Source organism: Silurus aristotelis (assembly GCF_946808225.1).
Source record: "Silurus aristotelis genome assembly, chromosome: 2".
Lineage (NCBI taxonomy): Eukaryota > Metazoa > Chordata > Actinopteri > Siluriformes > Siluridae > Silurus > Silurus aristotelis.
The window spans coordinates 10031038-10103126 of record NC_139575.1 but is presented as its reverse complement, the minus strand read 5'-3'; the positions used below and the strand labels follow the sequence as shown (position 1 = coordinate 10103126).

The 72089-nt window shown below is 36.9% G+C and overlaps 1 protein-coding gene across 1 annotated transcript; it reads left to right on the top strand.

Moving 5' to 3' along the window:
• Positions 1–17998: 17998 nt before the first annotated feature.
• Positions 17999–67399, top strand: ghrhrb (growth hormone releasing hormone receptor b). The gene is made up of 13 exons (XM_083567456.1): positions 17999–18239; positions 28080–28188; positions 48285–48392; positions 53969–54063; positions 58729–58826; positions 59051–59183; positions 59401–59554; positions 61015–61075; positions 62159–62228; positions 62313–62404; positions 63201–63330; positions 63875–63916; positions 66408–67399. Exons 1-13 carry the CDS (start codon positions 18153–18155, stop codon positions 66588–66590), a joined length of 1362 nt encoding a protein of 453 aa, XP_083423582.1. The 5' UTR covers positions 17999–18152; the 3' UTR covers positions 66591–67399.
• Positions 67400–72089: the final 4690 nt, after the last annotated feature.

The window sequence follows — 72089 nt, the reverse complement described above, 5'->3', positions numbered from 1 at the left end:
TTTTTTTTTTCTTTTTTTAACTTTCTTTGTAAGAATATAATTTTTTTGGAGAACCTTCATAATGAATATATTATGTAAAGTTGTTTGCATATTTAATGAGTACATTTTAACGCACATTAAAAAATTCAACTGTTTTCTACTCCACCTGTATATACTCACAGTGGAGACAGGTTCTAACATGCCATGAAGCGATTGTCCTAATGTGGTCCAATCAGTTATAAACAACTAGGCCGTGTTTGAGCAGTGGTGTACCCAACATTTTTAGCCTCTACATATTTGAATCACTACGTGGGGAACAGAACATCATCTCTAACACCTACATAGTTTCTCTAAAGTTCTAAATACTCAAAGTTTTTTTATTTATTTTATATACTGCACAAAATTGCATAAAGTTTTGAAAATCAACTTGAGATAATTGCAAAGAAGTTGAAATCTGAATTAATTGTTCAGGAGTAACAGATCTCTGAGAGAGGTGATGGCTGAGGTTGAATGAGGTCAGGTTTGAGGAGGCAGTTGCGGTGGAAAGGCTTTTTCAAGGGTGGCAGCTGTCACCCAGAGCCATGCTAATGACATTCTAATAGATAGCATCCAGGGTTAAAATAATGGCTTTTTTTGGTTGAGTGCAATATATGACAAATAAAATGCGGACTATTTGCCTTGCAGAAAATTTGCCTTGACAGTGTCATTCACACAGCATCACAATATTTTCAACAGGACAGTGTAATGGCTTGTATTCATAAAAAAATGGCGTAATGGTCCAAATCCTATTTACAGTTATGTGAAATGTTTATAGGATTAATACCAGTCTGGAATAGCGAAAGCACAAGTGAAACTTAAAGCAAATGTACCCTGAAAGAATATCTACCATTTGCTCAAAAACAGATGCAACCTAGTATTTACAAAAGTGAGTACTCCCCTTACAATTTAATTTAACCATGCAAAGCTACGTGTCCTATTTGTCGTGTTAATGTTTTCGTCTGCTTGACAAGAGCATACAAATATGTGTATCTTGTATTTGAGTACAATTCTCTTATACTGACCACTGATTGTTCAACATGGCACCTCATGGCAAAGAACCCTGAGGAATTGAGAATTAGAATTGTTGCTCTCCACAAACATAGCAGAGGCTATAAGAAGATCGGTAACACCCTGAAACTGAGTTACAGTACAGTGGCCAGGGTCATACAGATGTTTTCCAAGACGGGTTCCACTCGGAACAGACCTCGCAAGGGTCCATCAAAGAAGTCCTCGTGCTATGTGTCAGGTGCAGAAGCTGTTCAAGGTGTTTGGAGTGGCACACACACTTCAAGAGCGGAAGAACATCACTGAAAAACGATGAAAGATCAGAAACTTGTGCATGATGATCGTCGGAGAACAATCCACAGGATCTTACTTCCGCACCCACCCTACTCGCCAGATTTGACTCCCGTGGACTTCCTGCCCTCTTCACGAAGATGAAAATCCATGTCAAAGGCCTCTCTTTCTCTGTACTCAATGCATCACCCAAATTTTTAACACCCAGAGCTACTTCAAGTCATAGCAGTTTTATTTACTAATAAATAGTTATTATTTATAACATATTACCGAAGAGCATCACACACTGATTAGCTATTTGTAATCTTTGCACCTTTTTTTTGGACCTTTTTAACATTCTCGTAGCAGGTGCTCTTTTCAATCCCATTGACCTCCACATCTTACAGAGTGATAATGAAGCAAAGATGCTTGTTGCCTTTTCAATTAAGCGCAAGTATTTTGGATTATTATTATTATTATTATTATTAATATGCTCCTCAGTTTTATTCTAAGGCTTTGAACAATGTGCTAATTTTACTGCGAGCTAAAGAGGTTGCTATGGAAACTGTTATCAGGTGTTATAAACATTACCTCTATCAAATGCAGAAATGTTACATTTTAGTGTTTAGAAGTAGTAAGACTGTAGGAAGAATGAATTTTACATTGTTATGGGATATTTTTTTAGGGGATTAAATATGCTCCAAACAAATATTAAAGCTCAACACTTTATTTGCATGCTGACACTCGAGGGACATTTTTAAATTATAAATTCAACTTGACATGTTTTCAGAATGTGCAGGTTTGAAGAAAACGGTGCAGGAAAGAAAGAGGTTTTTCATATATATTATATCACAGTGAAATTCTTTCTTCACATATACCAGCTTGATAGAAAACTGCGGTTAGAGCAAAGGGTCAGCCATGATTTAGTGCCTCTGGAGTAGAGAGGGTTAAGAGTCTTGTTCAAGGGCCAAACAGTGTCAGCTTGACTGTGCTGGGGCTTAAGCCATCAACCTTTTAATCAATAACCCAGAGCCTTCACTATTGGTCTACAACTTCCCCAGTAAAAAAGAAATCAAAATATAGTGCTGAAATTACATTACCTACATTGTCTTACATTACAAATTATAAGGAATACCTCATCATTGGCTGTTGTCTGTTTTGTCTTGTATAGTCCAAGCTGAATGTATAGTTTTATTTATGTCTGGACTTCGAGAGTCACTAACAGCTGGAACCTAAGTCCTTGTGTGTGTCAACACACTTGGCCAATAAACCTGATTCTGATTCTGATTCTGAATTGACTGAGATATAAAGTAAGCATATTAATTGTCATAATTGGTTTTCATTGAATGAAATTACCTTCACTGATTAACACTGGATAACAGTATAATTAATCTTCTGAATCTTAAAACCTTCCATGGTTGAAAAGCAGTTTTAAACCCCTCTGTGGCTACTAGCGTTTCCTGAGGAAGAAATATCTAAACAAGACAAATCACAAAACTTAAGGAGAATCACCCAAGAGCGATTGCTTAAAAAAAAGCATGATCTTTTTTCTCCTTGTCTGTTTATTGTCCGTCTTTATTGTCCTGTAAATCAACATCTAACTAAAGCAAATCAAAGTGTCACCAATGTTGACCAAAAATGATATGAAAACACAATTAAAGTTGTTTAATGACTAATAGAAACAGAATAACCCCAGAGGCCACATTACCATAACAAATTGGATAATTACCAAGTGACAAAGTACAAAAAGATATAAAGCCATTACATTTGCTGTATTTACTTAATTGCATTTCTTTAGTAATGAATAAGGCATAATTTAAATGCCTTGTACAGATGTGGCTATTCAGAATGCATGTTGTTGTATGTCAAACCTGATGATATATTATTTTAAATCTATTTAAAAAATTTATCTATCTATCTATCTATCTATCTGTCTGTCTGTCTGTCTGTCTGCCTGCCTGCCTGCCTGCCTGCCTGCCTGCCTGCCTGCCTGCCTGTCTGTCTGTCTGTCTGTCTGTCTGTCTGTCTATCTATCTATCTATCTATCTATCTATCTATCTATCTATCTATCTATCTATCTATCTATCTATCTATCTATCTATCTATCTATACTGTATATATACATACATATACATCATTCTCCTAACTATATATTCAGGGCTTTCTTTTGTATCCTTATTCTTGGGTCTTTTTTTAAATTGCTACATTAATATTTGTTTCTATCCAGGAGTGTATAATATTACATTGCTTTAAAGCACATTTATATAAATCTACAAGTTGTTATTGATTTAAAATACATCAGGCAGAGGAGCATTCGAGCACATCAATTCCATCTGATCTGATCTGCACTGAGTACCTGCTTCTGACTCACACCAAATGCTAAATATCACAGTAACAAAACTAGTTACAAAACATCAATGGCTGTAGATCTTTTTTTTGGGGGGTGGGAGGTGACGCTTAAAACCTGAACCTGGTCGATACTCACAGGATTCTACACCTATTACTCCTACATCCCAATGACTATAATACCCTGCTCTCTCCTTCACATCCAGTACAGTGCATTACCCAAGAGCGATTGCTAAAAAAATTATTTTCTTTTTTTCTCCTTGTCTGTTTATTGTCTGTCTTTTTTGGCCTGAAAAGTAGCTTCTAACTAAAGCAAATCATAGTGTGGCCAATGTTAGTGCCTGCTTTTTAAAAATGTGTGTTGTGCTATTATTATAAATGATATGGAAACGCAATTAAAAGCTGTTTTGTGACTGATGGAAACAGAATAACTACAGAGGCCACATTACCATAATAACGGGGATAATTATCAAGTGACAGAGTGCAAAAAAAAATAAATAAATTAAGCCAGTGCATTTGCTGTATTTACTTAATTTCATTTCATTAATAAATTAAGCATTAATTAAATGCTTTTCTTTCTCTCTCTCTCTCTCTCTCTCTATATATATATATATATATATATATATATATATATATATATATATATATATATACAGTACATATATATATATATATATATATATATATATATATATATATATATATATATATATATATATATATATATATATATATATATATATATATATATATATATACAGTACAGACCAAAAGTTTGGACACACCTTCTCATTCAAAGAGTTTTCTTTATTTTCATGACTATGAAAAATGTAGATTCACACTGAAGGCATCAAAACTATGAATTAACACATGTGGAATTATATATGGAATTATATACATAACAAAAAAGTGTGAAACAACTGAAAATATGTCATATGTAGGTTCTTCAAAGTGGGTCCCCTGGTGGTCTAGTGGTTAAGATGCAGCGCTCCCACCGCTGCGACCCGGGTTCGATTCCCGGTCAGGGAACCATCCCCAGCCACTCTTAGTGCCGGTCCCAACCCCGGATAAATTGGGGAGGGTTGTGTTAGGAAGGGCATCCAGCGTAAAACATGTGCCAAATCAAACGTGCGGAGGATCCGCTGTGGCGACGGGAGAAGCCGAAAGAAAGTTAGTTAGTTAGTAGGTTCTTCAAAGTAGCCACCTTTTGCTTAGATTACTGCTTTGCACACTCTTGGCATTCTCCTGATGCCTACTTTGAAGAACCTACAATATGACATATTTTCAGTTGTTTCACACTTTTTTGTTATGTATATAATTCCATATGTTATTCCACATGTGTTAATTCATAGTTTTAATGCCTTCAGTGTGAATCTACAATTTTCATAGTCATGAAAATAAAGAAAACTCTTTGAATGAGAAAGTGTGTCCAAAACTTTGGTCTGTACTGTATATATATATATATATATATATATATATATATATATATATATATATATATATATATATATATATATATATATATATATATATATATATATATATACTGTATATCTCCATCCATCATCCCTCTATCTATTATATTTAGGGCTTCTTTTGTATTGCTACATCAATATTTTTTTCTGCACAGAAGTGTATGATATTACATTGCTGTAAAGCACATTTATATAAATCTACAAGCTATTATTGATTTACAATATAGCAGGCAGAGGAGCATTTGAGCACATCAATTCCATCTGATCTGATCTGCACTGAGTACCTGAGTGCAAAATGCTGCTTCTGACTCACACCAAATGCTAAATATCCCAGTAACAAAACTAGTTACAAAACATTGTATAAAACATCTTTTTTGTTGAAAAAAACTTCTAAACCTGATCCTGGTGGATACTCACAGGATACTGGACCTACTACTGCTCCTACCATCCTAATAACTATAAGCCCCTGCTTACATTTTTTTTTATTTCATTAGAAGTTCTTTATGTGTTTCGGATAATTACTGTAGACAAATCTAATATGATAAGGCTCTAATATGATAATAATGATGAATTGTACAACATTTTTAGAATCTGTCCTTTAAGGCAGGTTTAATTGTTTGTATAAATAAAAGCCTATTAAATATAATATATTCAAGGACACACAAGCTTAATAAAAATGCTTAGTTCGAATCTAATTTCATGGTACAGTCAATTAGTTCCTCAGCAGAATTGTGCTGTAGGCTACACTAATCTATTAGTGTATTTATGCCAATAAAATCAGTGGTTTGTAATTATTAGCCTTAGCTGTAGTCATCTTTATAGCTGATAAATTAGAAGCATAATATTTGGATATTTCCTGCATAGGAAAGGAGAAAAATATATATAATTTAAATTCATTTGATCTGTCTTTTACTGTATTTGCAGGCAGTATTGATTTCCATTTGAAAAGTCCAAAGAAATGTATGCAGACACTATATAAGCCCTCAGTTTTTAAAAACCTGGGATGTCATTTCGAAAGCTTTTCAAGGCACAGAAAAATGCATAACACATGGAAAAAAAAAATTCCATTTTCATTTGCTCAAAGTAAATATTCTCAGTAACCAGGTGGTTCATATCAACTCTGTAAAGTTCATCTTTGCCTGTTTGAGAAAACACCTTTCAAATTAGAGACGATGCCTCGTGCAAGTGACAGAGCAGGTGTTGCACTTTAATTAATTAATTTTAATTTGATGTCGTCCTCGAATAGAACAAGTTAAAATTTAATGAGTAAAGCCCACCTGCACACACATTGAGAAGACTGTCATTTATCACACAAGTATGCAGCTGTACACAATGGATGTTGTCATGCACAGCCTCAGATGTTTACATAAAGGAACACACCTAAATCACCATCAGTGGTAAACAACCTATCTTTAAATGAAACTTAATGACTTTGTGTGCAATGTATTGCTTTAAATACGTTTATTATTGGATATATGCACTGGCATGAAAACCCCACCATTATTGTTGCTTTTTCTGCTCCTATTTTTGGAAATAGGATGTGCTGATGTATAAGTGATATGAATGCATAAAATACATGTTTCATTACTCAGCTCAGATGTAGTCATTCGAGACATTTCCCCAAGTTCTTGTTAAGATGTGCCCATGGCTAAAAACTTTAAGAATGCATTTTAGTGTGCATTGGGATGCTATTTTGTTTTATTGGCCTTTGCAAAGTGGGGCAAGTTGCTTGCAGAGATCAACTTGAATTGCACTAAGCAAACAAAATTGATTGATGAGGCACTCATCACTCACAGCAAAGAGTTTCCCGTGTGCCTTAAAAACACGTTCGCTGTGCAAAGCTGCATGAGGCAAATCTTCAAGCAACACATCTTCCCACTCAGTTTTTAGATATGAATTTTATATGATTTTGCTTTACCATTCATGTGTGTCATCTGTCTGCACCTCGTTGTGAGCACCGTAGTCAGCAATTATGCTGACATTAAGTGACATGAGGGATGGAAGTGCTTCATATTCACATGATTACTTTTATACCACTAGGGGTTTCTGTATTCACGTGTTTAATATATGCACATTCTTATGCATAATAACTCGATAATATTTTATGCGCAGTGGGCACATGCACAATTTATGTACAAATCTGTGTGTATGCACATTAGTAAAGGAGACATGATAGACATGATATAGCTATATTTTAAATAAATAATAGCTTGTAGATTTCACTAACTGAATTGTAATATTACACACAACTGGGCAGAAAAAAAAAAGAATGTTGCAATCTAAAAAGACCCAAGATATACAGTAGGATACAGAAGAAAACGCTGAACAAAATAGATAGATAGATAGATAGATAGATAGATAGATAGATAGATAGATAGATAGATAGATAGATAGATAGATAGATAGATAGACAGACAGACAGACAGACAGACAGACAGACAGACAGACAGACAGACAGACAGATAGATAGATATATAGATAGATCGATAGATCGATAGATCGATAGATCGATAGAAGCACAAAGCAGCTGTACAGAAATAAATAAATTGCAAATATACATTTCAAACATAAATTAGTCCCTAAACGTTAATCTTTAATGAGCAAGCCAGTGGTGACAGTGGCAAGAAAAAACTCCCAGAGATGGTATGAAGAAAAAACTTTGAGAGGAATCAAATTTAAAGGGAACCCATCCCGGTGACAACAAATGTCCATTCATTATACTGTATTTCCATCACTGATAATGGCAACTGCACTGCTGACTGATGGAAATTTTAATTTAACACTGTTAATAGCAACTGCAGCCATAATCTGTTGTAGACAGTTTTTCTCAGTTGCTTTGAAGCATTTTTCACGAATCATCCTTAATAATTGTAAACCAGTAAGTGTATTCTTAAAAACACTTTGTACAAACAGCACAACACATTGGATTTCTTGCAAAAGCCTCTAAAAGCATGTTTTTACGCTGGATGCCCTTCCTAACGCAACCCTCCCCATGTATCCGGGCTTGGGACCGGCACTAAGAGTGCACTTGCTTGTGCAACCCTAATGGCTGGGGTTGGTTCCCTGACCGGGGATCGAACCCGGGCCGCAGCGGTGAGAGCGCCGCATCCTAACCACTAGACCACCAGGGAACCTAAAGCCGCTACTTTTCTCAAAAGCCTTAGTTCATCTCTCAAAAGTATTTGTGTCAATGAAAATATTAGTGCCATCAGAATGACAAGTCCTTTCATCATTGTTCACAAACAAGAAAGCATAGCTTCAGTATTTCCTGATGTAAACTACGGTTTGGATTACAATGATTTAAAATGCACAAGATGGAATGTTTTAATGGCGTCTATGAATTTCAACAGCACAAATGTATTTATTTGATTTATATTGATTGAAAGAGATCAGACAGGATTCACACTTTAACTGAACTGTAATAGTGTCTGTTCATTTCTTGAGACTATTCAGGTGAAACTAGTATAATATATTTTGATTAACATGACAAACAACTGGTAATGTAGGAAACAGCAGAAAATTTTACAAAATCAATTAAATGAATGTACAAAAGCACTTCCAGTTTGTTAAAAGCAATGAAAAATGATTTTCTAAGTACGTTTGAGAATTTCTCTAGTCGTCTCCATATGAAAAGAACTCCATCCAAAGGTAAGCCATCCTTTTTGGTACATAATAGATAAGGACACTGTGCAGTGTGTTCAGAGTGTAAATTGGAACTCCAGAAAGACAAGAAGGTAACACAGATCTGAGGGAGCTCTGGTATATACTAAGTATGTCATAAAAGTGAGTACACCACTCACATTTCAGCAAACATTTTAGTATTTCTTCTCAAGGGAAACTACTGAAATGAAATGAAACTTGGATATATTTTAGAGTAGTCAGTGTGCAGCCTGTATAGCAGTACAGATTTACTGTCCTCTGAAAATAACCCAACATACAGCCATTATTATTAAAATAGCAGGCAACAATAGTGAGTGCACCCTAAGTGATAACAGCTGTATGTAACCATGCAAAGCCAAATGTACTATTCATCATGTTCATGTTTTTGTCTGCTTGACAGGACCATACAAATTTGTGTATCTTGTATTAAAGCAATTCAAATTTGGTACTTTGTGTACAATTCTCTCATACTGACCACATGGCACTGGCTCAACATGGCACCTCATTGCAAAGAACTCTCAAAATATTTAAGAATTAGAATTGTTGCTCTCCACATAGATGGCCAAGGCTATAAGAAGATTGGTAACACCCTGAAAGTAAGTTACAGTACAGAGGACAGGGTCATACAGAGGTTTTCCAAAACGGGTTTTACTTGGAACAGGCCTCGCAAGGGTTGATCAAAGAAGTTCTCGCCTTGTGCACCAGGTGCAGAAGCAGGCTTAAAAACCAGGCACACGAGTGCTGCTGCAACATTGCTTTAGAGGTTAAAACAGAAGGTCCTCTTATCAGTGTTCAGACCATATGTCGCACACTGCAACAAAACGTATTACATGGCCATCGTCCCAGAAGGAAGCCTTTTCTGAAAGCCAACCGTTTTCTGAAGACAAGTTGTCCAAGAGCATGAATTACTGAAACCATGTCCTGTGATCTGATGAGACTAAGAAAAACTTGTTTAACTCAGATGGTGTCCATCATGTGTGGCATTGCCCTGGTGAGGAGCCTACAGTTAAGCATGGTGGTGGTAGCGTCATGGTCTGGGGCTGCATGATTGCTGCTGGTACTGGGGAGCTGTGTTTCATTGAAGGAAACATGGATACCAACAAATGATGTAATAATCTGATTGGACAAAAAATCTAACATCCACATACATGTACTGAAAGCAGTGCAGCCAAGAGAAACGCCACGAAATGAGAATAAACTGTTGGGAATAAATTAATACAATTTCTGGAACAAATATTAGAATTTAGGTTGTAAATGTAGGTCAGTGCTTCTGATAGTGTTTAGGCCAAAAGAGAAGGCATTGCTGACCGCCCGCCACTGATATATATATATATATATATATATATATATATATATATATATATATATAAAGCTGTAAACCATGTTCACATTCCATTCATTTGCTCTCTCTCTCTTTTTCTCTCACTCTTTCTTTTTCTCTCTCTCTCTCTCTCTCTCTCTCTTTCTCTCTCTCTCTTTGTTAGCTTCTTCTTTTTTTTCTTAACATAAGGCAGCTGAATGCCCTAGGGCACTGCTGTCCAGCTAAGATAATATTTGGAATAAAAACATTACACGACCATGTTCCCTTACAAGCAACATCCGCTGGGGATAAGATTTACTAGAACAATGCTCGGAAGTGATCATAAGTTCACTCTTTCATATCCCCGTTGCTTTAAAATAATTGGACTATGGTCAAGCAATTTTTTATGGTCAGCATGATGCATTAAATGCATAAGCAAGGGTTAACGTAGTTGATAGATGCTGCTCTCTGTCAACAAGGTGACCAGTCATTGATTAATTTTCTATAACAGTTTCTATATATATATATATATATATATATATATATATATATATATATATATATATATATATATATATATATTATATATATATATATATATATATATATATATATATATATATATATATATATATATATATATATATATATATATATATATATATATATAGTAGCTTATATAGTTTGCTAATATAACATCATATACACAGGAAACTTCTTTTTCTCCTTCTTTTGGCTTCTCCATTTAGGGGTCGCCACAGCGGATCATCCGTCTCCATACCCCCCTGTCCTCTACATCTGCCTCTTTCAAACCAACTACCTGCATGTCTTTCCTCACCACATCCATAAAACTCCTTCTTTGCCTTCCTCTTTTCCTCCTTCCTGGTGGCTCCATCCTCAGGATTCTCCTACCGATATACCCCATGTCCCTCCTCTGCACATGTCCAAACCATCTCAATCCCGCCTCCCTCACCTTGTCTCCAAAACGTCCTACATGCTCTGGCTCTCTAATACACTCATTTTTAATCCTGTCCATCCTCGTCTTCTTCTTCTTCTTCTTCTTCTTCTTCTTCTTTTTCTTCTTCTTCTTCTTCTTCTTCTTCTTCTTCTTCTTTCGCCTGCTCCCATTAGGGGTCGCCACAGCGGATTATCCGTCTCCATACCACCCTGTCCTTTACATCTGCCTCTGTCTTTTACTCCACCTCCTGTCTTTTACTCAATGCCACTGTCTCTAATCCATACAACATCGCAGGTCTCACCACAGTCCTATAAACTTTCCCTTTCATTCTTGCAGATACCCTTCTATCACAAATCACTCCTGTCACTCTTCTCCACCCATTCCACCCTGCCTGCACTCTTTTCTTTACTTCTCTAACACACTCTCCATTACTTTGCACTGTTGACCCCAGGTACCTGAACTCCTCCACCTTCTCCACCTCTTTTCCCTGCAACCGCATCGCTCCACTCCCCTCCCTCTCATTCACACACATGTACTCTGTCTTACTCCTACTGACTTTCATTCCCCTTCTCTCCAGCGCATATCTCCACCTCTCCAGGCTCTTCTCAAACTGCTCCCTACTCTCACCACAAATCACAATATCATCTGCAAACATCTTAGTCCAGGGAGACTCCTGTCTGACCTCATCTGTCAACCTGTCCATCACCACTGCAAACAGGAAAGGGCTCAGGGCTGATCCTTGATGCAGTCCAACCTTCACCCTGAACCAGTCTGTCGTACCTACTGCACACTTCACCGCCGTCACACTGTCCTCATACATGTCCTGCACCACCCTCACATACTTCTCTGACACACTTGACTTCCTCATACAATACCACAATTCCTCTCTCGGCACTCTGTAGTACGCTTTCTCTAAATCCACAAACACACAATGCAACTCCTTCTGACCTTCTCTATACTTCAACATACTCCATCAACATTCTCAAAGCAAATAGCGCATCTGTAGTGCTCTTCCTCGGGATGAAACCAAACTGTTGCTCACAGATGGTCACCTCTTCTCTCAGCCTGGCTTCCACTACTCTTTCCCATAACTGCATGGTGCGACTGGTTAACTTAATTCCCCTGTAGTTACTGCAGGTCTGCACATCTTCCTTATTCTTAAAGATCGGTACCAGCACACTCCTTCCTCAGTCCTCAGGCATCTGATTACCTTTCAAAATCTTGTTGAACCACATCTAACTTACTCCAGAATTTTTTCTTCTCCTCCATCTCACAACCTACTTGTGTAGCATAAGCACAGATGACATTTATCATCACGCCTTCAACATCCAGCTTCACGATCATCACCCTATCAGAAACTCTCTTCACCTCCACTACACTCTTACTGTACTCTTCCTTCAGAATCAGCCCTACACCATTTCTCTTTCCATCCACACTATGATAGAACAGTTTAAACCCACCTCCAATGTTCCTGGCCTTACTCCCATTCCACTTGGTCTCCTGAACACACAACATATCTACCTTTCTCCTCTCCATCATATCAGCTACCTCTCTCCCATTACCAGTCATAGTACCAACATTTAAAGTGCCCGCCCTAACTTCCACTTTTCTACACTTTTTCTTTTCCTGCTGTCTCTGTAGACGTCTCCCTCCTCTTTTTCTCCTCCTTCAGCCAACAGTACCTCAATTTCCACCAGTACCCTGTTGGCTAACGATACCTGTTGCGGTCATTGGTAACCCGGGCGAACCCTCGACCGATCCGGTATGAATTCCTGATTCGTGATCTGCATGTTTGATTTGGCATGTTTTATGCTGGATGCCCTTCCTAACGCAACCCTTCCCATTTATCCGGGCTTGAGACCAACACTAGGAGTTCTTGTGCAACACTAATGGCAGAGTCATCATGTACACAGAAAAATAAATGTTATGCTGCAACACATCAGCCTGTTGTTGATTACTGTCCTATACGTTTCTTATTCCATGTCAGAATAAATAAAAAATACTGTGATAATCCCTACTGGAAAAAAAATAACACAAAAGAAAAATTTAAGTCATACAAAAACAAAACAAAAAAACCTGTGTGTGTTTGTGTGTGAATGTGCATGTTTGGTGCTTTTAAATACAAGTATGAAGTAATGCCAGTATATGTGATGGTAAAAGCTAAAGCTGATCAGGCTCAAGACATTCAACAAATCAATGCTGTCTTTTTTAAGCCAAACTTGATATTTCTCACCTGTTAAATGGGCAAAAAATTTGACCTTGCTTGACTCTGATCCCACACATTTTCTGCTTAAATGAATGTCAGCTGTGGTTGGCAGGATTGAGCTTTATCTCAGGTTACCGATTGTGTGGAGTTTAACATGTCCTGCTCCTGGTTATGTGGATTACTTTTTCTTTTTTTTCCTTTTTTTAGTTTCCTTTTTCATACATAAATGTACCAGGATAAGGGATTTGCCCTTATCTTTTAATGTGTGCTCACATTTTGTTTACCATTAATATTTATGGAAGAAGGTAAAAAAAGAGAGATGTATAAATGGACAAATAAATAAATGAATAAATGGATGGATGAATGAATGAATGAATGAATGAATAAATGAATGAATGAATGGATGAATAAATGAACAAATAAAACAATAATTGAATGAATAATATTCCTCATTAGTTTATGCCTAATATCAACCATCCCCAGCCACTCTTAGTGCCGGTCCCAAGCCCGGATAAATTGGGGAGGGTTGCGTTAGGAAGGGCATCCAGCGTAAAACATGTGCCAAATCAAACGTGCGGAGGATCCGCTGTGGCGACCCCTAACGGGAGAAGCCGAAAAGAAAGTTTATGCCTAATATCATCATTTATTATTTAATGCCTAGTGCACTGTTTAAGCACGTAGCATTTAACTTGAATAAACATTTTTGCATACAGTGGTGTGCAAAAGTTTTGCTGATTTCTTGTTTTCTGCATGATTGTCACACTTTAATGTTTCAGATCATCAAACTAATTTAAATATTAGTAAAATATAACACAAGTGAACACAACATGCAGTTTTAAAATGAAGGTTTTTATTATTGAGGGAAAACAAAATCCAAAACTGCATGGCCCTGTGTGAAAAAGTGTTTGCCCCCCTGTTAAAACTGTGGTTTATCACACCTGTGTTCAATTTTTCTCTCCACACCCAGGCCTGATTACTGCCACACCTGTTCACAATCAAGAAATCTCTTAAATAGGACCTGCCGGCCAAAGTAAAGTAGACCAAAAGATATTCAAAAAAATGTTATTCGACACAACTGGCATTAATGAAACTATTTATTTATTTTATTTTATTTTATTTTTTATATATATACTAGCATTGGATGGTGGTGAAGGTTTATATACTATATTAACAAAAGGATGGACACCTGCTCATAAGTATGGTGTGGGTTTTTGGAAAATCACATTCCACATTTACACCCAATTTACTCTTATTATTTCCTTTACTTTTCTGGGAAGATGTTCTACTAGATTTTGCAGTGTGCTTGTAGACATTTGTGTTCATCATCCACAAGGGTGTTAGTAAAGTCAGGTACTGATGTACTGTAGGGTGAGGAGGTCTGGGGTGCAGTTAGTGTTCCAATTCACCATAAAGGTGTTGAGACCTGAGCTCTATATCAGGACACTAATGATCTTCCACTCCAAACCATATAAACCATAATGGAGCTCTCTGGGCAGTGGAGCATTGCCATGCTGGAACAGGGTTTGAGTTTTCAAGTTCAAGTCAATGGAACATTTTATTATACCACATTCAAAGACGTGCTATACAACTGTGTGCGTGCGTGTGTGTGTGTGTGTGCAATATATTATATATATACACATTATACACATATACAGTGAAGACTGCTGTGTACACACCAAAGTGTAACACTCCAAATTGACGCGCTTCGTGCGTGGCTGTGTGTTAATGCTGTATGGTAATGTGTTGAGAGATGTGCGGGAGTGCGCGCGAGGCGGGGAGGTGCGGCTGCAGCAGTGCGCACGCACACACACACACACACACACACACACACACACACACACACACAACACGCTCACTCACTCCATCAGTCCTCTTCAGGAAAGCCACCTACTCGGCACACCACTGCTAAACACCAAAGGGAAACAGCCGCATCTTGAAAATGCACGGTTAAACCAGCCGCACTTTTCTTTGTGTTGCGCGTCTAATCGTGCACTTACGGTATGGGTGGTGGGATACATGTAATGACGCTTCAGACAGGCGTCTGCGATAAGAAACTCAGTGAAAAAAATCAGTGCATTTATATCACCATATTCATACATTCATAAAACACTTTTTTAAGGTTTGCTCAATCTTTCAAATAATTTTTATTTAGAATCTCCCTGTTTATTATATTCTTATTTCTAATTTCAAGTCATTTTACTGTACAGTTTTTGAGAAAAGTAAATGCAAAATCACTCCAAACATCAGTGCTTTTTCAATCATATTCCATATTCATACACTTATTAAACATTTTCCTTTATAGTTTTGCTCAATCTTTCAAATAATTCCTATTTAGAGTATCGCTCTGTATTACACAATTAATTTTCAAGTCATTTTACTGTCGAGTTTTTAGGAAAAGTAAAGACAAAATCACTTCAAGCATCACTGCATTTTCAATCATGTTCCATATTCATACACTCATTAAACATTTTTTTTATAGGTTTGCTCAATCTTATAAATAATTCTTATTTAAAGTCTCCCTGTCTATTATTCTATTACATTTCAAGTCATTTTACTGTACAGTTTTTAAGAAAATTTAAGGCAAGATTATTCCAAACATCACTACATTTTCAATCTTGTTCCACATTCAAACACTCATAAAACATTTTCCTTTAAAGGTTTCTTTATAGGTTTGCTCAATCCTTCACATATTTCATATTTAGAGTGTCTCTGTCTCTGTCTGTCTCTGTCTTTAGAGTGAATGTGGAACATGATTGAGGTTTGGAGTGATTTTGCCTTCACTTTTCTCAAAAACTCTACAGTAAACTCACTTGAAATTTAAGACTATAATAGACAGGGAGACTCTAAATACTAATTATTTGAAAGATTGAGCAAACCTATAAAGAAAAATGTTTTATGAGTGTTTGATTATGAAAGATGATTAAAAATGCAATGAGGTTTGGAATGAATTTGCCTTTACTTTTTTCGAAAACTGTACAGTAAAATGACTAGAAATTTAATAGAGTAATAGACAGGGACACTCTAAATAAGAATTATTTATAAGATTGAGCAAACCTATATATATAAAAAAATAAGTGTTTGAATATGAAACATGGTTAAGAATCCACTTATGTTTTAAGTGATTTTGCCTTTATTTTTGTGAAAAACTCTACAGTAAAATCACTTGAAATTTAAGACTAAAATAGACATGGAGACTCTAAATAAGAATTATTTGAAAGATTGAGCAAATCTATAAATGATTTTTTTTATGAGTGTTTGAAAGTGGAACATGATTGAAAATGCACTAATGTTCGAAGTGAATTTGCCTTCACTTTTCTCAAAAACTCTACAGTGAAATGACTTGAAATTTTATAGAATAATATAAAGGGACACTGTAAAAAAGAATCATTTAAAAGATTGAGCAAACCTTTAAAGGAAAATGTTTTATGAGTGTTTGAATGTCGAACATGATTTAAATGCACTTATGTTTGGAGTGATTTTGCCTTCACTTTTCTTAGAAACTGTACAGTAAAATAACTTGAAATTTAATTGAATAATATACAGGGACACTGTGAATAAGAATAATCTAGAAGATTGAGCAAACCTATAAAGAGAAATGTTTTATGAGTGTTTGAATGTGGAACATGATAAAAATGCACTGTCGCTTGGAGTAAATTTGCCTTTAGTTTTCTTAGAAACTGTACAGTAAAATGACTTAAAATTTAAGACTATAATAGACAGGGACACTTTAAAATGGATTATTTGAAAGATTGAGCAAACCTCTAAGGAAAAATGTTTTGTGTGTTTAAATGTGGAACATGATTAAAAATGCACTAATGTTTGGAGTGATTTTGCCTTTGCTTTTCTCAAAAACTCCACAGTAAAATCAGTTGAAATTTAAACGTGTACTAGACAGGGACACTGAAAATAAGAATTATTTGAAAGATTGAGCAAACCTATGAAGAATTTTTTATAAGTGTTTGAATATGGAACATAATTGAAAATGCACTGATGCTTGGAGTGAATTTGCCTTTACTTTTCTCAAAATCTCCACAGTAAAATGACTTGAAATTTTAGAGAATAATAGAAAGGTACACTCTAAATAAGAATTATTTAAAAGATTGAGCAAACCTATTAAGGAAAATGTTTTATGAGTGTTTGAATGTGGAACATGCTAAAAATGCACTGTTGCTTGGAGTGAATTTGCCTTTACTTTTCCTAAAAAACTGTACAGTAAAATAACTTGAAATTCAAGACTATATTAGACAGGGACACTGAAAATGAGGATTATTTGAAAGATTGAGCAAACCTATAAAGAAAAATGTTTTATGAGTGTTTAAATGTGGAACATGATTGAAAATACAGTGATGCTTGGAGTGATTTTGCCTTTACTTTTCTTAAAAACTCAGTAACATGAGTTGAAATTTAATACAATCATTTTAAATGTGGAACATGAGGTTTTGAGTGATTTTGCCTTTACTTTTCTTCAAAACTCCACAGTAAAAAGACTTGAAAATAATAGAGTAATGGACAGGGACACTGTAAATGAGAATTATTTGAAAGATTGAACAAACCTATAAAGGAAAAGTTTAATGAGTGTTTGAATGTGGATAAAAAAATGCACTGATTTGTAAATTTTTTAATGTCTTTTTGGTTTTTTGTCTTTTTATATCGGAGACGCCTTTCTGAAGCGTCTTTCCATGTATTTTGACCGCGCCCACCACCCATACCGTAAGTGCACGATTAGACGCGCCACACAAAACAACGTGCGGCTGTCTTAACCGTGTATTTGCAGGATGCGGCTGTCTTAACCGCAGTGAATCCGGTGCTCTGATAATAAATACATATCCGTGTAGTCTCAGTGTGGAATAACTCGAAACACAGAGGGTCTCTAAGACTGAGCATTTTCATTTCTTTTCGTTTCTGCACACCAGAATGCTGAACATGATACTTTCTAGGAATTCTTTAACTTTTAGAGTCGTGCTGCTGTCATGGTGGATCCATCACTGCACTTGGCTAACGGTAAGTAAAGACAATGACCTGCTGGCTGTAGTCTAGTTCACTGTGAGATGAGTTTACTGTGAGCTCCATGGGAGAGTTTGGGTGGTAAGAGAACCGGAATCGTTGTCACTGTATCTTCTCTTGAACACTTCCTTAAAACCTCGAAGTGTTTGCTCATGAGAAGCTCAGGGTCAGTGCACTCGACTGAACAGAATAAAACAGAACTACACAGAACAGAGAACAGTAGAATAGGTAAAGATATTAAAATATGCCTTTGTATAGTGGAATTAGATTTGGTAGAATATCACAAATAATAAAAGAATAAAAAAATTGTACAGGGTTTGATAGAAAATGAAATAGAATGTATTGTATCCAAAGTATAACAGAACAAAACAGAATAGTAACAGAACAGGTTAAAATAGAATAAAACAAAACAGAGTACAGAAGAACAGAATGCAATCAAATTTTATTTATATATATATATTGTGTGTGTGTGTGTGTGTGTGTGTGTGTGTGTGTGTGTGTGTGTGTGTGTGTGTGTGTGTGTGTGTTTATACATATACAGAAAAGAGAAAATAGAATTATATAAATAATACAAACAAAACAGAATAGAATGGAATACAACGAAAAGAGAATATAATGAAACATAATAGAACAGAGTCTGAATAGAGCTCAGTAGAGTTATATAGTGCTTAATATAATATAAAACCAATAGGACCCATTATGAATGAAGAGGACAGAAACAAACTCGAATAAAAAAAAATCTATAATAAAATGCACTGGGATAAGAATAGATTCAAATGGATTTGAACAGAACAGAATAGAGTGACTGAATACCTAATATTTATATTATTTATTTCTAATGCTATTCTAGGAGTTAAAATTAGTAATGAATACAGAATTATACCATATCATAGAATAGAACAGATACAATAGAGCAAAACTGAACAGAATAGAGTTGAACAGAACTTAACAGATTATAATATACCAGAATATCTCTACTGACACTAAACAAGTATAGTGAAGTAAGAATTTTCTATTTGCAAAAATAGAATTGAATCAGATAAAACAGAATACAATAAAGCAGAACGAAAAAGAATAAATGATAAATAAAACATTACAGAAGTGAGTTGAATGTAACAGGGATATAATAGAAAGGCATGGAGTTAAACAGAATGAAACAGGATATCCGTCAGGTTATTACAGCTGAAACTATGTTTTCTTGAACTGAACCGGACAGGAAAAAAAAAAAACACAGAATAGAACCAGTCATTGTAATATTGCACTACAATAAATAGGGTTGCACATAATATGAAAGGATAATAACAGAAATAATAGGATGCTTTATAGAATAAGGAGGAACAGGAATATTGATTGATGTGTAAGCAATGTAACCAGTAGTACAGTTCAGTTTGTGCTGCTCACAGTGTCATGCAGAAATCCACCGCCGCTGTGTGAAGTGTCAGAGTATGTGAATGCGCAAATGTGTGAGAGAAGTAACGCAAGGGTATCAGTGTCTGCAAAGAGAATAATTCATGTTGTTTCATGGAGAGTAAAGCCACTGCGTAAATGAACATGCTGGCAAGTATATAGCGCTGAGGAGAACTGCTTTAGTGGTAGTGCTTATAGAAACCCACTGAATTGGAATTATGTGCACTGACATGTCATTAATATACACAAAAATACAATTCAAGTATAATGAAGTGGGGATAAAATACAGTTTGCATTATTAATCACAATTTTATTTTTAAAAAATCGTGCTTTGGGTTGACATTTGTGCGAGCTAGATTATACTAGCAAATCTTGTGGAAATATGGAAAGAAAAATCCAAAGGTTTTATTTTCAACCAACATGCATTAGTTAACTTGTTCATTTGTTCAATATTTCATTAAAACATGCCTGTGGTATAAAGTTACAGGTTTTGCTGGATGTTATGCTGTTTATATAGCTTAAAAACTAAATTAATGAACTTAGAAATGATTAGATGTGCTAATTACAGTAGGTGTGCAGGCTCCATTGTGTTGTTAGCAGCACTGGGGTTTGTTGTATAGTTAATAATTTAGTAATGCAGCTATAATTTAAATTTAATAGCTATGAAAATGGCATTAAAGTTTATATTAATACCATCAACTATCTTAAAGAATATTCTGAATTATATAAATGGAAAAATGGCAGTCAAAGTACTTTAACTTACGTCTACGGCTAAGTAGCAACCAGGTGCTTTTAATTAAATAGACTGGATTAATGGATCAACAGCGTGTGTGTCAAACTCTGTAAAAGTCCAAGTTTTTACATTTTGCTGGTCTGGAGAATTCAAGTGTGTGTTAACACAATGCCATGGACGATAAACATAAGTAATGATCTTATAAGAAGCAACTGTTGCTGCCAATAAATCTGGGGAGGGGCCATTTTTAAGTCAATTTAAAGGCCATCAATCTACAGCGTGGACGAATATTTACATGTGGAAAACCTTTTTAGAGGTTTATTATATATTAAATAATTTATGAATCCAGCTATAAATGCTAAATAACATTTGTTATGAAAATCCCATTTAAGTTTCTAACAATGGCATCCAAATTTCTGAAATAACAATTTAATTTATAGAAGCATAAGACTTTTGGTAACAATGTCCTTTGGACAGACAAGATTCTGCTTCACTCAGCGTTTGGTAAAAACAAGACAAAGCATATCATCGCACTGTCAAACATGGTGGTGGAGGGGTGATTATTAGGGCTTGCTTTGCAGCCACAAGACCTAAGCAATTTGCAGTCTTCAAGATGGCCATGAGATCCTCTGTATACAGAAGTATTTTAGAGTCGAATGTGAGACCATCTGTCCAAGCAAAAACTTTGCTGAAACTGGGTCATGCAACAGGACAGTGATCCTAAGCACACCAGCAAGTCTACAACAAAATAGCTGAAAGATTAAATAATCAAGCTGTCACAATGGCCCCAGTCAATGACCAGACCTCAACTCGAATGAAATACTGTGGTGGATCTTTATTGGTCCTGAGCCCCAATTAAAATTTCTTTGCATTTACAGTCTTGTTAATCATAGCCTTTTTATAGCATCCTTTCTTTTAAACTCTATTTCACATGTAAATGTATTTATTAATATAATCACGTTATATAAACGTCATGTATTGTTATATCAGACAGTTATATTAATTTCTGCTCAAGCTCATATACATTTTATCTTTACATTTCATCTTTACCACTGCTGGATTCTTCAGATTTTATATTATATCATTCCCACCTCTCACCCTTAGGTCCTTCAGTACTCCTTCTCACGTCATTTTTACCTTTGCATGACTTTTCCTTGTTGCCATATTTTAAGTCTAAGCTAAAACTGCAGCATCTCTTGCTGTTAGGAAGAAAATAATAATAAATAACAAAATAATTCTTTATTATTTGTTAATGATCTTGTTCAACCAGACAAATGACTTGCCTCAATTTGGACTCCTCAAAACCTAAAGCAGCCAAGAGGGCTCAGTGGAAATAAATGCCCAGCAATTATGCCGGTGTCGTTATCGTCATCTGGATCAACTGGCCTGTACACTGGCAACAAACTGCAGAATGCCACTTCAGTGTGCCCGAACAGCATGACCTTTGTTAAGCTGTCCGTTCTTTCATTTTGTCTCCTGTTGAGGTGTATTCCACGAAAATTCATGCTGCTCTAATGATGAAAGCCTGCTGTCATGAGAATTAAATATCAGCAAGTCTGCATTTTTAGCCTAGCTTCGTCAAACCCATTAATGACAGATCTTACAAAGCTTACACTTTGCATTAATGTGATTCTTAGGGAATCTCACACCAAGGACGGCTGTTGTTCTTTCGCAGAGACGGCGCTCTATGTTCTGCACTCATGCAAGTAATGGTTGAGTGTTTTTTATATGCAGATCTTGGAATTATGGTAACAGTCTTATAAAACACTCAGTATAGCATAAGTAGGGAAATGTATAGAAGGGAATTGTTATTTGACATGGGACTTAAATTTAAATGCTTGCATGAACTAGAACTGGAATTTCAGTGCATTGTAGAGTTTAGGATTTAACATTACATCAATGTGATTTAACTGAATACCACCAACATTCTGTGGTTAAAATTAACTGAATTTGACACATTGTACAATGATTTACACAGCCCTGCTCTTCCTTATTCTGGAGACAGGTCACTTAATGAATCATCCATGTACCAAGTTCTTACTATAGGGGCATTAGGGCTGTCATACTTTATAAATGTAATTGATCGAAAATCCTAAAACAGTAAAAATATATATGAGCTGTCTCGCAGCCTATTGTATACATGCATGTTTGGAGTGCACACAACAAATTAAACTGCAAATTTAATCTATGTAAGTCTTATGTCTTATAGGTTAGAGAAAATGAAGTAATATTTGAACATTTACATGCAAAATGTACATGAGCATGCTGGATATCTGCCCCAGGTAATGGTTATCCTTATATTATATATATACAGTGAGGAAAATAAGTATTTGAACACCCTGCTATTTTGCAAGTTCTCCCACTTAGAAATCATGGAGGGGTCTGAAATTGTCATCGTAGGTGCATGTCCACTATGAGAGACATAATCTAAAAAAAAAAAATCCAGAAATCACAATGTATGATTTTTAAACTATTTATTTGTATGATACAGCTGCAAATAAGTATTTAAACACCTGTCTATCAGCTAGAATTCTGACCCTCAAAGACCTGTTAGTCCGCCTTTAAAATGTCTACCTCCACTACATTTATTATCCTAAATTAGATGCACCTGTTTGAGGTCGTTAGCTGCATAAAGACACCTGTCCACCCCATACAATCAGTAAGAATCCAACTACTAACATGGCCAAGACCAAAGAGCTGTCCAAAGACACTAGAGACAAAATTGTACACCTTCACAAGGCTGGAAAGGGCTACGGGAAAATTGCCAAGCAGCTTGGTGAAAAAAGGTCCACTGTTGGAGCAATCATTAGAAAATGGAAGAAGCTAAACATGACTGTCAATCTCCCTCGGACTGGGGCTCCATGCAAGATCTCACCTCGTGGGGTCTCAATGATCCTAAGGAAGGTGAGAAATCAGCCCAGAACTACACGGGAGGAGCTGGTCAATGACCTGAAAAGAGCTGGGACCACCGTTTCCAAGGTTACTGTTGGTAATACACTAAGACGTCATGGTTTGAAATCATGCATGGCACGGAAGGTTCCCCTGCTTAAACCAGCACATGTCCAGGCAAGTCTTAAGTCTGCCAATGACCATTTGTACGATCCAGAGGAGTCATGGGAGAAAGTCATGTGGTCAGATGAGACCAAAATAGAACTTTTGGGTCATAATTCCACTAAACGTGTTTGGAGGAAGAAGAATGATGAGTACCATCCCAAGAACACCATCCCTACTGTGAAGCATGGGGGTGGTAGCATCATGCTTTGGGGGTGTTTTTCTGCACATGGGACAGGGCGACTGCACTGTATTAAGGAGAGGATGACCGGGGCCATGTATTGCGAGATTTTGGGGAACAACCTCCTTCCCTCAGTTAGAGCATTGAAAATGGGTCGAGGCTGGGTCTTCCAACATGACAATGACCCGAAGCACACAGCCAGGAAACCCAAGGAGTGGCTCTGTAAGAAGCATATCAAGGTTCTGGCATGGCCTAGCCAGTCTCCAGACCTAAACCCAATAGAGAATCTTTGGAGGGAGCTCAAACTCCGTGTTTCTCAGCGACAGGCCAGAAACCTGACTGATCTAGAGAAGATCTGTGTGGAGGAGTGGGCCAAAATCCCTCCTGCAGTGTGTGCAAACCTGGTGAAAAACTACAGGAAACGTTTGACCTCTGTAATTGCAAACTAAGGCTACTGTACCAAATATTAACATTGACTTTCTCAGGTGTTCAAATACTTATTTGAAGTGGGAGAACTTGCAAAATAGCAGGGTGTTCAAATACTTATTTTCCTCACTGTATATATATATATAAATAATATATATATATATATATATATATATATATATATATATATATATATATATATATATATATATATATATATATATATATATATATATATATATATATATAAGATCAAATCAATGCTGTAATTAAATGTGATTGTTGCTTGGTGAGTTCTCTAATGACTTACTGTCTTTCCTGAATGGTGCTTCATTTCCTTTCATAATGTTTTTTTCTCAGCCTCAGCCTTGGGGCAGTTATATCTTATCTTGCCAGCAGCAGGATCCTTATCTGACTATTAGTTTTCTCCTTTGTCTCACTCCTTCCTATGTTTAATGTCAATGGCTAAAAGACTGGCCAGTCGATTTTTTTATGCAAGAGGAAATCAGGCCAGGAGCCACATGTTAGTTTGCATTTTTGATAGGATTGTGTAGACTCATTATGGGGTCCAGTGCTAAGCCAGAAACATTTAATTAAACATATTCTCACCATCCACTTTAATAAAAAACACTTGTACAACCTCGAATTCATGCAGCTATTCAATCAGCAAATCAAGCAGCAGCACAATTATTAATATCATGCAGAAAGAGGTCAAGAGCTCCAGTTAAAGTTAACATTAATCATCATAATAAAAGAAAGAACGTGATCTCTGTGACTTTAATTGTGGCATTTAAGTTAGTGTATTTCAAATACTGCTGATCTCCTTGGAGCAAAAGGAAAAGGTGCTGTTTTCTTGTTAGTTAAAAATGTTTACACAAAAAATAGTGTAAAACATATTACATGCTGTGTGTGAGGGGTCTGGTAAGCAGAACCTTAGGTGAATGAAGTAAAACAGAAGACCATATTATGTTCTATTCATGTCAGTAACTCCTGGGTGACATGCTTTTCTGTTTACAGTGGCTGTAATAAGTAACTGTTTGAGTTACTAAATAATTTGTGGCAGCTCAAACCAGTCTGGACTTTCCTCTGATTTTGCATCAATCATTCTTTTCACCCACAGAACTCACTCAATTTGTGCTCACTCCATTCTATATATAAACTCTAGAGCAGTGATCCCCAACCTTTTTTGAGCCACGGACCGGTTCACTGTAAGAAAATATTTTCACGGACCGGTCTTTAAGGTGTGGCGGATAAATACAACAAAATAAAATGATACGACCGGCATAAAAACTGGTATTTTCTAAATATAATAAAAAACTTGAATCCACTGTGTTGTTTTATTTTGCTAGCTTGGGGGTTTCAATTTAGCGGTAATGTATTATGTGTTAGCGGCCGGAGCAGCCCCTTAAAGAAGGTAGAGGTAAGACATGTGACCAAGGCATCTTGACATGCATCAAGAGTGAGTCATAGACAGATGTGAGAGAATCCGGTAATTTTCCAAAATAAAACATCGTTCAGAATCAGATAATAAATAAAACGGAAATAATGTAAGTTATGTATCCTTTCTGTGCGGCCCGGTACCAATTGACCCAGTTGGGGACCACTGCTCTAGAGACACTAATGCTCAGTCCAGCCCATCTAACAACAACATCCAAGCCAAGGTGAAGGTCGCAGAGACCACATTTTTGTCTGATTATAACAAAAAGGGAAAGTAACAAATTACATTTTCTTTTTACTGTAATTGAGCAGTTGTATTTGTGTACTTCAACTTTTTAAATTAGTCTTTAAAATCTGTACTTTTACTATTTTACTCCAACACTTTAACTAACAACTGCAACACAGATGCCAGTGGTACAGACAAAGCTGAGATTAAAATGTCATCAAAATAAATGTTGTTTTATGTGTGCGCTCACTGTCTGAATTCTGAATTTGCATTTGCAATTTCTCTCATTATCATTTTTTTTGCTGCGAAAGTGCATAACACACATTAGACTTAAGTCATGGACTGTAATGTTTTTGTTGTTGTTTTTATTGCACTTTAATTTGTAAAGGTGTTCCTTCAATTAAAAACAACTATTTTGAGATTTTTATTTGTCTTTTTTAAACCTAACTAGAATCCCCCACCCCACCCCACCCCACTGTTAAAAATAGTAACTGTCAATCTTTTCTTTGAGTACATTTCAAATGAGTTACTTTTACTTGAGTAGATTTTTAGACCAGAAAATTTACTTGTATGTAGGTCAAATTTTATTGAATTGAACTTTTACTTGAATAGAAGATTTTATTACTCTTTCTACCTCTGGATGATAATGACATGGACGTTAATTTAAGCTCTTGACTTGCCACATGATTGACTGATTAGATAACTCAGTGACTGTATATACAGGTGTTTCTAATAAACTGAATGGTATTTATGTATAATACACTGGTGTTCATTTGGAATTTATTGGGTTCTGTAATTTCCACTAAAACCACCTTGGTGGGAGTTTTCCTTATAAAGTTCCTGTCCCTGTTCTGACCGTAGTACAGGCTACACAGCAAATAACAGGTTTATGATAATAAGGTAATTCTAATACATTATCATCTCAGTATTAAAGGTTCACACAGGATCTTGTAAGAGAGGTATTAAGGTGAGATATTAACTTAAGATATAAGTTCAGGAAAAAAAAACACACTGTTTGAAAAGATTTATTTGATATTTGGAAAGGACTCCCCAAATCAGTTGCTATGCGAACATCAGTTCTAAGCACATAGACTTTCTCGGTAAAATTGTTATAATGCTAAAACAGAAGGAAAGCAGGAAGATTAATGATACAGCTTGCTACTGCTGGACATCTGAAAAATTCCCAAAAGATTGTATGTTAAAAAAATTTGCATAATGCATGCTGATCAAGCACTGAATTAACCGCCACAATGCAAAATCATCACGTTTGCAAAAGAATGAAACATAATTCTTTATTATATAATGAACATATTAAATGCTAGCTTATACAAGAACACTCGTTCAGTAACTGACAAAGTGGCTGTTAAATCAAAGAATGACTGATCACCTTCATGTACACCTTTCACAGGAATCGTTTTGCCCTTTGAGGTCAATGCCACCTACGGCTTCACCATCTGCTCAAGGGCAAGATATGACAAGGAGGCTGCTATTTTACTCTCTCTCTCTCTCTTTCAAATGCTCATCCAGATTCCCCATACATAACCATTCTGCCTTTGGGCGATTTCCACTAGCTGTAGACTGTAGCTGCACATTGTTTGTAATGACTGTCTGCTTTCTTTGTAATGTACATGTTTACCGCTTTGTCTTAACACAACTGTCAGAAATGTTGTGAACAGGGTCATGACCATGAGATAAGAACTTTGCCTCACTGCGTCTCTGCTTTAACACTTGGCACAACACAATAATTGACAAACAACCTGCTTCTTTTTAACCCCAGGCACAGTTTTTTTTCTTTCATTACCATTCACTCAACTCTGACTCATTATAGCTTCTTAATACAGCGAGGAGTTGAAATAGAGGCTATACACAATATAAATGCAGCATTGCTCTTCATTCCTCTATAATGAATAGAGAGAAAGACAACCCATGCTAATCCTATTAATTCTAATTGGTTCTCTCTGTGTGTTTCTTGAGCTCTTTCTCCCTTTCTGTATTTATCTTAATGCTATACATGCAATATTATGAATATTAAGAGTAAAGCGGATTGTGGTAGGTTCATGAATTCCGTGTAGTGTTGTATGCGCTTATTTGTTCTTAATTATATGTTCTTAATGTGCTTATTATATTTTAATTAGTAGGTATCTCAACATTTGTCCAGGTCCAGTTCCATAGAAAATGATTGCTTTTTAATTAGATAAACTACACCGCAGGATTTGTCACAGAAACTAAGCTGGTTAATGTTTAAGAACAAAAATAAACTAGGGATTATAGCATACTCTATGTACATAATTTGCTGTATATTATGTCCCATTTCTTTTAAGAGATAAAATAAAGTGTTTATACAGCTTTATAGTAATACTAAATCACTTTTGACAGGGGGAAGCAATCCATCCATTGTGTACCATTGTGACTCAGCATATGAAGGCTAAGGAGCAATGCAGAAACACACGTGAACAAGAGTACCACAACAACACTACAGTGACTGGTAAGTTATTTTCAATATCTGTTTGAGGTCTCAAAGTATGGCTGCATTGAAAAACAAATACTATGTCAGTTATAAAGCTCAGATGAGTGGAATCTTTCACTCAGTCACTGTGAGGATGGTTTCATGAATGCCCAGTTTTGACACCACTCACTACTTTCTTTGTCAGCCAGAAGTTTCCAGAGAAAGCTAAATGCTGTTGAGTACCGTCAGAGGTCCCTGAATGGGGATTTTATGAATCAATCAAGATTTAGGATATAGCAGTTATCTGACTTGGTTCAGTGTTTACTACGACTCCATAGATTCCCTGGAATGAACCTAGCATTATTATGGCCAAGCAAATTTCTACTCTGCAAACATTTTACATTGGCATGGCAACAGCACAGTCCTTGAAGTCCACCCAATATCCGGTGCTAAAAAATATGACCTTTGTTTGTCCCGCAAGCTTTGTGACTTAATGTCATACATTTATGACCCAGATAAAGAAGGTGTAGCACATGTGTGTTTACATACAGGAGTGTTTGAAGGCTCTGGCATGGAGAAGCTGATGCTGGATCTGTGATGATCACAAATGTTGAGCTCATAAAACTAGGAGCTACTAACCATATAAACTGTATAAGACTGTAGAAAGAACATCACTTATAATCTTATACTCTAGTACTCATGTTAGTTCTCACTCTCCAGTGTTCTGTATTGTTGAAAGATTTATGATCAAACTCTTGATGTCACCCAAATGAGGATGGGTTCCCCTTTTGAGTCTGGTTCCTCTCAAGGTTTCTTCCTCATTACATCTAATGGAGTTTTTCCTTGCCACAGTCTGCTCATTAGGCTGCTCATCAGGGATAAATACACATCATTCACCTTGAATGTTGATTTCTGTAAAGCTGCTTTGAGACAATGTCTGTTGTGAAAAGCGCTATAGAAATAAACTAGACTTGACTTGACTTTCTGTAAGGGTTGTTTAAAGCTGCTAAGGATAATCATTCGTTGTCTACATAGCACACTCATTTAGATCACATGTCAAAACAGCTGTTCTTACTCAGTATAGCATCTTGTTTGTGACAACCGGGGTGGCTTGTGTGAAATGGCTCGAGGAGCTATCTTCCAATAAAATCAAGAACTAAAAAAATTCCAATAAAATATAATATTTCTGCCATTCACAAAATCTTATTTGCAGCTTTGAGAATCATCAGCAGTCATAAGTTGACATTAAGAGAGACTGTGGGCTAAGAGTAATGAGCCCTGTGCTGCAGCAACTCCGGCAGTCATATCTTGTGATTACAGAGAGTGGCAACCCCTATATTTAGCTTTATTTTCGGCTAGTATATCTTTTTAGTGGTGTTTTAGTGGTGTTATGTCATAAGTAGTACCTGGGCTGGATTGCATTAATTTATGGATGAAACAAATAAATAAAAAAAGAACCTATTGTAAAAAGCTCTCTGATGTTAGCATTCTCTTAGGCTACACATTGCAAGTTTTTGTTGCCAAGGTATGTGTAAGATCAGACATGCAATGGTGTCAGATTGCATTAGTATGCCGTGAGCTTAGGCTGTGCGCATTCCAGTGATTGCTTCCTACTACAGTTTTTGTTTTTTAAATGTGCCAATCAAATATTTACCAGAGAGTCTATACAATTCATCAGTCTTGATGTAAATAAAAACGTATGAATGAATGAATTAATCAGATATCTCGCTGTAATATAACACTGTTTGGTTAACTCACACTCTTTCAGCAAAGTCTGTCTATAAATCTGACCTGACACAGAGCTTATAAACAGATGAAAGATGATATGTCAAGTTAATGTCTGTTAGGTATACCGTACATGTATTGTTTTAATAAATTGAAATATGAATGCTCATTGGATCAACTAGTTGGTTCGATGTCATTTTAAGTCCTGTCTGGGTGCAACAGTTCACCAGGAGTTAATGGTGTATGAGTAGCTGAGTTTCACACATACCAAAACATCATCTTGAGCTTTTTTGGAAAAGTGCATTCTTTTTTTGTCCTGCATATAAGGTGGTACAAACATTTTTTATAACTTTACTTATCTTCATTTACACACTGTAATCTTCAAAATAGTTCCCTTGCACAGCAGTACAGTGCTCCCAGCATTCCTGCATTCTGGAAGTCTTCTTCTTGAAGAGTCTAAAGCACCTTGGATCGTCACAGTGGTGTCAAAACGATGAGCAAGAGCTGGATCTTCAAGAGGGCGAAATCTGCAGGAGACAAATCTGGCCAGTAGGGTGTGTGTAAGTGAGATATGTGGATTGTTCTCTGAAGATCATCATGCACAAGTCTCTTGTCATCTTCCATTGAGGTTCTTCCATTCCTGAAGCGCATGTTAAACTCAAAACACCTCGAACGACTCATTGCAGCATCCCCCATGTCAAACATATGTCATGTCAAAAGTCTCTGTGGCAGATTTGCCACGTTTCACGCAGAATTTCACGTTAGATACTCTTTCTGTCTGTACTTTTGAGAGTCACTAATGCTGGATTCAAATTCCTTGTGTATGTCAACACACTTGGCCAATAAACCTGATTTTGAAAAAAAAATGATTAAAATATCTTAAATACAAAAATATCTTCATCTTGGCTTACAACTTAGCTGTACTTTGGCACAAAATGTCAGACCACTTAAAAGATGATGTAATCATCTGATGTAGTCTTTTGATGCTCATACATATAACGAGAGACAGAAAATGTAACAAAAAGCCAGACCACCACTCAAAGCTCCTACAAGCCAGCCTTAATACAGTAAAATTGATTGGCTATGCTTGTTATTCGTCTTCGATTATGTAAAGCCTCTGCTGAACAGGTCTCTGTGAACGACTCAATTAGTTACTTTAGAAACAAGACCCTTTTTAAATGAATACATTAATGTAAATCCCGTAATATGTAACATGTAAAGTATATAAGGAATATACACATACATATACCACAATTCTTCTGTATTTCTTTGTATTGTTGCACAGTTGTTTTGGTGCCTTTGTTAGCAGTATAATCAATGCCACAGCAGGCCATGTTCCTGCATGATGTCTCCAGGGTTATAGGTTCGATCCTGAACTGTCTAGATGGTTCTTCCTGTGTGTGGTGCGCATGGTGCACGGTGCTGGACAGGCATTCCATCCAGTGTGCATTAACTATGTGTGCCAGGATAAATAAGTGATTTTTTTATTTATGTGATGAGGCCAGTCATTTTGGCAACAATCAATAAGACTAAAAGTAGCAAAGGTTTTAAGGTATATTATAAACACGTGTGTTACCTGCACCTGGTAAATTGGTCTGGGTCTTTGCCTGTTTGCCTATAGACAAGAAAGTAAAAAGTAATTATTAAATGTAATCAAGTGTAAAGATCTTGGAGATTAAAGGCGGTATTTCAAACAGAAGATGTTTAATCATGGCTACTGATGAGGGAGGTGATTACCACCTGAGAAGATCAATATGACCCAATTCTTTCACTGTAGTAACTAAATGACCAAACCAGTGACTCATAAAAGTGTTTGTCTGATTGATTACAGTATATCACAGGTCTTAACTCTTTGCTAAGTTGAACTAATTTGCACATGTTGACCTTTTCAGCGTTAATGCCTGAAATGTAAATTTGTAACAGAAAGTGGGGTGTATATATATATATATATATATATATATATATATATATATATATATATATATATATATATATATATATATATATATATAGTGAGAAAAATAAGTATTTGAACACCCTGCTATTTTGCAAGTTCTCCCACTTAAAAATCATGGAGGGGTCTGAAATTGTCATCGTAGGTGCATGTCCACTGTGAGAGACATAATCAAAAAAAAATAATCCAGAAATCACAATATATAATTTTTAAACTATTTATTTGTATGATACAGCTGCAAATAAGTATTCGAACACCTGATAGACAGGAATAGATAGCTAGAATTCTGACCCTCAAAGACCTGTTAATGTGCGTTTAAAATTCCCACCTCCACTACATTTATTATCCTGAATTAGATGCACCTGTTTGAGGTCGTTAGCTGCATAAAGACACCTGTCCACCCCATACAATCAGTAAGAATCCAACTACTAACATGGCCAAGACCAAAGAGCTGTCCAAAGACACTAGAGACAAAATTGTACACCTTCACAAGGCTGGAAAGGGCTACGGGGAAATTGCCAAGCAGCTTGGTGAAAAAGGGTCCACTGTTGGATCAATCATTAGAAAATGGAAGAAGCTAAACATGACTGTCAATCTCCCTCCGACTGGGGCTCCATGCAAGATCTCACCGCGTGGGGTCTCAATATACCCAAGGATGGTGAGAAATCAGCTCAGAACTACACGGGAGGAGCTGGTCAATGACCTGAAAAGAGCTGGGACCACCGTTTCCAAGGTTACTGTTGGTAATAAGACGTCATGGTTTGAAATCATGCATGGCACGGAAGGTTCCCCTGCTTAAACCAGCACATGTCCAGGCACTTCTTAAGTTTGCCAATGACCATTTGGATGATCCAGAGGAGTCATGGGAGAAAGTCATGTGGTCAGATGAGACCAAAATAGAACTTTTGGGTCATAATTTCACTAAACGTGTTTGGAGGAAGAAGAATGATGAGTACCATCCCAAGAACACCATCCCTACTGTGAAGCATGGGGGTGGTAGCATCATGCTTTGGGGCTGTTTTTCTGCACATGGGACAGGGCGACTGCACTGTATTAAGGAGCGGATGACCAGGGCCATGTATTGCAAAATTTTGGTGAACAACCTCCTTCCCTCAGTTACAGCATTGAAGATGGGTCGAGGCTGGGTCTTCCAACATGACAATGACCCGAAGCACACAGCCAGGATAACCAAGGAGTGGCTCTGTAAGAAGCATATCAAGGTTCTGGCGTGGCCTAGCCAGTCTCCAGACCTAAACCCAATAGAGAATCTTTGGAGGGAGCTCAAACTCCATGTTTCTCAGCGACAGGCCAGAAACCTGACTGATCTAGAGAAGATCTGTGTGAAGGAGTGGCCCAAAATCCCTCCTGCAGTGTGTGCAAACCTGGTGAAAAACTACAGGAAATGTTTGACCTCTGTAATTGCAAACAAAGGCTCCTGTACCAAATATTAACATTGACTTTCTCAGGTGTTCAAATACTTATTTGCAGCTGTATCATACAAATAAATAGTTTAAAAAATCATATATTGTGATTTCTGGAATTTTTTTTTTTTAGATGATGTCTCTCACAGTGGACATGCACCTACGATGACAATTTCAGACCCCTCCATGATTTCTAAGTGGGAGAACTTGCAAAATAGCAGGGTGTTCAAATACTTATTTTCCTCACTGTATATATATATATATATATATATATATATATATATATATATATATATATATATATATATATATATATATATATATATATATATATATATATTAAATATACACCCCACTTTCTGTTACAAATTTACATTTCAGGCATTAACGCTGAAAAGGTCAACATGTGCAAATTAGTTCAACTTAGCAAAGAGTTAAGACCTGTGATATACTGTAATCAATCAGACAAACACTTTTATGAGTCACTGGTTTGGTCATCTCCCAATAATTATAAATGGGATTGACAGAAAAGGGTTATATCATTTCCAAAAGAAAATTTGTTTTAGTGTTCCTTTGTATTAAAATGTTTATACAATAAACAAATAAACTTGATTCTCAAATGTGTTGTTTTGCACCAGGAAAATGGTAATCCAAAGTTTAAAGCTTCTAGCCTGAGGATAAGCCTTTAAATTAGTTATATATAATGGCATTCCATAGACAGGGATAGGAGACCTAGTTAGGAAGACAAGCTTATGAAATGCATTCGCAATAACTACAGTTTGAGATGTTTACTCTAAAAATGGGTAAACTTGCAAGCATTTTCATTTGTATTTGGGTCAGTGTGTAACACATAGCTCTATTAATATCTCAGTAAGCTTGATGAAGTTTGATTACAGTGAAATTATTTACAATTTACTCATTTATAGTTGTAGGTATTAAAGATTAACATAGTCAGTATAGGAAAATGATAGATGATGTGTAAAATGAAGTAAACAGCATACACTGAAACAATGATCCATTCTAGAGGCTTTCCATCTAAAACTCATGAATATTCACCATGTGTTAATATTAATAAACTTTTAATAAGCATTTATACTTTAACTTATAGACCTTTTGTCTGTTCACACAAGTAATTAAATTCCTCTCAGGTGTGTAACTCAAAGCAAATGGTTTATAATAATGTCTGGACACGGACGTGATCAGTCCGCATTCAAGCTCGTAAGATTTTAATCAAAATAAATCCTGTTTATTTTCAAAGGTATTTATGTATTTATATTGGTTTAATACAAAAAAGTTAGGAGACAATCAATCTCAGTTTTTTGCACATACACTACATGGACAAAAGTATTGGGGCACAATGTTGGAGGCACATGATTGTATACAGTAGGATGTCTTTAGATGCATTTTCACATTTTCACTTTTTTCCCCCCAACCCATATGTAATCAATACATCAATAATGTATCAAAAAGTTTCGAGACTGTTGATGCTAACTGGTGCTATTCTGACCACATGTTTTCATGTGGCGATCATGGACAGCAAGTTAGAACAGAAGAGCAAACGTATAATCCTGCCTGAAACTGAGCAAATCTGCCATAGGGACATTTGACAGGATTTGACAGAATGAGTCGTTCAAGGTGTTTTAAGTGGCATGTCCACTTCAAGAGGGGAAGAACATCACCAGAAGACGACCAGAGATCAGAAAAACGTTCGACAAACTCAACCCCTGAAAATGTCGAGGCCATTTGGCGACTTGTGCATAACGATCGTCGGAAAACAATACACATGTTCCTACTTCCGCACCCACCCTACCTATTAAGATTTGGCTCCTGCGGACTTCGCCCTTTTCCAGTAGATAAAGATCCAGCTAAAAGGTCGCCATTTTGAAACCATTGCAGATGGATCTCTGACACACTTTGAAAAGAAGGCTTCAGGACATTTTCCAGAAGTGGCAAGAAAACTGGGAGTACTGAATTGAGCGCTGTGCAAGGGGACTTTGTGTGAACGTAGATAAATAAAGTACTTTCTTTTAAACAGAGCTAGTCTTGAAAATTTGTAATACCACCTTGTAGATATTTTGCCGTAGCATTTCACACCAAGGACTTCATTGGTGTCCTACCTGAATCAGGTCACCTCTTAACATCATAATTTTGATGCTACAGCTATAAAAAGCATCAATATTATGGAGAAGCGCAATATAACAGAGTGCTGCATCACAGACAGGTATATCATGCAATGAGAATAAATGCCATTACTTTAACTAGAAACCCAATGAACACAATTCAACAAGCCTGCTGTCATTGCAGCCACAACTGCACCATCTGCATATATTTGGAATTAAAAGTCAACATGGAAAAAAAACCTAAAGGTATAAATGGTTCATGAAAAAGCTTAAAAACTGTTTTGAATAGTTTAGGCTGACTTTAACTCGCAATGACAAGCTTTTCTTAGAATAGAATAGAATAGAATAGAATAGAATAGAATAGAATAGAATAGAATAGAATAGAATAGAATAGCCTTTATTTGTCACATATACATTACAGCACAGTGAAATTTGCTTTGCTTGGAAGCTGGGGTCAGAGCGCAGGGTCAGCCATGATACAGCGCCCCTGGAGCACACAGAGGGTTAAGGGCCTTGCTCAAGGGCCCAAGAGTGGCAGCTTGGCGATACCGGGGCTTGAACCCCCGACCTTCCGATTAGTAATCCAGTGCCTTAACCACTGTAAATGTCCTTATAAGTATATCTGCGACCAAATTAATATCTTGTTTGTCAGCCATTATGGAAAACATTTTTTAAATCCATACAAATATATTCACGCTTGTGCAGTTTGCTACACATGCGGGTTGTGAGCTCTGACTAGTAAAGTCTCTGACCATCCAATAAAGAATGTGAAAATGTCGACGTGATTGGACACCTTTTAGAGGGTTTTGGAATAATCACATAGGAATATAAAAGCAAAAGTTTCAAGCTACATTGATTGTGAGCTATAGGATGCCCATTTTGTTCACGGTGAAGGTTCAAGGCAGATAGATTATCTTTGACTCCAGCAACACATGATGTAATGGTTAAAATGGGTTTGGAAGGAATTTACAGTTGGATGCGCTACTCCTAACAGAAGCGAACCCGAATGAATGGCAAGTCACTGACATTTTGTGTAATGTGTATGAAGGAAAAAAAACAAATCCTTTCTTTACAATAAGACCAGACATTAAATTAGGGGGAAAAGTTAGTCACTGTTTAGCTGTCATTTTCTTTATTTAGTTCAGTCAAAAGCCCATTTATTTATGCCTGAGTTGTTGTTAATGTCCTCCTTTCTCAGCTAAATCTTTACAAACTCCCTGATAATTTAAAAGTGAAGAATATTTATCAACAAATGCTTGTGTGTAATAAGAAAATCAGCTTTACTGAAGTGTTTGTAACTATTGTAGAAATATTTAGCTCTGTATAGCTCTGTTGTCATTTTCACATTTACATACCAAAACCGTTGATAAACGAGGCCCGTTTTGTTCATCAGCAGTGAAGCTAAACATAGTCATGGTTCAAATCCTGTCACTGTTTATCTGTTCAACATTGCCAACCCTCAACTGCTCAGCTCTGAGCTTCAACTGGATACTGTCTCTTGGGATCAAGATAACTCACTTGGGATCAAAGGGCCTTCCACATTCATTTGAATTAGATTTGAGTTTTTAATTTGATTTTGCCAACTACTGACAAGCAATAATGATGTTAACAAAATAAACAACGCTTCAGATCATTTTTCTAATGTTGGTCCTTGCATCTGGAGCTCTGTGTTTGAGGAGATCAGGTTACCCGAATTCCATTTTGTTTGCTATTATGGACAATCAAGTGGGAGAACTGCTGTTCTATGTGATATACGCTGCAGTTTTAAATTGTAAACATTGTTTTTAAAACATCAAAGTTAAACAGTGATGACCATCATCATTTTAGAATTAGAATTTTATATATATATAACCACCAGTTGGACCCAGTTAACTGCATATATATATATATATATATATATATATATATATATATATATATATATATATATATATATATATATATATATATATATATATATATATATATATATATATATATATATATATATATATATATATATATATATATATATATATTAGGGTGTACTTATGGTACACCCTAAGTGTACCATAAGTACACTTAGGGTGTACTTATATATTTATATATAAGTACACCCTAAGTGAACACATCAATATTGAAATTGATAAAAAAAAAAATTTTTTGGAATGGACATACTTGGCCACTCCATCACCTTCACCCTGAGCAAGGCATTTGTCATCTTCAAAGTGTGTTTGGGGTCATAATTATGTTGGAAAACTGCCGTTGGTCCCAGTTTCTGAAGGGAGGGCATCCTCCCTTCAGAAGGGAGGGTTTTCCTCCAGAATGTCACAGTACATGTTGGAATCCCTGTTTCCCTCAATGAACCGCAGCTCCGCAGTACCAGCAGCAATCATGCACCCCCAGACCATGATGCTACCACCACCATGCTTGACTGTAGGCAAGGCACAGTTTTTTTGGTGCTCCTCACTGGGGCATTGCCATACATGTTGGACACCATCTGAGCCAAACAAGTTTATCCTATTCTCATTAGACCACAGGACATGGTTACAGTATTTCATACTCTTGGACAGGTCATCTTCAGCAAACTGTTTGCAGGATTTCTTGCGAGCCAGAAGAGGCTTTCATCTAGGACAACTGACTTGTTGCAGTGTGCGGCGTATAGTCTGAGCACTGAGAAGCGGACCTTCACTCATGCGTCTGCTTTTCAAGCCAGCCTCTGCACCTGACGCACAGCATGAGGACTCTACTACTTTGATCGATCCTTGCGAGGTCTGTTCTGAGTAAAACCCTTTTAGAAAACCTCTTCTTATAGCCTTGGCCGTCTTTGTAGAGTGCAATAATTCAGGTGCTATGTTGAATAGTCAGTGGTTAGTATGAGAGAATTGCACTTAAAGCAGCAACTTTTTCATCACTTAGGGTGTACTCACTTTTTTGACAGCTTTTTTTGACAATAATGGCTGTTTGTTGAGTTATTTTCAGAGAACAGTAAATCTGTACTGCTATACAAGCTGCACATTGACTACTCAAAAATATATTAGTTTTATTTCTATAGTATTCTCTTGAGAAGAACTGCGCTGGTTTAACTAACCTTTTAGTTAAAAGTTCAACATCTGAACATCTACGCTATCACTTCCAAATAGGGAAATGTAGTTCTTACAAATGTATTTTCTTATTTAGTCATATTTAGGTCAATTTGGATGCAAAATAAAGATTCACTATAGATTGTATGGTGGAAAGTCTATAACGAAGAATCTACAGATATAATAAAATAAAAAGCAAAGAAGCAAAGAAAGAAGGAATGAAAACACTTGTTAAAGTATGCTGAAATAAGCAGAACATTAAATATTAAATGTAAAATACACACACACACACACACATACACACACACACACACACACACACACACACACACACACACACACACACACGATAACATCTTTATTACCCAAATAGGGCAAATAGATCACTTAATTTAATCCATTTCATTTATGAAATTAAAATTTATTAAAATATTATTTAACCAAACAGGCATTTTATTTAAAATTGTTTTTAATATGTAAACTGTTCAAATATTGATGATCACAAATATGAATAATAATTAACTGTGAGTTCCGTTACACTCTATGTTTTAACTAAAGTTGATCAGGTTGTTGATTGTGGCCTGAGGAATGTTGGTCCACTCCTCTTCAATAGCTGTGAGAAGTTGCTGGATATTGGCAGGAATCCAGCAACTTTTATTATTGTGGTGCCTGAAATAAGAATTTTGCCATGCATTCAATGTTCAATCCCATGGATAATAAAATGACTCAGTCTAAAACTCTTAAACATTCAATTCCTTGTAAGTAGGAGTTTTTTCCTTACTGGAGCCAGGAACAAAGAACAGCACCAGCTCTATATACGCATTACTGAACCTATTTTTGCATTATGTTTATGGAAAGATTGATTTGTTGATTATTTGATTATCTGTTTGATTGGCACACTTTCCTTAATTGTAATTAATTAACTGCAACCCAAAACCCTTAAGAATTCTTTGGTTTGATCCTCTCAAAGACCCTATTTTAGTTTTGTCAATTTATTGGTTGCCAATTTGTGTATATATTCAACGAAATACGAAATCTGGCAAAGGAGCACTCTTCTCTCCTTTTATCCTCTTCTTTCTTTCCAGCCTGTACCTTCTGTACTTTGTCTTTATTTTCCTATCCTACATACATTCCTATCCTATATACATCATCACTAGGTTACTTAGGTGAAAAAAAAAATGCTTGGGAACGCCTTGCGTTGTTCACGCTCTGAATCACGTGTAAAATCTGGCAAATAGGCAGTCGTGAATCGAAAACACTTTGGGAACAAGTGTCCAATCATGCCATACTGACCAGTCCCTGCTTAGTGTGTCTGAGCACAACCTGCATGCAGGACAGAGGAGCCGGGAGTGGCGAGGTCATAGAACCTGACAAAGGACAGCGGGCTGGACCAGTCCACAGCGTTACAAATGTCCTGGAGCGACACTCAAGTGGACCAGGCCGTAGAGCCCGCCATACCCTGGGTGGAATGAACCTTAACACCGAAAGGAGTGGGAAGACCAAAAGACTCATAACACAGACAAATAGCATCCACAACCCATCTACTGAGCGTCTGCTTATTAGCCGGGAAACCTGTGGAGGCCTGTGAAGTCGATTTTGCTTTTCCTGGTTAGGGCCTAGGAAAAGAGGAGGGCAGAATGCCTGCAACACGACAAGTCGCGAGGTAGCCGCAGGCACCTTAGGCACATATCCTGGTTTGGGGTAAAGAATAGCACTGGCCATGCCAGGGGCAAACTCCAGGAGAGACGGGGCCACAGAAAGAGCCTGTAGGTCCCCGACACTCTTAAGGGAGGAGATTGCCAGGAGGAAGGCAGTCTTAACTGACAAATACCTAAGGGCCACCTGGGCCAATGGCTCGAAGGGGGGCTCAGATACAGCCACCAGCACAACGGGCAAGTCCCACACATTCACTCTGGGTCATGTCCTGGGCTTCAGCCTCCAGGTGCCTTATAGAAAACATGTCATGAAGGGGTGTTTCCCCAGTGACTGCACCACCTGCGGAGTACAATAAGCCGCGATAGCGGACACGTAAACTTTCAAGGTTGATGGAGCCAACCCTGCAGCAAACTGTTTCTGCAGGAACTCCAGAACTTAACCAACCGGGCAGTTAACTGGGTCAAACTGGTGGTGCTCACACCTTAGGGTGGAGCCTCCATTTCCCGGGCCTCTGACCTTGCCTCGAAAGGGCGTCTGCTCTCCAGTTCAACCGGCCTGGGATGTACACTCTTCCTTGCGTTTAGTCTTATCCCTAATTCCTTTATGTGGGCGAGAACGACATCTCGATGCCAGACCGCCTGAAGCTCTACTCAAGCTAATACCAACCAATCGTCGATATAGTTTAGATTGCGGATGCCCTGAAGCCATAGCGGGGCTAGAGCCGCATTCATGCACTTGGTAAAGGTGCGGGGTGAGAGTGCTAGGTCGAACAGGAGGCCCTGAGCTTCGCCCCCGAAAGCAAACCCCAGGAACCTTCTGTGAGAAGGCAGGATGGCCAGTCCTTGGACTTGATCTGAGACACTATCTCCTTGAGAGTGAGCATCTTGAACCTGAGCCTTTTAAATGAGCGGTTCAAATAGTGCAGATCTAGGATCGGTCGCATTCCACCATCCACTCTCCTCAAAGAGTGATCTCTGGGAGCGTGGATAGTCATAGTGTATGGATAGCCATACGGCCACAGCACAGACAATCGTCTCTCGTGTCGCCCGCCAATGATATCGCGACTGCCTATTGGTCAGATTTTACGTGAATCAGTGCGTGAACAGTTCAAAGCGTTCCCAAAGTGTTTTCGACGGAGCTCAAGTTCCTGGAAGGGAACTCAACTATTTAAAAAAAAATTCTGGCTATTTATGTATAACAAGGCTCAAGTTGTATTTTCTTTTAATATCAAATGGTACCATTTAAAAGTGCGTTTAATATTTGTATTAATTTTAATATATATATATATTAAATATATATTAAAATAAAATATTACTTCCTTATTTGGCTAAATAAGTTCAACCTCATAACATCTAAGGAAGTTTATCCTTGCCACAGTCATCATGGCTGCTCATCAGGGATATATACACATCGTTTACCTTAACTGTTTAATTCTGTAAAGCTGCTTTGAGACGATGTCCGCTGTAAAAAGCGCTATAGAAATAAACCTTTACTTGACTAAATAAAATTTTTTTAAATCATGATTTTTAGCATTGAGCCCCAGTTATCAGCTGTAAATGTTGAGAACAATTTCTCACGGTTAATGATACAACGACAATATCTTTGATGGTCTGAATATAGCCGGTCGTCAACTCATCTTCCAATAAGATCCTTGTCTTTCCTTTACTCCTAAACAGAAAAGCGCAAAAGTAAAATAATAAAATCATTGCTTGTTAAGTAGCTCAGTTTAAATCATGCTAACAGCTACTCGACAGAGGAACCCCATTCAATTCAAGATCAGACTCTTTCAAATACCGACTTGCGGGGGAAAAAAAGACCTGATGAATTTCCTGCTTCGCCCTTGGCATTTAAACATGCTACATTACTCACGTTTTAGCACTTGCCCTTTCCACCCACTCCCCCATGATGGTGAAGAGCATCCTCCTCCTTATCCTCATTCTACTCCTATCTCAGCAAAAAGATGTGAGACTCTTTTCCTGTGTGAAAATCAAGGGATTACTTCTGGGTTAACAATTTATTCAAACACATGCTAGGCAGTAATAATCTTAGTCAGAATCCAAATTATGCTTAACACATAAACTGACAAAGTTATTGCATCTAAAGACATAATCACCAGAAAGCTGGCAGGGAAAGGTCATTATGAGGACAATCATTATAATATCAATTACACAGATATAAGGAAAATGGTTCAGGGCCAAATTGAAAACTAAGAACAACAAGGTCCTGTTGAACTGATATTATTTTATATATTTTATAGGTTATAAGTTTGATTTCATTGGTGTAATGTTTAATGTATATTTCATGCCAATCCCATACTATTTAAATGAAAAAGCAAACAGTTTTGTGTCTCACAAAATAGTTCTATTTTTCATGCATTAAAATAGTTCACAACAATCGCATGATCATTTTAGACCTTAGCAAAGACAGTTAGACAGTAATGTAAAGCTATTGCAAAACAAATAACATTACAGCTGTTTCGCTCCCTCACCCTTTATTCTGCCTGGCTTTGGCTTTGCTTTGGTGACAGAAACACAGACTCACTGTTCATTGTGTGTGTGTGTGTGTGTGTGTGTGTGTGTGTGTGTGTGTGTGTGTGTGTGTGTGTATGAGAGAAAGAGAGAGAGAGAGAAAGAGAGAGAGAGAGAGAGAGAGAGAGAGAGAGAGAGAGAGAGAGAGAGAGAGAGAGAGAGAGAGAGAGAGAGAGATCAAATAAATGTACGTAGGACAACTGGTCTCAGGTGTGCTACATTAGTAATACCCCTTGAGCTCTTCCCCAAATGCCTTTCTCACAGTACAGACCAGAGGCAATTCTTCCTTTAAAATTTCATTAAAATGCAGCAATGAAATGTTTTTATAGAAAATGTAAAACATTGCACTGTTTGTTCATTTAACCCAAACTTTTTTCTATGGAAAACACAGCTTGTGTGAAACATGCCTGTAAACACTAGCGTCTATGGGCTTTTTTCTTACACAACCGATTTAAATTCATGCTTTACTGAGAGAAAAGATTAAAGCTGATTAAATGAGAAGTTTTTACTAAGTTAGTCAGACAGAGGGCTTAAACCTGCTGCACATATTAACCGAATATACAACAGTTTTACAAAACTAGTATAGTTTGAAATTTTCCATCAATGTAAATAATAAAAGAATTATAAATAAATTGTACATGTGAATTTAGGTTTGATTGTTGTTTTTGTATAGTTCTAGATATCTAGTTGTGACTATTTTATTTACAAAAACTTGACTAGTTAGTAAGCAGCTTAACTCGCAAATACTTCAAATTTTGTTACCATGATGATTTTGGAAATCTTTTACGTTTTTTGATGCTCTTACTTGAAGCAAAAATGAAAATTAAAGAGGAGGCCAGAGCAACAGGTGAAACAGAAAACACATACCGATGATCCACGAGTTGTGATGGTTTGACTTAGGACTTTTTTGATCTTATGATGATGATATTGATACGATAAAGTTGTAAAAATATATAAAGTTTTACTCAGTAGGCAAGTGTTCTATAGCAGTGTATGCTCTGCCCTCCATGCATAGTATAGTTTTTACAGTATAGTATTGTAAATTGCTTTGTTTCGCTAAATTATGTACTGTCATTTGGTAAATAATGAACAAATAACAGTATACCATATACAGTATACTGATCATCATTCTTCAAGACTACTGAGAATGCTTGGCTAAGTCTCAACTTACAATGTTTTCAAGTTACAATGGGGTTTTCAGAACGCATCTCCACCGTAATTCAAGAACTACCTGTATAGAGTTATATTTCAATACCAGATATAACTCACCTGATATAATAACTCTGGCAAAAGGTAGCATTCTGGCTTAGACCCAGAATCCATCATACCTCTGACCAGGATAAAGAGTTTTTTTAAAGATGAGGTTTCTGGAGGTTTTCTGTTGTTTTTGAACCTCTTAACATCCCAGGACCCATACACAGATCCATAAACACATTTAGACATGTATTCATTTGTAAATATATATTTTTATATGTATGTAGAACTTTATAGAGTTACATTAGAAAACAACAAAAACCCTGCATGTGTACTCAAATGTTTATAAGTGAACACCAGTTTTAACCAATCATAAACATCTGTAATCTGCTATAGAGTAATTGTAATCCATTGATGAACCATCAGCAAAAGATTTCAAGTACAAATTTAATTCCTTCTGAACATTTAAGCCCTCATCTGACTTTTTTCACTTGTAGACTGTAACTCGATGATGTGGAATAACATGACAGAATAATTTATCACTGCTGTATAATCTTCCTTTCTATAATAGCCTTTTTTTTTTTACAGAACAGAAAACAGTTAGTGAAGATAATACCAAGAGATTCTCATATACCACACAAGCTCATCTGTCAAATTGACAGCACAGGAAGCTGAAGAGGAAGTCCCGCTTTAGCTATTTAAACACCTCACTACACATGGTGTCGCTCATTTCTCAAATCATTACTATGAATTATAGAAGGTTTTCCCTTTTCCTTCTCCTTCAAATATATGCTTTCTAATTTTCTGCACATTTCCCCAGGAATGGATTTAGTTCTTTTTTTAATGCATAAGGGAATAAAAGATTGAATATTTTAAACAACAATATTCCGTAGATGGCCATCCACATTTTATACAAAATACAAACACGTGCTTGGGAGCACACAAAACAAAACTAAGCCGCAATTATATTATTATACAGCGAAGAGCCCTGGGACCTTAGAGAAGATAAATGTTTCAATAAGTATCTGCTTCTTCAGGCAGGAAGACATGATTGAACCCAGCGATGTAAGGTTTTAGATATTGGAAACAGATATAGTCAATTTCCTATTCAATAAACCTTATTAGAACTGAAGGCACAAGGATCTTAGATAACCAATAGCGCATAGTGTCAATAAGGATGATTTAAAAGGTAAGGAGAAGGAAAATATGAGTTGTTGTATAGGCGTTAACAAAATGAAACCATATTAACATCCAACCAACCCTCAGGCTGTGCAGCATCCAAACCACAAAAAAAAATAATGCACTTACTGGCACATGCCTCTATTTTTATTATTTATTTAGAGTGCATTTATTAATTTTGTAGTGATTTCTTTGCCATTATTTTTTCTGATGACCTATTTTTTTATGTTGATTAGCATTGTATTTTGTAGTGAAATTCACACATGATCAGAGCACTGCATTGTTATATTCTTGTTTCTGATTGGACAAAAGCTGTTAATGAATTTTCTATGACATTTACTTTGACAATTGTGCTGACTGTTTTTATTTTTTAGAGGATTGCCCTCATTTTAATACGACAACATTTCTAAATTAACAACTTATAGGAAATCGTAAGGTGGATGCTTCACATAAGCAGGTTTACAGTAAAAGAAATGTGTAATTGTGTACACGGTGGCATTTTCTGTGAGAAATGTTTATTTAGAGAGCGGTAATGCTGTGACTTTCAGCTGTCCATCATATTCCGAACACAGGCCTTTCCACTTTTTCAGGAACATGACAAGATGTGCTTTTTTACCTTCCATTGAATTCGAAAAAGAGAGGCTGGTGATTGGTAATAGTATAAATAGACATAATAGCTTATGTAAGTGTGGTGTTATGTCCTTTAACTAATACAACATTGATTTTGTTAGCTGTGATTTAAGAGTAATTCACCTTCTTATTTAGAATAGCACATCATCCTATTGTCAATGTTGTATTCCTTATTTATGCATTGCATTGTGTTTGGTGACCGGTAAATAAATAGTTGAATATTAGTATTGCATCCCTTCTGTGTACTGTCAGTATTTAAGCTAAGCTTTGAAGTTTATATCATAATTATAAAGTTAGTACAAGGTAGTCTTGAGACCATTATGAATTTTCATTGAGCTTCCAGTCCTGTCCTTATTTCTTACGTTCCTTTCTGCCTGATTGAAAGAGCTCTGTGGGCTGCGCAGTTCAGATGAAGTGTTACACAATCTCAACCTTTTTAAAGGCATTATTTGGTACTCATCTTGAATGACATAAAGAATACTATTCATTTTTATACCCTTGAAAGTTGCATTCAGAAAACGTCCAGGTTTAAAGTCAGAATTGTTTCGCATTCAAAAAGCCCACAACGTTATACAAGAAACATCCTTAGAATATGCTTTGCAGAGAGCCTTAAAATAAGGCATTCAATTTGGGTTTGACTTAAAAAAGCATACCTAATATCCCTGTGCTTATCTCAGGCTCTGACAGCAGAGACCAAGAGGAAAGTGAATGGCCTCGCCATGAAAAATAAATCTGCGGCACGTTTCGCTAGTGCTTTGATAGCGGCTGTGCTAACGAAGTGACATGAGGTCTTGAAAGTCTCTCAGGGGGCAACACCATGCTCACATGAATCACTGAGTCTGGGTCATGCCAAAGCACTGATTGAGGTTTGCAGATGTGTGCTCCATTCTGCAGGATTTCCCAGCATTCCACATTGCTTTCTTTACTCTTGTTGAGGCTCTTTATTCATGTTTCTGGTAGCTGTATTAATTTATCAGTGGACGGCACCGCACTACTCATTGCTGGATTGTAGAGCTCAGGTGTTATGGTAGATTAAGAGTAAGAATTTAATTAATAAATACATCAATGAATTATGGGAGAATGTAACAAAAAAAAAAAAATATATATATATATATATATATATATATATATATATATATATATATATATATATATATATATATATATATATACATTGCTGTCTGAATATTGATGGTAAATGCAAATTTGCACTAGTTGCAGGCATCAAATTCAATATTGCCCTATATGCCCCAATATTGCCCTATATGCCCCAATATTGCCCTATCTTTCAAAAGGAACATTTCCTTAGTTTAAAAATTTTATATGTTTATGTTCTTTTGTAAATAAAATATAAGTTTATAAGATTTTCAAATCATTGCATTTTGTTTTTATTTACAGTTTACTCTTTTCCAACATTTTTGGAATTGGGGTTGAAAAACAAATTTGATAGCACTTAAGCACTTAAGTTATTCTTATAAGTTATTAAGCGCATTGTCAGTCATGGTGCTGTCGTATAACCAGTTTTCTTGGCTATGATTTAAAGATTTGCTATAGGAATATGTAGGAGGAAATACATGAATGGGATCCAAAGGTCTGTTATTTGGATTGTGCACAGTATGATTTTTATACTTTTGAGTTATAGAATGTAATACGGTTTAACTGCAAACATGAGGGAATTTTTGCCGGTGGAATGGGCAACTTGCACGTTTCGAAAGGCTCCAACAAATACTTCCATCCAGAAAATACTACTAAATTACTAAATCTTTTTCAGGGAAGGCTTTTCATATTTGAGCAAGACAATGCTAACTGCACACTGCATCTATTACAATAGCATGACTTCATAGTAGAATAATCTGGGTGCTGACCTGGCCTGCCTGCCGTCTAGACCTTTTAAAATATAAAAACATTTGGTGCATAATGAGACTTTGCAGCTATCAAATTCAAAATGACCTTGTTTTTTTTTTCCTTAAAATGAAATACATTATATTCTCAGTTTAAACATTTTGATAGAATATTAATTTGAGATTTTTAAATCAGTGCATTTTGTTTTTAATAAAATTTTGCACTATCAAGCATGAAGCATGCAATATTTTCTAAATTTTGGTATTGGCTTTAAAACGCCATACTGTCTACAAATAGCTCTTGCTTAATGAGCCACTCAATTTGTACATCATGTTGGGAAGATTAATGGCTTCTTCCTGTAATGAATGCTTTACATTTAACATTTCTTTCCATGAATGACTTCCTGAAGCCATCATCACAACCTCACCATGCTGCTGTCTCTCTCAGAGACTCATGTGTTTAATAGAAGTGTAATGATTTATGGATTAAATCCTTGGATTATCGTTTGACATTTTATTGTATAAACTTTAAAGAGCTAAAGCACTGTACTTATGCCTGGTTTGAAGCAGGTTTTTGGTTTTGAGCACAAATATTCTGTCTATATTTTAGCACACATCCTGTCTGACTTGTTTGAGCATGTGCTTTCTTATGTTCAGAAGCCTTACTGGCCTTTATTTTGTGTTTCTGTTTGGGGATTTTGCAGCATTTCTGTGGTGTACACTGCTGTAAAATGTCTTAAAATATAAAAAGTTTTGCTTTGTTTTTTGTTGTATTTTTTTTATTGTTTTATTGTTATTATTTCTGAATGTGTTCCTGCTTTTTAGGCTGCCGAACTGAGTGGGATGAGATCCGTTGCTGGTACAGAGCTGAAGTTGGCAAAGTGGTTAATATCTCTTGTTCCGAAGTTTCCCAACTCTTCGCCAACAACAACGGTAATCCCTCATTTGCTCCTTTATCTCTGCTAATAGCACATCACCATTGTCCATTCTGATTGGCCAAGAGGTGCTGAATAATTTTCTACAGTAGTGCCAGCTGCATGACATATATTAATGCATGCATTTGCATATTAATCATTTACACGCTCCAGAGAGTCCATTGTTTTTAGCTTTCTGACAAAGCTTCTCAATAAACAAAAAATTGTTACATTTTCCTGTCTAACATATTAAAATTAAGAGACCAAGAAAATGAGGTTGGTGGGGATCAACTGTTTATAACTGTTATAACATAAATGATAAGAGGAACTTGCTTACAGTATCTTTTGGAGGTTCCACAATATTAAACATAACTCTAAATGGAAAAAAATATTTCTCATGTTTTACCTAAAAAGGTAGTGTTATCTGTAACAGTTTACTGTGATGTAAGAGAAACAAAACATCTCAATATCGGCAGTTATATAAAAAATAATCCGTTAAAAATTTAGCTCTACTATGTGTCGAGCTGCAGCGCACCACTCCGTCTTTAATTAGTTTTTTAACACTATGCTCTTTTGTGTTGACTTTCTTAATAATTTAATGTATTTAAAAGATTTATTTTTTTACACACAGATTACACACAGCATGATGCAATGCATATCTGCTGATTATTTACTATGGCTATTAGAAAACCAGCTTCAACTAGACTTCTGTACATTGCACTGAGTGTATTTGTCAAACACTACAACCACTTTAAACAGCTGTCAAACATCACTGTCCTCTTCAGAACCAACCTGAATAAAATGATGCTGTGCAGTTTCCTTTGTGCGAAGCTCTGTGTCCTTACAGTCCGAAAGCTAGAGAAAACAAAGGACTTTTACAGCCTCAGCCTTTATACACAAATTGGTGGATGGCCATAAATGTGCCAAACCCAGGACACAGAGGACTCTCTAGTGTTCAGTAAACATTTAAACAGTGTTGATTAAGATACACATCCTGGAAAGATAGAAACACTGATAGTAATTGCAGTTCTTGTTTAATATGCTCAAATAGACAAAGTAAACTGGACAAGTAGTGCAAGAGTGCGGTTTTTAAGTACCCTAATGGTTTTTAAATAAATGTTTATCTTTCATTCTTATTTTATAATGCATCACTGCATCAGAAAAAAAATACTAGGAATCAACCATTACTTAAAAAAAATGAAATGTTACATAATGTATTTACAACATGTGTAAATACAATAAAAGAACATAATAAATTACCTAATAATAATTTTTCCTGTCAGTGACACCAAATGCAAACTGACTTATTGGATTCATTGGATAATTATAATTACTGTTTTCTCGTCAATATAGAGTAGTGTTTTTTCTTGTTTTTCTTTTTTTTTAATCTATAAATTATTTATTAATGTAAGTGCTATCTTTGGGTTTCACGATTAAATTAAATGTATTTGAAATGCATTTTTATTCAAAAAGTGATGGTCATAATTAAATTTTTATTACGTTTTCCATTTAGTTGAACTAGGAGACCAAAACGTGTTCCAGTATGACAATGCCCACGTGCACAAAGCTAGTTCCATTAAGATTTTACATGATTAAGATTTACATGGTTTGGAGTGTAAGATCTTAATTTGCCTTCTATAGAGCTGTAACCGCAACCCTACTGAACACCTTAGGGATGAATTTAACACTGAACACTGACTGCACTCTATGCTGGACAGACAGACAGACAGACAGACAGACAGACAGACAGACAGACAGACAGACAGACAGACAGATAGATAGATAGATAGATAGATAGATAGATAGATAGATAGAAAAATAGATAGATAGATAGATAGATAGATAGATAGATAGATAGATAGATAGATAGATAGATAGATAGATAGATAGATAGATAGAGAGAGAGAGAGAGAGAGAGAGAGAGAGAGAGAGAGAGAGAAAGAGACAATAATTTATTACACTTGTCTCTAAAACCATTACAAATGTTATGTAAACACTATCAAAGATTAGCATAAAATTAAAATAAGTCAAAAGTGTACCACAGCAAATCTCTTTCTTACAAAAGTATAACATAATGACTAGCAAGGGCTTCTATTTCCCCTGATGAAGAAAAAACCCAAACTGTATAAATGAAATAAATAATAAGTAATATTGCTTCATGCAGTGCAAAATGTTTGGTGCCAAGAAAATAATAAAATAATGAAAAATCAAAGGGGTCATGAAAAAAGGCAGAGCACTAGGAGCCAGAGGAGGTTGGTGTTGTTGCGTTGCTTGTTAGCACCATGAGTCACTGCTAGTATATACTTCTTCATTCCCATCAGACATCACCTTAGACCTTTTACCACAAAAGACAAGCGCAAGCATTCAGCCAGCTTTCTCCCTACGTTAGCCTCAGGGTGAAAGACCTGAGTGATGCATGCCATGCTATGCTAATTCTAGTAACAACAGGCAAGAACAAAAACTCCCATTGGCAAGCTAACACCAAACCACCCACTTGAGCATGACTTATATTTGTGTATAGCTGAAATAGACAGGATAATACAATGGATATGAAATATAGGAAAAGAAAGAGGCTAATGCACATTCAGAAAAAAAAAAACGAGTGTAAACAATATTCAAGCCCAGTTGTACTGGTTTTAAAGTTTTATAAAAACAATTTTCAACATTTTTAGTCCCTTACACCATTTTTGGTCCATTTTTTGTAGGGATGTAAAATGACACATGGCACACGAAATTATTTGGCATTCCAGATTGAATGTATAATGGAAACAATGTCTGTTATTATATTATTAATTGTAATGATATTTGTCAAAAGATTATTTGTTAAAACTTGTAATTATTATCAAATATTACATACAGAAATGTTTTACAGAAATATATAACAAAACTTTTTACAATCAGGTGACCGTATTTTGGGTTATAAATTAGAACCTGTTAAACGATTGTGAACGAATATGTTGAGAACCTGTGCGTTAAATTTATGTGGATACTTTAATGAGTGCATTCATTTCGTGTAATCATGATCTAAATAAAGGGCGGAATACGGTGTATTGATATGATATTGATTCCATTCTACACTCATTCGACTAAAGTGTTTAACTAAGAAAAAATTCACAAGAATAAAATTCAGACTTTCCTGATAACTTTGATAAACATTCCTATTCTTTTCACTGCAGTTATCAAATATTGCATAGATATCTTATAATATGCCATGGGTTTAATGGTTAAAATGAACCCTGTAGTTCTGTCAGAATGCAACAAGTCTAACACTTTTTTTTACTGTTTGTTTGTTTTATGACACATTATTCATTGCCATGGGCTAGATTAGCATGTTAACTGCACAAGGTTTATGTCAGGTTATAAGTGGGTATGCGTGGGTCGCAGGTTATCAGGGTTCAGCATTATCCTTCGCTGCAAGATCAAACATGAAGACGTCAGAAATCCTACTGCTCCAACATGCTGTCCACCCACATCATCCAGTTTATTTCCTAATCAGATTGAGTGCAGCTGCTTCTCGATAATGTTCACTGCTTTTATTAGCAGTTTTTCCCATTTCCTGTAGTTATCCCTTCTGTTATGTACAGCTTCTTGGAAAAAACAATCATGTTCCAAGTCAAACTGGTCAGATTTATACACACTGATTTCCCAGATTATTAGTTACACAGGTGGACATATTTTATACAGTTATCACTGTTCCAGAAATTGATTATTGAAATTGAAATTGACCCGGATAAAATGAGTGCTGAAGATGAAGGAAGTATATTTAAACCTTAATAATTAAAATAAAATCAATCAATAGATATTTGATATAGTAATTAATATGTACAGAATAAAATAAAATGGCCAGTGGAAAAGACTTCTTAACTATTGTTGAGCGACGACCATTTTTTAATTTCTGCTGTGTATGTGTGTGTGTATATGTGTGTGTCTGTTTGTGTGTGTGTGTGTGTGTGTGTGTGATCACTCCACAGCAAGAATAAGAAAATTGTTAATTCTCACTTTTATTGTTCAGGCTCTACACACACTAGTTTTATTCCGTCTTTGCCTCTGTTAAGTTTTGTGTACATGCTCAAGACTTTAGAGGAAATGGATATGGAAACGATCAGGAAGGAATTTGATATAATATTAAATTAAGTTCCTCAGTTCCTGTTATATTCCTCAGTTTCGGTTATAAGTTTGTAAGGCTTTAATACAGATAAAATGATAAATGTCATTGGATTCAGTGGTGTAGGGAAAACGTGTCTACTGCATACAGAACTGTATAATTAAATTCCAATTAACTTCCATTACATTTCTCTTCTGGTGATGTTCTCTTTTACTAAGATCCAAAAGTGGCTCTTATTTGTCATAATAATCTCTGTACTGGCAGTTCAAAGGTTTCTTATACTGCTTTTAGGCAACATTGCCTATGTCCCTGATCAACACACCTTGTTAAGTGCATAAAGCAGAATAAGAAAAATGCTATGCAATATGTAATATAAAATTACATGTAAATATGCTTAAACAAATTAGCCTGTTTGCCAGCTGACAAACAGGCTGTCATTGAGTGTGGATTCTTCTGGATCTATTGTCTTTATTTGGCCACATTGTCATAAGATTATTATTTGTTAACTGGCTGCTATGACTGGTGTAGCTCCCAAATAATATTCTTATAATATTCAATTTTCTTGAGATTAACAATAAATATTTAATTATTACAGTGAATAATTATATTGCATTGTGATATAATACATTAATAAATTTGGAGATGTTTAGATGTCAGTTGTTTCATTGTTTGGAAGTGAATCTTATACTTACAAGTACACATTCAGAGCTGTCAGAACTCATGTGAGCCAAAAGTCAAGACCGCATGACTTTTCTTTCTGCATTTCCATCATCCTGTCACTTGCTTTTTTCTTTTTTTTTCTTACCCTCTTTTGCTGTATGTGTCTGTTCTGTCACAGTTGAATAAAACATTACAGCAGCATTGCTCACTCACTCACCATCTCTCTCTTCTTTGCTCCATCTCTGTCCCCTTAACCTACCTAATCCACCTTTTTTATATTCAGGGTCATAATATTCAGAACTATACTTTTATTTACCGCTGTAGTTCTATGAATCCTTTCTGCAGGGCTCTTCGTCACTTTTTTGTCACTAGACTGAAGGAGTAAATCTTCTTGTAGTGTGAGCTGTGCATAGAGGCCTTTAATCCAGAATGTAATGCCAAAAACAGAGCTTATAGCTCAGCATGCCAGCCAGTGAATTCATTTCTGGGACGAATGACACAACAGAGAAACAATCGCAACAACGGAAATTATAATAAAATCAAAAGAAATAAAGCTAATCCTATTCATAGCACTGCGCTCCATAGAAGGGTGACTATCATCATTACAGAGGCTTTGAGTGTCCACACATGAAGTGTCTTCTTAGGAATGGAGATTTAATTTGCACTGTGCATTCTGTAGTTTTAAACAAATAAAGGGCCAAGCATGACAAATCTTGCTAGTAATCCTTGTTATTATACATTCTACTTATTCCATTTAGGATTTTGAATATTTTGTTTTCAAAGTTAAAAATTATACTTTACGTACTTTGTTTGTTGTTCGTTTGTTTCAGGTTACATATACCGGAACTGCACAAGGAATGGCTGGAGTGACCTTCACCCATCATATGAGAATGCTTGTATATTACCAACGGTGGAAGGAACTGAGGTGACCACCATTTGCCACATGCATGCAACACATCTCCTTCGCATAGAGTTGATCAGGTTGTTGATTGTGACCTGTAGAATGTTGGTCCAATAAATGAAACTCCTCTTCAATGGCTGTGCGGAGTTGCTGGATGTGGTTGTGAGGCCGGTTGAATGTTTTGCTAAATTCTTTGAAACGCCTTTGAAAGCGGTTTATGGTAGAGAAATGAGCATTCATTTCACGACCAACAGCTCTGGTGGACATTCCTGCAGTTAGCATGCCAATAGCATGCTCCCTTAAAAACATCTGTGGCATTGTGTGTGTGTTAAAACTGCACATTTAAGAGTGGCCTTTTATCGTGGCCAGCCTAAGGAACACCTGTGCGATAATCATGCTGTCTAATCAGCATCTTGATATGCCACACCTGTGAGGTGGATGGATAATTGATGAAAGGAGGAGTGCTGACTAACACATATTTAGACAGATTTGTGAACAATATTTGAGAGAAATAGGCTTTTTGTGTACATAGAAAAAGTCTTAGAGTTTAGTTAATGAAAAATGGGGACAATAACAAAAGTGTTGCGTATATAATTTTGTTTAGTGTACAATATTATGTAAGAGAGCACAACCAGATGTTCTGTTATAGGAAAGAAATGAACTTTCTTGAACTTCAGCTTCGACTAATGGCCTTCTCAAAAGGACACAGAATAGTGTACAAATAATGCTGGGGCCTTTAAACTGTAGATTCATGCAGTATATCAATGGCAATTCAGGTGACTACATAAAGTGAAAATCCCCCCCTAGACCTTATATCTGATTTGAGCTGATATTTTAGGTCTAGTTTGCTAAAATATTAGTAGCACATCATCAGAAGGTCCATGAGATATTTTGCAGGTGGAATAATAACGTTATTCTTTTACTCTATCCTATATGAAGCACATTCCCATGGGCTCACCACCTGCAGGAGGGACCGTAAGGGTCTGGTGCTGAGAGGATCGGGCAGCAGTCGAAGGCGGGGGCCTCGACAACCCGATCCCTGGACACGGAAGCTAGCTCTAGGGACGTGGAATGTCACCTCGCTGGCGGGGAAGGAGCCTGAGATTGTGCGTGAGGTTGAGAGGTTCCGACTAGAGATAGTCGGGATCACCTCTACGCACGGCTTGGGCTCTGGAACCACACTCCTCGAGAGAGGATGGACTCTTCACCACTCTGGAGTTGCCCATAGTGAAAGGCGGCCGGCTGGTGTGGGTTTGCTTATAGCCCCCAGCTCAGCCGCCATGTGTTGGAGTTTACCCAAGTGAATGAGAGGGTCGTTTCCCTGCGCCTACGGGTCGGGGATATGTCTCTCACTGTCGTGTGTGCCTACGGGCCAAACGGCAGTGTAGAGTACCTGGCCTTCTTGGGGTCTCTGGTAGGGGTGCTGGACAGTGCTCCGACTGGGGACTCCGTCGTTCTACTGGGAGACTTCAATGCCCACGTGGGCAGCGACAGTGACACCTGGAGGGGCGTGATTGGGAGGAACGGCCCCCCTGATCTGAACCCGAGCGGTGTTCAGTTATTGGACTTCTGTGCTAGTTACAGTTTGTCCATAATGAACACCATGTTCAAGCATAAGGGTGTCCATCAGTGCACGTGGCACCAGGACACCCTAGGCCGTAGGTCGATGATCGACTTTGTGGTCGTTTCATCTGACCTGCGGCCGTATGTCTTGGACACTCGGGTAAAGAGAGGGGCGGAGCTGTCAACTGATCACCACCTGGTGGTGAGTTGGATCCGATGGCGGGGGAGGAAGCTGGACAGACTTGGCAGACCCAAGCGTACTGTGAGGGTCTGCTGGGAACGTTTGGCCGAGTCTCCTGTCAGAGAGATCTTCAACTCCCACCTTCGGCGGTGGACCATGTTCTCCACCTCCATTGTTGAAGCGGCCGCTCGGAGCTGTGGCCGTAAGGTCTCCGGTGCCTGTCGAGGCGGCAATCCCCGAACCCAGTGGTGGCAACCGGAAGTAAGGGATGCCGTCAAGCTGAAGAAGGAGTCCTATCGGGCCTGGTTGGCTTATGGGAGTCCTGAGGCAGCTGACAGGTACCGGCAGGCCAAGCGAACTGCAGCCCGGGTGGTTGTGGAGGCAAACACTCGGGCCTGGGAGGAGTTCGGTGAGGCCATGGAGAAGGACTATCGGCTGGCCTCGAAGAGATTCTGGCAAACCGTCCGGCGCCTCAGGAGAGGGAAGCAGTGCCCTACCAATGCTGTTGACAGTGGAGGTGGGGAGCTGTTGACCTCAACTGGGGATGTCGTTGGACGGTGGAAGGAATACTTCGAGGATCTCCTCAATCCCGCCGTCACGTCTTCCATTGAGGAAGCAGAGGCTGAGGGCTCAGAGGTGGACTCGTCCATCACCCAAGCTGAAGACACAGAGGTAGTAAAGAAACTCCTCGGTGGCAAGGCACCGGGGGTGGATGAGATCCGCCCTGAGTACCTCAAGTCTCTGGATGTTGTGGGGCCGTCTTGGCTGACACACCTCTGCAGCATCACGTGGCGGTCGGGGACAGTGCCTCTGGAATGGCAGACCGGGGTGGTGGTCCCTCTTTTTAGGAAGGGGGGCCGGAGGGTGTGTTCCAACTATAGGGGGATCACACTTCTCAGCCTACCTGGGAAATTCTATGCCAGGTTACTGGAGAGGAGAATACGGCCGATAGTAGAGCCTCGGATTCAGGAGGAACAGTGTGGTTTTCGTCCAGGCCGTGGAACACTGGACCAGCTCTATACCCTCTACAGGGTGCTGGAGGGTTCATGGGAGTTTGCTCAACCAGTCCACATGTGTTTTGTGGATTTGGAAAAGGCATTCGACTGTGTCCCTCACGGCGGCCTGTGGAGGGTGCTCCGGGAGTATGGGGTCCGAGGAGTTTAAGTATCTTGGGGTTTTGTTCACGAGTGAGGAAAGGGTGGAACGGGAGATTGACAGACGGATCTGTGCAGCTTCTGCAGTAATGCGGTCAATGTACCGGTCTGTCGTGGTGAAGAAAGAGCTGAGCCGCAAGGCGAAACTCTCGATTTACCGGTCAATCTACGTTACTACTCTCACCTATGGTCATGAGCTCTGGGTCATGACCGAAAGGACAAGATCCCGGGTACAGGCGGCCGAAATGTGCTTTCTCCGCAGGGTGGCTGGGCGATCCCTTAGAGATAGGGTGAGAAGCTCGGTCACTCAGGAGGAGCTCAGAGTAGAGCCGCTGCTCGTCCACATCGAGAGGGGTCAGCTGAGGTGGCTCGGGCATCTGTTCCGGATGCCTCCTGGACGCCTTCCTGGGAAGGTGTTCCGGGCGCGTCCCACTGGGAGGAGACCCCGGGGAAGACCTAGGACACGCTGGAGAGACTATGTCTCCCGGCTGGCCTGGGAACGCCTCAGTGTCCCCCCGGAAGAGCTGGAAGAAGTGTCTAGGGAGAGGGAAGTCTGGGCATCTCTGCTTAGACTGCTGCCCCCGCGACCCGGCCTCAGATAAGCGGGAGAAGATGTTATGTCATGTCATGTCATATATGAAGCACACATTGGCTAATCAGAGTAGAAATGGCACATCATTCAGAATTACTGACCAATATTAGATTTACATCTTATCTGGCATTAGACATCCTGGCCAGACTATCGGTTTGTATCTTGGGAAGGTTAGAGCCTCTTGTTGAATTGGAAACAATTCAAGTTGGCAACTCTGATTTTTACCCCGATTTATTTCTTTTGACATGACGTTTTTATTCATCCTTGTGACCTTGTGGTGGGGACATTTTAAATATGCAGTACATTTATTGCAATGATCAACAAATGTGTTGTTGTATAAATACATTATTCCAAAGTGGATGGACAAGAAGGATGGCAGTTTAACAAGCAGCTGATTTGTGAAAGTTTTTGTTTGACTATGTTTTTCTAAATTGTGTACATCACCCCTATGTTTCCCACTCAAGCCCTAGTAGAGAATTCAGTGAAATACATGACTTAACACCTCCAGAGTCATTTAGTGTGAGTGTGTGAGAGAGAGTGTAAGTGAATCTGGACAAGAAAATGTTTGCATTTCTTTTAAAAGGTAGCACACAATAAAAGAAATGGAAACAGACAGATTGAGATTAATGACAAAGATGAAGATGTGCTTCCTGAGCTCCTGCCCCCACACTGTTCTACCTTTGCACTCCTTCTATCCTTTTTCATCTATTAAGCACTTTATAAATATGCCTAAATATTCAATCAGATGCTAATGATAGCTCAGGAACACTGCCTTGCATTAAGAGTGCTCATATGATAAGCCTCAACAACACACCAACACCCCCACACACACATATACACACACATATACACACACACACTTATCAAGGCCTTTATGCATGAATAAATCACACACACAAAATAAGGAGAAGATCAAGACTAACAGTGGAACGTGGCCCTAATGCAAACAAACTCATTACCGCAGCCTAGAACACAATACGACGTTCCTAGGAAGGCAGATTTAATTTTCACTGGTTAGGGTTTTTTCCTTTTAGTGGCTTGAATTAATCAATTCAGTTTTGACAAGATTTATTAAACCAAACTGTGTGTAAAGAAGAAGAAAAATCTGTACAAATTGCTTAACCTATGAAAAAATCTATTATATTTTGGATGTGATGGAAACTCTGCTGCACATTATTACTCTTATTTTTCTTTTCCAGACCTCATATTTTTCGACATTCAGGCAGGTGTACACCGTAGGCTATGCTACCTCTCTCATCTCCCTCATATCAGCCATCTTCGTCTTTACAGCATTCAGGTATTACAACACATACACATACATTAAGTTGAGTTGAAGTGCATGACATAATTCATTCTGCCTTTTAAATCTGAACACATATTACAAAGTAAATAATTAAAAACATAGCAACATAATATAGTTGTGTTGCTTCATATAAAGAAGCATGCAGCACGGATCACTTCTTATATTCGAAATGATTTGTAAACATAAGAACGATTTTGTGTTTTTCAATTTTAAAACAGGAAGTTCCACTGTACAAGAAACTACATCCATATCAACCTGTTTTCCTCCTTCATCCTGAGAGCTAGCGCAGTCTTTATTAAAGATGCCGTTCTCTTTACCGATGAAACCCAGGACCACTGTTTCATGTCTACAGTAAGACTTTTTAAATCTAAACAACAAACTCTCAAAATACGGTCATGTTACAATGAGTAATTCTTTACTCAGAGCTAACTGGCAACTGTTACCTAACCTGAACTGTTTACATATTGTATAGCATTTGATGTGTTTTGCATATTTAGTTTACCAAAATAACTACAGCAGTCAGTGTTTTATGGTCATTTCTCCGTTTTTCATTCCTCTTACTTTGTAGGCATCATGTAAGGGAGCAGTGGCTTTTTTCCAGTTTAGCATCCTTGCTAATTACTTCTGGCTCCTGGTGGAGGGCATGTACTTACAGACCTTGCTTGCTCTCACATTTGTCTCACAAAAGAAGTATTTTTGGTGGTACATCCTTATCGGCTGGGGTAAGCATAAACAGATATTTTTAATCAATGCAGATGTATAACGCAGTGGATAAAATAGGGATGAAACGATTAATAGCAACCACAATATATAAGATATATCTTATATATCTTATATATTGTGGTTGCTATATATAATATATAAGATATATCTTCATGAGTATTTAGCTGTACTGAACTGTTTTAACAGAAGTGCGAAAGCTAGGGCATGGGGGCCGAAGTGGGGTGGTGTGGGGTGACCTTGATTTGGCCAGCCATACCACATATGAGAAGTGGGGGAAAAACATTTTTAAAAAATGCCATTGACAATTTTTTTTATTTCTAATTCAACAAAAAAATTTGTTTTATTTTTGAGCTGTAAAAAATATACATTTTAATTAAATGTAGAGAATAAAAGTAAATTTGACTTTGTTTTATTTAATGTACATTCATACCTCATGGTGCAGGTACATCATGCTTTGTGACAATGAATGAACAGCTAATTATGGACAAAAGGAAATTGTCGACTGTTTTGGAAGGATATAATTTCTTTCAGCAAAACATTCTTCAGCGTTTTTAAACTATGGCGGCGAGAACAATTACATTTATGCAACAATTACTCGTGGCCCATGGCCCTCAATCAAGTTTGACTTTTGACCCTTTATACAAAAAAGGTCTAGGCACCTCTGGTTTAACAATTTTAAGGAATCATGAAAGAGTCTAAACTATACAACAGCACATATATAATTAAGTAGCTACAAATAAAATAATTGCAAGAATAAATCACATTCAGTATTCAGTAATACTTAGTAATATAATGATGTGTGGATTTTGTAGTCATTTCTTGGCAACCAGTAAAAAAAAAAAAACGTAAAACGAATTTTCAGAAAAATACTGTAATATAAATAACATGCAATGACATATATATTTGCTTTTTTGCACAAGGCATGATACAGCTGAGTTAGATCTTGCTCAAGGACAAATCTAGGACAGTTTGGTGGAGCTTGGACTTGGACAGTTAACTTTGTGTTACTCAAAATCCATAGAGCCTTGTATTAAGGCACTGTTTTAATGGATGTAATTGAGTGGGAGCAGTAGATCAAAATCAGGTAGCAGTAGAGTAATTTTTGTTGTGTAATTGTGGTGAACAGCTTCAGGAACGCAGATGAAAAGGTTGTGTGTTCAAACTTAGCACTGCTAAACTGTGACGGTTGGGCAACACACTTTATCTTCAGCTCAGCCAAATGAGCATGTGTACTGTGTATACAACATTAAGATACCACTGTGCTGTATTTGTATCTTTTTACATTTGTAAATTTTGTACAGTTGCCTGTGCTATAAATATTATATAAATACTATAAAATAAGCCTCTACATTTTCAGCATTTTAATATAACACTTGTAGACTTAAATTAAAACATGACAAATACTATAGCATGGTAAAATTTTGGATAACTTCTTTTTTGATTGTGTTCTGTCTTTCAGGTCTTCCAACAACCGTTTTGACTATTTGGGTTCTGGCCAGAAATTTCTATGATAACAAGGGGTAAGACTGGTTTAGTTTCTAAACAGTTTAGTTGAGAAATCTCGATAGTATTTGCTGTGTCTGTGTAAATATGTTTTATGGAAAGAAGCTTGTGAAGGACCAAATCTGATCAGCCTTAAGAAAATACTTTCAAATCATAGGCTGCATGAAGTAAATCATTCAACAATACTGGCTAATTTTTTAATTATAGGTCTAACGATGGTCATAGGTTCATTTGACATGAAAAAGGCTTGTAAATGTACTTTGTATGTTCTCAGTAGTGAATTATTTCATTAATATTTCATTATTTAATCAGTACAAGGGACACGACAAGCATAACATCTTAGACATATAATATTTAGCATTATATCATACACATACAGTATATCAACAACATAAATTCTAAACTAATATGAATATTTATGTGCTGGAAAATTCCTGATATTTATAGTCGGTTTATTCCAGGCAGATTATTCAAAATACCTGTATGTTGTTTACTGTATGTCTCCAAGTTGCCAGAATGTTCTTGAGTTGAGGTGTCTAAGGTGTCTGGGCTTTTCAGCACTAAACCACCACCTACAAACACTATCAAATAATTATGGATTCTAAAATGCAGACTGAATAAGCAGAATTCTTTTTCACTGCATGAGTAATTAACAGTGTCGTATGTATTGACTTTACTTTGCCTTTCCATTATTTTTATTTTTGGTTACATTTAACTGAGGCATTGGAAACTGCTCCTCACTCTTCAATATCATGCAAAGAATCTCTAATTATATTTCAGCTCTTAAACTGTGTCTGATGTACACAGTTTTGGTATTAAACCCTCTCTATGTGCTCATTACTCCACTCTGAATATGTCCTCCTGTGCACTATAATGTATTGGAGATCAATGTGTGTGTATCTGATAAATAGTTTGATAAAAATTGAGTTTACATGTAAATACATTTTATAAAAGGTGCAGTTTATTGTCTCGATTAAAGAAAATGCCAGTACTTTAGCAACTAGCCCTGATCAATGACCGAGTGAAGTGTGCAGAGTGCGTGTGGGAAATAACTCTTTCTAAACGGCTGTGTTTACTCTCATGCTGTGGTAATGGTGAAGGTGCTGGGACGATACGGATATCGCCTTCATTTGGTGGATCATAAAAGGGCCGATTACAGTATCTCTTCTGGTAAGTAAATACTTACAGTACATCAGATGACCAAAGAAGTACATTGATCTTTAACAAGTTTCTTGTTCGTGTTATGTGGCCCAGGTGAACTTTATCATCTTCATCAATGTGATCAGGATACTTGTGGAGAAGTTGAAGTCTCCCGGAGTTGGAGGCAATGACAGCAGTCACTTTACGTAAGAGCTTCTCTCTGTTTTCATGGCGAAGAAACGAATGCGCCAGGATATATGGATTTTATGTTAAATCCATATATCCTAGAATTAACTATAAAAAAAAAAAAATTTAGATGCCCAGTATGATATCAACTCCTTTTTTTCCAATTTGGCACACTATCCAATATTGATATCTGAAAATATTCGTACTCTTTTTTTTATCTTTGCAAATATAATCTTAACAAACTATTTGAGGATTAGAGGAATGATGGCAGCATGCTTTGATTCAGTTTGTGTCCTTTATTTAGCACAGGATCTGTATCATCTTAATCCACGTCACACACATTGAAGCAATTAAATAAACCAGTAGATAAGATTTAAACATGATTAAAAAAAGGGAAAAAAAAAAACAAATTTGATTTAACACTGATCTAATCTATAATAAATGATAAGTTTTCTTCCTTGGTATTCTTGGATATTGTGTAATAGTGTGTAAGTGTGTAAGTCAATCATCTTGTTGTTTCAAAATTACAAACACTAATCATTCACAGTGCTAGTCGGAACAGGCTACAACGGTGTGTTTGCACCTCCCGGTTCAATTGTTAGCTCAGGATACTGTGCTGTTTCATGAGTTTCATTTGTTCATGTGGGCTTTCTCTGGTGTGTCCAGTTTCTAGACATAAGTTTCATATAAGACGTATCTATAGAATCCGCATGTTTCTATGTACTGTACCATTCATTATGATTATCATTCATCCTAATGCTGTTGTATTCATGTTTTTTTTTTTTTTAAATGACTTGCACTCTGATGGATCTATAGGAGGCTGGCTAAGTCTACTCTGTTCCTGATTCCACTGTTTGGCATGCATTACATGGTGTTTGCTTTCCTGCCAGAGAACACAGGGGAGGACGCTCGTCTCTACATTGAGCTCGGCCTGGGATCATTTCAGGTTTATAGACATTGTCCTCTAGTGGTCGCATCTAGTAATCGCACAAAGGACTTGTGTAGGATTAATGCACTATATGGACAAAATTGTGACTTTTCCAGTCATATGTGTTATTTTTTCCTCAAACTGTGACAACAAAGTTGGAGGCACACCAATGTACAACAGACATTGTATGCTTTGCTTTAGTGATCTGACCTCAACTCTATTGAACACCTTGGGAATAAATTGGATCTCTGACTACACCCCAGGCCTCCTCACCCTACATCCCTTGTGGAGGAATGATCACAATCTCCACAGGAACACTTAAAAATTTAGTGGAACATCTTCTAATATTAGTGAAGATTTTTATAACAGCTTAATGAGGAATGGGATTCACAAACTTTTGTCCATAGAGTGTAGCTTTTGCACTATGGTAGAGTGCGGTATTTGATGCCAACGTTTTACATTTGTTTAAATAAATAATATTGTGTACACTGTATTATCAGTTTAATAAATGCCATGGATAAATTCAATTTTTTGATATTATTAATGTTTCCTTTTATTTCAGGGCTTTGTTGTGGCTCTGTTATACTGTTTTCTCAATGGAGAGGTAAGCCACAAACTAAATCAAGGATTTTAATGTTAAAAAGATTTTAATCATAAGATTTTGTTCATTTTATTTAAATTTTAAATTTTTCTTTTAGAAAGTAATACTAAAGAATTTACTTAAACATATCAAAGCATGTCAAAGTGTTTAACCGTTTTTTTGGTGGTTTTTTTGTGACTTTGAAAGAGAGCAGAAAAAACAAACCTGATTCAAAATTTTAACATTTGTTGTAGTAATTATTGAACTTAATTGTAATCTGGAAACTGAATACATTTGTACTTATTTAACATGCATTAATAGCAATATGAGGAAGTACTAGAAGGCAAACATAATAGGGCAATTAATATCATAGATTTTATTATGTTTACTGACTAAACATAAAAATAAAATAATTTGGCTGGTATGGGTTTGGTAAATATATGAATTAAATACAAATGAAGTATTGCCTTTCGAAGTAAATTCTGAACTTTGTGCACCTGTAGATACTGTAGACTGGGGCTGAAATGATTTTTTGAGTAACGAGTAATTATCAACATTAATCAATAACACAAATCAATAATTTCAAATAAAAAAATAGATCAATGCAGTAATTTAAATACAAAAGTGTGTAGTTGAATGGACTAAACCAGGGATCTGCAAACTTTTTGACTCACGGGCCACAATGGGTTCTAAAATTTTACAATTTTACCAGGTCATACATATACATACATACATATATATATATATATATATATATATATATATATATATATATATATATATATATATATATATATATATATATATATATATATATATAAAACATTAGAGATTTGGCAAAAGTGTTCTTGAACTGCTTATTTTGCCAGTTCATCAAAGTCTGGAGTAAGTTTTGTTGTGGCAATTCTCAGGATAGATCCGAGGTGTTTGTCAGAAACTGTCGCAGTTTTAAAAGAGTATCAAATTAAGCTCTCTTAAGAGAAGAAGAGAGTATTGCACGCAAACAACGTCAATGGAGCTGAAGTGTGACATATTTAGGGGAAACGTGGGTAAACAATGTTTACCCATACCTATTTTAATAGAATTTGGTCACGTTTGGCGGGCCGGATTAATAAATCCAACGGGCCGTAGTTTGCCCATGTCTGGACTAAACAAAGCATTGAGTTTGGAAGGTGGTGCGTCAGTATTAATGGTCCATGAGGAAACTGTGTGCCGTTTGTACTGGACTAAACGAAACATTAAGCGAAATATTAAGGCAAATCATTCACTGACGCACCCCCTGCTACACTCTGGAGCTCTCTGGACAGGTAAACTTTATGGAAGTCCGTTTCCTCCACAAAAATAAATAAATAAATAAAATTTGCCTAATTCTGACTTTTTTTTCTCGCAATTTCAACTTTATTTCTTGTAAATTCAACTTTTTTCCCTACAATTCTGAATTTTTTTCTCGCAATTCTTACTTTTTTTTTAACCAATCGGGCAGCGTCACTCCCTCTGTAGGGCCAGAAATCTTTACACATTGAAAATGTATCAGACTAAGCCTATGATCCCTGGAGAGAACTCTGTCTAACAATCAGCTCTGGAGGAGACAGAACAGGACAGATGAAGCAGAGGAGCCTTGTTCATACACCAACAGCTTCAAACTTCAATCCGACAACATGGTTACAGTGAATGAACCAGAAATTTTGGATGTTTATGAGAAATAAAGTTGGAATTGTGAGAAATAAAGTCTGAATTGCGTGAAAAAAGTCTGAATTAAACAAACTTTTTCTTATGTGGAGGAAACGGGCTTCCAAACAGCACAGAAGACTCTGTCGAATGACAAATGGAGAAACATGGAGAAAATAGTGAAGGGTGAGGAGAAGATTCAGGCCAAAGAAAAGGACAAAGAAAGTTTCCAAATGTTTGGGATAATTTCAAACGAAAACATTAAGAAAACCCCGTACAGTGCGTTTACCCTTTTTAAGGTCATTTGAAATAGATTTTTATAGTTTTATTTATTATTTTTTATGTATATATTTGTATTTTGATGTAATATGGCCATATTATAAATGCACTAAATTGGTTTAGTTTTCAGATATTCTTGTTTGCAATTCCAAAATTAAACTTTTTCTAAATAGGAAACAAATCACTTGTTCGTGTTAAGAGACCCGTCTTGTTTTCTCTTGTATATTTAGTATTGCTCTTTAATAAAGAATAAGTACTTCTTATCCGATTATTCGATTAATTGATAATTGATGGCATAAACGATAGAATATTTGATTAATAAAATAATTAATAGATGCAGCCCTACTGTAGACATATTTCTCAAAAATAGATGGCATGGTATTTTGCTGTATTGAATGTATGCACTGTTAATACAGACAAACCAATGCCATAAGTTATGGTATAATGTCAATGGTGTAAGGAAAATGTGTGTGTGTGTGTGTGTGTGTGTGTGTGTGTGTGTGTGTGTGTGTGTGTGTGTGTGTGTGTGTGTGTGTGTGTGTGTGTGTGTCTCTGTGTGCTGTGTTAGGTGCAAGCAGAGCTGAAGAAAAGGCTGTGGAAATGGCAGATGCAGGGTTACATGAGTTACAGTAAGAGGAGGAGAACACTGTTTACGGAGAGCAGCACCGTCACTCAGATTTCTGTTCTGGAAAAATCCAGCCCAAAGGAGCAGCCTTCCGCTGAGCTCAAAAACAGCATCTTACTGGTCTGAGGACATCCTGTTTCTCTCGCCTTCATAGGATTGTCTAATCTCTATAATAGTTTAATATCAATATTTAACATATTTATTCATTCCAAGAGTATTAGTTTTACATTATACATTTTATACATTTTATGGAAAAAAAACAATCATAGACTGGATTTAATCATACACCGATAAGCCATGACATGAAAACCAAGTGAACTGAATAACATTGATTACCTCAGTACAATGGGGTGGGATATCTTTGGCAGCATGGGAACAGCCAGTTCCCTTTCAGGAACTCGAGCTGCGTCGAAACGCTTTGGGAACACTTGGGCGCGTTCTCAACGCGTTTCAATGCAGCGTCTCGTTCCTTTAGGAAACTGGGGTTACATACGTAACCTAGACGTTCTCCAAGTTGTTGTGTTGGAAGCAGGTAAAATGAGCAAGTGTAAAGATCTGAGCAACTTTAACAAGGGCCAAACTGTGATCACTAGACAGCTCAATCAAAGCATATCCAAAACAGCATATTGGTGTTCCCAGTATGCATTGATTTAGTTCTTACCAAAAGTTGTCTTTGAAAAGGCAACTGGGGTACAGGCAACAGGGTCATAGATGGATTTTATCGTACTGTGGACTGATACACATATTAGCTAAAACCACTAACAGGTGAAAGTTATCTAGCTAACTGTTAGATACAGTTTTGATAAAAAAAATAAACACAAAGAAGTACAAAGTGTATGTAACATATAGATTAAATAGGAATATATAGTATCTTAACAATATAGTAAGTGGAGAAACTGTGAGGTGGAAGAAAAACACAAGCAAAATAACAAAAACTTAAAACCAGTATTCACTGCAGTAACAGAAAACCTCCTAGTTTTGCTAATACACTATATGGACAAAGGTTTATGGACACCTGACTATAGGATTTGTATGTGCTTTTTAAACATCCCAATCCACCTGTAGTCCCCATTTGTTGTTATAATAACCTCCACTCTTCTGGGAAGATGTTCCATTCGTTTTTTGAGTACATTTGTGGAGATTTACATTAACATTTGCGACATTTAGCAGACGCCCTTATCCAGAAGGTCGTACAAAAGTGCGTTGAGTCTCTAGCAATGAATAAATCTATACTGGTATGCTAGATTACAAACTTAATATGCAGTACAGACCAAAAGTTTGGACACACCTTCTCATTCAAAGAGTTTCCTTTATTTTCATGACTATGAAAATTGTAGATTCACACTGAAGGCATCAAAACTATGAATTAACACGTGGAATTATATATGGAATTATATACATAACAAAAAAGTGTGAAACAACTGAAAAATATCATATTCTAGGTTCTTCAAAGTAGCCACCTTTTGCTTTGATTACTGCTTTGCACACTCTTGGCATTCTCTTGATGAGCTTCAAGAGGTAGTCACCTGAAATGGTCTTCCAACAGTCTTGAAGGAGTTCCCCGAGAGATGCTTGGCACTTGTTGGCCCTTTTGCCTTCACTCTGCGGTCCAGCTCACCCCTAAACCATCTCGATTGGGTTCAGGTCCGGTGACTGTGGAGGCCAGGTCATCTGGCGCAGCACCCCATCACTCTCCTTCTTGGTCAAATAGCTTTTGATGCCTTCAGTGTGACTCTACAATTTTCATAGTCATGGAAATAAAGAAAAGTCTTTGAATGAGAAGGTGTGTCCACACTTTTGGTCTGTACTGTAAATCTGACTATAACTCTTGATTTTTACAACGCAAACTTGGAAAGTGCTAATTTAATGTTTCAGGAAGAGGTACATCTTCAATCGTCGCTTAAAGATAACCAGGGCCTCTGCTGTTCGGACATCTAGGGGAAGTTCATTCCACCACCTCGGTGGCAGAACAGAGAAGAGCCTTGAAATATACTTACCTCTCATTCTGAGAGACGGTGGTACCAGTCGAGCAGTGCTGGAGGATAGATTTGTGCTCATTCAGCAACATAGACATTAGTAATTTTAGGTACTGATGTAGGGAGACAAAGCCTGGGTTGTGGTTAGAGCTCTGTAGCAGGCCACTCAAGATCTTCCACTTTAATCCATGTACACCATATCTTCATGCAGGTAGCTTTGTACACAGCAGTATTGTCATGCTGGAACAGGTTTGAGTTTAAGTGAAGGTAAATTTAATGCTACCACATCCACAAACATCCTTTACAGTTGTGTGCCTCCAATTTTACGCACCAGTTTGGGAAAGAAGGAAAAGTCAAGTGTCCTAATACTTGTTCATACATTGTATTTCCTATCCCTTAGTCGGGTACTATACTAAAGTGGTATCCTTAATTTACATGTACAGTTATAGCTTAAAAACAATTGCTTAGATTAACTTGCTTCAGTGCTGTGCTTACACAGACTATATGCTTAAATGCTATTCCAAAATATTCCAGATGTCAAGTTTCTGTTTTTGTGGGTTTGAAATCCAAATCAGTTCCAAGTCATTTGTTTCATTCATTTGTTGCAAACACAATCACCTTAAAGCTTTAATTCCTTCCATCACTATTAAATAGTGCACTAGTTCTAGAGGCATGATTTGATTATTTGCATGTGTGCACTTTAATTTCAGAATTGTTCATTTCTAGATGATAGTTATCTCTTTATTTATGAGAGTGTTATTAAATTTCAATACTTTGTGCTTGTAGTGGACAGACATAAGCAGTTTATAACCCTGAGTATAGAGTTGTTGCTTTAGTCTGTAATTTTCTGACCTGGTTTTGATTTCTTTACCTGAAATATTTATTTCATTATTATGTACAAGGTGTATTTTGTTTTATTTATTAAGAATAAGATAAATATACTTATAGTTTTAAGTCAGTAGATCATATGGTTCTGTTTTGAATGTTTTCCCTATTGGCATTATAGTCATAAGCAGTTGATATATAATGTCTTCGAAGACATGCACTAAAGGTTGTCTGCACTCCAAATCACTCCAAGATATGCTTTTTCTTTTTAACCCAAAATGTACCTCTTCTTCAGAAACACCGTGTACAAATACCTGGAAAAATCTGAATTTATTTATTTATTATTTTAACTGATTATCCTTTGCCATACCATAGTTACTGTTATTGCTTGACTTATCTTTAAGTTGTGTGCTTGGGTGTGTGTGTGTGTGCATCCCTGCATCACTGTAAATACCATTTGTATAACTAATTCACTGTACTGTGAGCTTCTTAACATGTTTTTAAGTAATTATAGCATAGTGCCCTCATCCCATGTGTCCTGCATGATTAAATCTTTTTTAGGTATTGGCATTGTTTATGAGCTTTATTCATGTTAAATCTACTAATGTAAATAACAGTTTGAACTTTTATGTGTTTAATGTGGAGCACTAAACTGTAAAAGTTGTTGTTTAATACCTATCTAGTAAGACCATTTTAATCCTGACAGAATGTGTCTGTAAATAAGCTTTTCCATTGCTAATAATATGTAAATATTGTATGTGTGTGTGTATGTATGTATATATATATATATATATATATATATATATATATATATATATATATATATATATATATATATATATATATATATATATATATATATATATATACATACAGTACAGACCAAAAGTTTGGACACACCTTCTCATTCAAAGAGTTTTCTTTATTTTCATGACTATGAAAATTGTAGATTCACACTGAAGGCATCAAAACTATGAATTAACACATGTGGAATTATATATGGAATTATATACATAACAAAAAAGTGTGAAACAACTGAAAGATGTCATATTCTAGGTTCTTCAAAGTAGCCCCCCTTTTGCTTTTGATTACTGCTTTGCACACTCTTGGCATTCTCTTGATGAGCTTCAAGAGGAAGTCACCTAAAATGGTCTTTCAACAGTCTTGAAGGAGTTCCCCGAGAGATGCTTGGTACTTGTTGGCCCTTTTGCCTTCACTCTGCGGTCCAGCTCACCCCTAAACCATCTCGATTGGGTTCAGGTCCGGTGACTGTGGAGGCCAGGTCATCTGGCGCAGCACCCCATCACTCTCCTTCTTGGTCAAATAGCCCTTGATGCCTTCAGTGTGACTCTACAATTTTCAGAGTCATGAAAATAAAGAAAACTCTTTGAATGAGAAGGTGTGTCCAAACTTTTGGTCTGTACTGTATATATATGTATACTGTATCTATATATATACAGTGAGGAAAATAAGTATTTGAACACCCTGCTATTTTGCAAGTTCTCCCACTTAGAAATCATGGAGGGGTCTGAAATTGTCATCGTAGGTGCATGTCCACTGTGAGAGACATAATCTAAAAAAAAAAATCCAGAAATCACAATGTATGATTTTTTTACTATTTATTTGTATGATACAGCTGCAAATAAGTATTTGAACACCTGAGAAAGTCAATGTTAATATTTGGTACAGTAGCCTTTGTTTGCAATTACAGAGGTCAAACGTTTCCTGTAGTTTTTTACCAGGTTTGCACACACCGCAGGAGGGATTTTGGCCCACTTCTCCACACAGATCTTCTCTAGATCAGTCTGGTTTCTGGCCTGTCGCTGAGAAACACGGAGTTTGAGCTCCCTCCAAAGATTCTCTATTGGGTTTAGGTCTGGAGACTGGCTAGGCCACGGCAGAACCTTGATATGCTTCTTACAGAGCCACTCCTTGGTTATCCTGGCTGTGTGCTTCGGGTCATTGTCATGTTGGAAGACCCAGCCTCGACCCATCTTCAATGCTCTAACTGAGGGAAGGAGGTTGTTCCCCAAAATTTCGCCAATATATGGCTCCAGTCATCCTCTCCTTAATACAGTGCAGTCGCCCTGTATTAAGAAAATGTGCAGAAAAACACCCCCAAAGCATGATGCTACCACCCCCATGCTTCACAGTAGGGATGGTGTTTTTGGGATGGTACTCATCATTCTTCTTCCTCCAAACACGTTTAGTGGAATTATAAACCAAAAGTTTATTTTGGTCTCATCTGACCACATGACTTTCTCCCATGACTCCTCTGGATCATCCAAATGGTCATTGGCAAACTTAAGACGTGCCTGGACATGTGCTGGTTTAAGCAGGGGAACCTTCCGTGCCATGCATGATTTCAAACCATGACGTCTTAGTGTATTACCAACAGTAACCTTGGAAACGGTGGTCCCAGCTCTATCAGGTCATTGACCAGCTCCTCCCGTGTGGTTCTGGGCTGATTTCTCACCTTTCTTTGGATCATTGAGACCCCACGAGGTGAGATCTTGCATGGAGCCCCAGTCCGAGGGAGATTGACAGTCATGTTTAGCATCTTCCATTTTCTAATGATTGCTCCAACAGTGGACCCTTTTTCACCAAGCTGCTTGGCAATTTCTAACGGCCTGAAACAGGTGCATCTAATTTAGGATAATAAATGTAGTGGAGGTGGACATTTTAAAGGCAGACTAACAGGTCTTTGAGGGTCAGAATTCTAGCTGAAAGACAGGTGTTCAAATACTTATTTGCAGCTGTATCATACAAATAAATAGTTTAAAAAATCATATATTGTGATTTCTGGATTTTTTTTTTTTTAGAT

Coding starts and splice junctions, on each gene's coding strand:
- ghrhrb (XM_083567456.1), top strand. CDS start 18,153: ATGCTGAACATGATACTTTCTAGGAATTCTTTAACTTTTAGAGTCGTG. Junction 18,240..28,079: donor ATCACTGCACTTGGCTAACG/GTAAGTAAAGAC, acceptor CACTTTTGACAG/GGGGAAGCAATCCATCCATT. Junction 59,555..61,014: donor GTACATCCTTATCGGCTGGG/GTAAGCATAAAC, acceptor TCTGTCTTTCAG/GTCTTCCAACAACCGTTTTG.